Here is a 72,089-nt window from a genome sequence, read left to right as displayed (position 1 = left end):
TACTGATGCTGTTGGATTCTGACCTCCCTGCACTCAAAGTGGATTTTCTGGAGCTACAGAACTCGAAATGGCGCGCTTCCAATTGCGTTGGAAAGTAGACATCCAGGGCTTTCCAGCGATATATAATAGTCTATACTTTGGCCAAGAATTGATGACGTAAACTGGCGTTCAACGCCAGCCTTCTGCCCAAATCTGGCGTCCAACGCCAGAAAAGGATCCAAAACCAGAGTTGAACGCCCAAACTGGCACAGACACTGGCGTTCAACTCCACAAATGGCCTCTGCACGTGCAACACTCAGGCTCAGCCCAAACACACACCAAGTGGGCCCCGGAAGTGGATTTATGCATCAATTACTTACTCATGTAAACCCTAGTAGCTAGTTTATTATAAATAGGACCTTTTACTATTGTATTAGGCATCTTTGGATTACCTTATGATACTTTGATCACGTTTTAGGGGGCTGGCCATCTCGGCCATGCCTGGACCTTCACTTATGTATTTTTAACGGTAGAGTTTCTACACTCCATAGATTAAGGTGTGGAGCTCTGCTGTCCCTTAAAGATTAATGCAAAGTACTACTGTTTTCTATTCAATTCTTCTTATTTCTCTTCTAAGATATCCATTCGCACCCAAGAACGTGATGAAGGTGATGATTATGTGTGACGCTCATCATCCTTCTCCCTTATGAACGCGTGTCTGATAAACACTTCTGTTCTACATGAAATAAGCTAGAATGAGTATCTCTTAGATCTCCTAACCAGAATCTTCGTGGCGTAAGCTAGAATGATGGCGGCATTCAAGAGAATCCGGAAGGTCTAAACCTTGTCTGTGGTATTCTGAGTAGGATTCAATGATTGAATGACTGTGACGAGCTTCAAACTCGCGATTGTTGGGCGTTAGTGACAGACGCAAAAGGAGGGTGAATCCTATTCCAGCATGATCGAGAACCGACAGATGAATAGCCGTGCCGTGATAGGGTGCGTGAGCATATTATTCACTGAGAGGAGGGGATGTAGCCACTGACAACGGTGATGCCCTTGCATAAAGCCAGCCATGGAAAGGAGTAAGACTGATTGGATGAAGATAACAGGAAAGCAGAGGTTCAGAGGAACGAAAAGCATCTCCATTCGCTTATCTGAAATTCCTACCAATGAATTACATAAGTATCTCTATCCCTATTTTATTATATAATATTCGAAAACACCATTATCACTTTATATCTGCCTGACTGAGATTTACAAGGTGACCATAGCTTGCTTCATACCAACAATCTCCGTGGGATTCGACCCTTACTCACGTAAGGTATTACTTGGACGACCCAGTGCACTTGCTGGTTAGTTGTATCGAAGTTGTGACAATTATGAATTAAGATCAGAGCACCAAGCTTTGGAGCCATTACCAGGGATTGTTCGAGCCTAGACATCACAATTTCGTGCACCACTTCACTTACAGCCACTTTTGTCTCTTTCTTAGCCGCCTTATATTTTTCCCAATTATCTGCATTGCGGCATAAAGACCACTCTTTAAAACATTCCCTTTTTATCTTTATCTTTTCTTGTATACTCGCATTCCACCACCAGGACTCCTTGTCTCTTGGTCCTATTCTTTTAGATTCACCAAAACTTTCTTTTGCTGTTCTTCTAATAACTTCTGCCATCTCCCTCCACATCTCTTCCGCGCTTCCATTCCCATCCCACTTTGCCTCTTCTCCTACCCGTCTTAGGAAGCTTCTTTGTTCCTCACCTTTAATCCGCCACCACCTCGTCCTTGGGTTCTTCGTATGATGTCTTTTCCTCAACTTTTGCTCACGCGAAAATCCATGACGAGCACCCTATGTTATGTTGTCAAACTCTCTCCCGGGATAATTTTACAGTTAATGCAAAATTTCTGGTCGACTCTCCTCAACAAGAAGAAGTCGATTTGAGAGCTTGTCATGCCACTCTTATAGGTTATAAGATGTTCGTCTCTCTTTTTAAAACATGTATTTGCGATGAGAAGATCAAAAGTTGAGGAAAAGTCCAAAATAGTTTTACCCTCGGCATTGATCACCCCGAAACCATGGCCTCCGTGAATACTCCCATATCCAGTTACTTCTCTCCCAACATGGCCATTTAAATCTCCTCCTAAGAAAATCTTATCTCCCAAAGGTATTCCTTGAACCAAACTCTCTAGATCCTCCCAAAACATTATCTTGTGTTGTTCGTCCGAACCCACCTGCGGTGCATAGGCGCTAATCACATGGAAAGCACCTCCCTCCACCACAAGTTTGATAGAGATGATCCGATCTCCCACCCTCTTGACATCCACTACGTCATTCTTCCACTGCTTATCCACAATTATTCCAACCCCATTCCTATTCTTCACCTTTCCTGTATACCAAAGTTTGAAACCAGAAGTATCAAACTCCCTAGCCTTTGCACCAACCCATTTCGTTTCTTGTAGGCACATAATGTTAATCTTCCTCCTTGTCATGGTGTCAACCACCTCCATGGATTTTCCTGTTAGAGTGCCTATGTTCCATGTCCCAAATCTCAACTTTCTGTCACTTCGACCTTTACCTTTTACTTTGTGAACTAGCTTATTTACCCCCGTCCGTTCACAAAAACGCGAGAACCCTTGCTCATTTAACACTACATCCGGGCACCGATGCAGCGGCTCTTGCTTTGACACCGTACTCGAGCCATACGGCGCGTTGCTTCCGGGCAACGACCTAGCTTTAGCGCAATAATGTATTTGATTCATGTCATGGGGGTTCGGCTATAATTTTATGTTGGTTGCCGAAGACCTAACACAACCCTCCTCCTTTATCCGGGCTTGGGACCGGCTATGTACCACAAGTGTAACATAGGCGGAGTTAAAGAAAAAAAATAAACGGTTACCAGAAAATTTTTATTAGCTTTGACTACATCAATGTAAATAAACTAATGTATTGAGCTGAATAACTTCAAGTAGTTCCAAAAGATGGAGACTTCGACTCAACAAAAATAAAAATAAAAAAAAGGTTGGAGCCTTATCTTTTACCAATCAGAAAAAAGAGTTTTATGTAAATTATTTTTTTGCAAAACTTTAGGAATATAAACTGGATACGTAAACTGCCTCATATATTAGAGGTCTACAACCAAATATCAATCAGCTGTCAAAACTCCTTTGAATAGTAGGGACAACCTACCATGTTTGTTATTCTTTTAAGAAATTGTGCTTGCTAGTGGAGTGCAACTCATTAACTGTACATGTTGCAGTATTTTTCATGTTTTTTTTAATAAAAAAATTAAACAACTAAAACACCCAATGGCTGCCAGAGGGAAGCGACGCTCAACACAAAAAATAGAAAAGGGAGACGACGAAGCCAAAAAGGAACAAAGTAGAAAAATCTCAAGAAAAGTTGTCGACAAGGAAGTGATAGAACTGTCATCAAGGTTAGAATTAAATTATATTTCGACAAACTAGTAATGACCTTTTAAACCGATTCCGAATATAAAGTATTCATATTTTTTAGTTTTGTTTTTCATAGTATCCGAGGAAGCACCATGCATGACCAGCGACTACATGTAAATTTTAACGGTGGAGCTGGCAAAGAGATAGGCGACGACTTCGGTAAAACTACAGTCATAGAAGGTTCCCTAAAAGAAGTGGTAACGCAAATGTCGACGATGATGAATACACTTTCAAACCTGATTGCTTCCCATACCAAGACGTGTTATCCTGTGTTTGGAACTATGCCACAAACGATTAATCTTCGGAATGGTTCGCCCGATAACTTCAACCCTACAGTAATGCCTGTGATCATGAGCGGATTCAGCATGCCATCTGGTACTCTTGAGAGGAATCTGGATTCCTCCAAGAAGATTAGATCCAACATGTCCAGCATTCATCAAGCCGCGGATTCAATATCGCATATAGCTACAAAGTGTTGTTCAATGTCTCCGAAGTGTGAACAAACACCGCCAGATGATTATGTTATTCACCGAAGTTTGTTCAGCGATGATGGTACTGGAAAGAAGAAAGCTACAGAACCAGTTATAACGAGTGGCTTAGACAAGGCTGTATATGTTAGCTACTTCAACCCGGCTGACAGAAAATTGCCACTAGCGAAGGAAACCGCAAAGATACCTGCGGTGGGTTATATCATGTTAAGTAAGTGTTAAAGATTTGTTGTTCTAATTAACTATTAATAACTAACGGCTTAGTTTTCGTTTTATCAGTGGACACCTGTTCTGTTCCGTCCCCCAGCTGATATGGCACTGTGCAAGGACGAAGTTTCAGTCGTAACCTACGTCTTTGGTTTAGATCTGGAGGATGAAGAATTGAATTCAGAGATAATCTCACAGACAAACTTGTGGCACGCTAATAGGAGAGTCATGTATACTCTACTGCCAAACAAACCATTGGTGGACGAGGTATGGATTTTTCAGTCATTAGCATTCGTTAATTTCATAAATGAAATTCCTAACATATAAAATAATTTTAATAAGGGAATATATGTTTATATTTTTTCTTATTGGCTGTCAAACAACGAACGATAAAGCAGATCATAAACCTGACATCAAGCATGCTCATGTGTGATGCACGCAAGGACACCGGTTTTCCCTGCTTGTGGTTTTTACCCACTACATTTTCGGTGAGTGAAAACCATTAAGAGATTTTCCATCTCCTGGTTTCCATTGATCTTATACATGTTCACGAAAAATCAAATTTCAGCAATTTGCCCTTAATTGGACTCACTCCCCAAAGACTTTGAAACGCTATTACGCTGAGGAATACATGGGAGAGTTTGAATCGTTATGCAAGGTAAGTTTCTAATTTAATTATCGTAATATATGATAATGTAAGTAAAGAATGCTTATTCCAATATAACTTATTTGTGTATTTTTTGTTAGATTTTTGTTCCAATAAATGAGGATAACATGCACTGGTACCTGCTTGTAATTGACATTGAAAAAAGACACCTAATATTACTGGATTCTAAACCATGCGTCTCAAGCAGAACCAGGCGCCGTCGTTGTGCGAAGCTAATGGTAGTATTTCAAAATTTCTAATAGGCGGAAATAAATTCTAAATTGCTTGAACAGGCAGCGGACTTGACACTTGAAATAAATTTTACTTTGATTACAGGCACTGTTTATTGAGGAGATGCTTGATGACTCGACCTTCTATGCTAACCAAACAACACACAGACCAGTAATTTCGGAATATCCTATAATACACCCTGCAGAGATTGGCGAGCAAAACGATGACTTGTAAGAAACCTTATAAGTTTTTATTGCTTGTTGAATTCTGAATTACTGAGAGACATCAATGAATTTGCTAACGTGTGATGAAAAAATTTTCCGTTTGCACAACTAAAAGAGACCGCTAACATATTTATTGACGTTGTTATTGTGCTATACATTGCTTTTCCTGCCAGCCTTGGTTAAGGAAGATAATATTTCTTACAGTACCATTCCATCTGCTATGATAATGTACCCTTAGAAATTAAGTTGGTTATAGACTTCAATAAACTTTTTTTAAATATACAAGGAATGATTGTGGAGTTTGGGTGACAACCTGGATGAGGGAGTGCCAATGGAGGAGTAACTACAATATTAAGGTAATTATAAAATAAAATTGGTTTCATGGTTTCATATATTATCTCAAAATTTTAATCTAACCTATGCGTCTGAATTTTTTTTTTGCTTAGGTAAATGAAAGCACTAGATTACGGCTGGCTATTGATCTGGTCATGAATCCGTTCAATTTGAAATCCCAGGAAGTCCTTGAGGCAGCAAAGAAATACTACAGCGGAATATATAAAAAGGAAGAGCGATTGGTTAAGGGGATAGGAAATATGCTCTGAGTTATTTATACCTAAGACATTAAAATAGTTGTGTCCATTGCATAGACTTTTAATATTTTAATGCTTGCAATAACTTATTCTGATTATGTTATTTGAAGTACTTTATGTTAATTTTTGATTTAGATTTTGTGTTGCGCTTACTGATTGAGAAAAAGCTACTAGGTCGTAAAAATTATGATTATGTTATTTGAAGTATTTTATATTAATTTTTGAATGGAACACCACATTTTGTTATGTTAATAAAAAAAAGGTTTGAATGATTTCCTATATTTTGTAAATCAATTAAGTAAACATGATTTCAATAATTTACCTAAATATAAACACAAGATTAAACTTATTATATTTTTTTATTTTATTTTGTGTAACCTTCGTTATGTTTATTCATTTAGTGATACGTATACCAATGAATGGTTATTAAACTACATTTACCTTTACCAAAACAAGAGTAATACAATTCAAATAGAGTTTATTATGTGTATTTATTATTCAGTTTAGATTTTCGAAAAGGTTTGATTAGTGATGAGGTTTGAATCCTAATGGATGGCTTCAAGATATCCCTTCAACTTCATATCCAACCGGTGTGACGTTTGGTTTTACCCTCTTTAAAAGTAAAACTTGACTTCCTAAAAAAAATCATTTGACAACAACATTTTAAACCCTCTTCTAATTCACTCACTACGCCTATCAACTTCAGAAACTAGTCACTAATCTTAGCAAACAAAGATGGAGCCAGAATTCCGGTAAGCATATAACTATTATCCGCTTTTTGTTCAATTTTTTTCCACAAACATGACCATCTGTCTTTGCATGGTTTGTTCTTTTTAACATTGATTACTTCTCAACTTTCGGTTCTGTCCTTCCATGGTTTCTTATTTTTAACAATGCTGACTTTTCATTTTTTGGTTCGTGGTGGCTAGTTACATCAATGCCTTAAGGAACGTAAGAAGATGCCCTGACCAGACTTTCGTCCTAAACTTATTCCCAACAGATGTAAGTTTATTTCAGACGCCGCAGATGCTACTTCTTTTTACGTTTTTTTATCTAATTCTTTTCAAAATCTGTTTAACATCTAATTTTGTTTCTCTGACTATAGGAAGATGTAAGGTTTCCACAGCACATTGTATGGAACTTTTCGTTCTTCACAACCAGTGATCTCTACTTCATAGATAGACAAGACAACTGTCTCCATATCAACCCAAACAGAGACGGTGATAAGTACTGGATCAAAGCAGCCGACATAGGGAGGATAAGATCTCTCTATCAACCAACTCCACGACTTATTCTGGAACTCAGTTACGTAGGTTGGGGTATCTTCTACATGCTTGCATGGGACAATACTCATTCGAAAGAAATGCCCAGAGCCGTTGATGAGATATATGCCTCCAACGTATTGCCGGACCAAATCAAACAGTGGTTGGCGGACAGATGCAAGGTACACTTCAACAAGGATGCACAGGTGGCTGCGTTTGAGACCGAAAGGTTATTACGCCGGCAGCATCGGAGGCAACAAGGTTCACCACCGCGTTCTCACGAGTCAAGGTAACAATAACTTGTTTACTTAGGAAAGTAAATTTACAGCCTTTTTTATATTCATTGTTGTGTAATAAATTTTCCAAAATTACTGCAGGTTCAACCGCCGTCAACAGGGGAGAGGTGCAGTGGCAGGACCTAGTAGGATGGCAGTCGCAGGACCTAGTAGGAGGTATGGAAGAAATTCGCCGTCTGACTCTTCCAACTCGTCTGTGAACCAGAGAACACCATCATCGTAGGACAGAACATGACAAATTAATTTGTTTAAGGTTTATTGGTGAACTAATGTTTTGTAATAGTGTTTCGGTAACCATGTCTATATGTACATGTTTACTTTTGTGGACATCTTCGATTAGTATTATGTGTAATAGCTTTGATTTTCTGAATGTAAATTATCGTGTTAGAAATCGTTATTTTGTTAATGTATATACATCTATTGGTTTATTTATTATCAACTATCACACAAGTCTACCATCAGAAGAATTTTTTTATTCCAGTCATTATTTGTAAGAAAATTTGGTAACAATACTTTTTCATGTGGAAAACTTGACTGTTGTTTTCCTATGGCTACATGGATGAGGGTGTGGCAGTGGTAAGTGGTAACATCCTAATTAGGTATTGGAAATACTTTATGTTGAATCTGCGAAAATGATTAAATTGGGAGTAACATGGTTTTCTTTAGGATGAGGGGTTGTAATGGTGTGATAAGGCCAACAATATTGGAAATCAAGTAAACAGATGAGTGACTATATTAGCAAAATAAAACTTAGCAAGATAAGGTAAATACACATGCAAGACACAGGAAAAATTGGCGGCTGCTTCTAATTTCAAACTAAATAAACAAAAAATCAAAGATAAGCTTATTGGAGTATGTTGGAATTCCAACGGAATTTATTTACTAGGATAGGCAAAAACTTTGGTAGACGAGACAAATTTAATGGTACACAACACCTAGTTCAAACTGGTTACGATAACACCGGTAAATACAATATTCTGCCACATCAATTCTCGTTGGATGCAACATCTCATACAATTAATAAGTTAGAGAAATTTAGGTTCATTACTTAAAAGAGAGCAACAGACTTCAACCATACAAAAACTACAAAATAAACACAACCAAAAACCAAGACTACGAAACGCGGGTCTAGTAAAATGACTAAATTCCAACTTCCCTTGCCGATTATTCCGGATGAACTGCTACAAGAAATTTTTCTGCGAAGTAGTGCCAAAGCTGTAGGGAGATGTATGTGCTTGAATAAATTCTGGCACCGACAGCTACGCCAACCAGAGACATGCATACAACACATGCGAAGGCAGAAAGTGTTAGATCAACATGTTTTGTTTTATGTTGGATACTCACTACTGTTAATGGGTTCAGATTCACTATATATAGTGAATGCTGCTTCTGGAGAATAAGTGCATGTTTAGCAACCTTTCGGAGTTGGCATCCATGGGTGGTTTTGTATTGTGGGAGTGTCAAACGGGAACATATGTTTCAAGTTCTCCCATGAACAAGACGACACAAGACTTTTGGTATGGAATCCGACAACACAATGCTCTAGAGAAATTTCTGACCCCCACAGGGACCACGGTAGATCGTATTTCCCAGTATATGGTTTCGGTCATGTACCAAACTCAGATGCATACACAATCATACATATGTGTAAAAGAGACATAGCTGATGCCTACGTTTTTTTCTCTAGATATTGTTCAAGGCGTTCTACATGGTTTCACTGCGTTGATTGTCTCCCTGGTGTAGAAAAAATTGACCCTAACTCTGTTTTTAATAATGGTCATGCGTATTGGATAACTGGTACAGGAGATAGCTATGCTACACCCAAGTCTATTTTATGTTACAGTGTTGAAGATGAATCATTTAGCGAGGTGTCTATTCCAGTAGGTGCAATATATACCGTTCACAATTTACTAACCCACAAGGAAAAAGTTGCACTCCTCGCTCATACACACAATGAATTTGGTTATGTCGCAGCAATTTGGCACTTGAATGAGGACGTCGGTGGAAACAGAATATTAGAGCAATACTGCAGGTTTGCGAGTTGAAGCATCAGAGAAAATCCAATACTATTCGTGGATGATAACCTACTTTTGTTGGTGAACAATTCAAAGGAAAGAGAGTTACTCGTCAATTATAGGTACAGAGAGCTTGTGTTGACAGAATATGACATCGAACACGGCACTAGAAATCTATTGGTGAGGAGAGCATGGCGATACCCAGAAATGTCACACCCGATCACAGTAAGGTCTACACTTAAGTATTTTGCAGGGATGTTTTCTGTCTAGAAATAATTGACATTTAGATCTACTCCGACTACATGTATTGTGGAACTTGGTTGAAACTCTATGTTTAGTATTTCGGTTGATGTTAATTATGTTTTTTTTGTTAATGAAATTCCCATAACTGTTATGACACTGGTTAATTCATAGTGTTTTTTCTTTCAGTTTGTCTTTACTAGTGTATGTTTTACATTGGTTTGAAAGAGCCAAAATTAAGAGAAATGGTTGCATAACAACCTCAATCTATCTAATTCGATGTGTCATGTAGTGTTCCTCATGTACAGGAGATTTATAATGGTGTTATTCTGTTTCTAACCATCCTAGTATAGGAATTATGTGAGAAATATCAGTTAACCTACTAACATTTTACATGAATATTCAATCAAGAAATGCTATTCCAAAAAAAGATTGATCAAATTAACGGTTAACACACACATGAATGGAATAAATAGTTACCTGGAAAAACTTGGTTTTCTTTTAAAATTCCGGAGAGAGTTGGGCTTAACCGGTTTCAAGCCAGTTGCTGCATTAATCCTTACTTGAATTATCAACTAATTGTTTTTGTAGCTGGCCCAATTTGATAGATAGCCCACTTTACTTTTAGATAGACTTGAACTACCAAAAAATAAATGTCTTTCCAGGTTAGTTGACCGAGCCTAATCCCAAATATGACAGAAAGACTAAATATTCAGTTAATTAAAGTAACTAACGCTGGGGAAAAAATTTCGATGACCTTTGATCATATACTATGTTACACCTTAATACCTAACCAGAACTCATCCGGGATAATCGTGAATCGAGACAATTTGACCTATAATTCGACCAAAGTTTTCCTATGTAACACGATTCGACCAAAAAAGACGACATATAAACAGACATATAAACGGACAATGTTACAAGACAAACTTACATGATGGCCCTGGGTTTCAGGAGAACAATTGTATACACCACTGCTTTGTTGGACAATGGCAGAACCTAGCCCGTGCACGGTAAAACCTGCAATAAGCCATATACTCGTTGAATATTCCTTTATAAGAAGAAAAACAGAGCAACCCAGTACATGGTAACTTGGTAAGACCTGCAATAAGCCATTAGCACTCCATAAACAAACTCCAGGTTGCACTCTACCTCCACGGCCACGTCTCTGAAATGATCAACCCATTAGCACTCGTTCATTTACTTTGGCTTATAGAGTAATAGGAATTCAATCAAGTGCATGAAGGGGTGAATAAAGTCAAACAAATTGAGCAAACAAAGGATTCAGCAATAATGGGAAGTTATGGTTTTTTAAAAAGTCAGATCTTTCAATTGGAGTATTATACATCATGTGCAAAGGTATAAAGATGATGATCTACAACTTCAATACCTGATGAGATGAAGCCTTTAAAATCCATTATGTTAACAGACAGGCTAGCTTATTTCAAGCATCATAGCTGCTCTCCTTTGCTGAACAATTGATGTGTATTAGAACAAAACAGTGGCCATTCATCATGATCAAATAAACTACAAGTGTTAAGATTTATTTAGGTTCAAGGGATTAGGAATTTGGAAACCTATGCAGGAAATTTTCTGAAAGGAAAGCAATTAAACTTGACTAACAAGTTACAATTCAACAAATTTCCAAAGCCTAACATAACATTCTAGTTTACTTTCAGCTTCTTCATTCTCTCACAACTTAAAATTTATGCTGCACACTAGTATATAAGAAGAAAAACAGATCTTGTCAATTATCTATTGTGGTGGCTGCATGATTTGTCATGGAAGTCACCAAATCATCGGTGTATATTGTCATGCCCTTCTCCTTCCTACTCTTACAGAATTGCCGAAGATTGAGTTATAACATGACTGCAATCTTAAGCATTCGTTTCACTAATAAAAATGTTTCTATTTTCTGGTATTCAGGCTGACTTACTACAACATATTAGCCTTAATATGCTACTGAAATTAGTAGGGAACTTTGATAACTAAGTCACAAAAATAAATACCATAAAACATATACGTATCTATAGGTAAAACATAATCAAATTCCAACCATGTTGCCCATATCAAATAAACGACATCGACAATTTTTGCTTTAACAACTTCAAGCAATTGTGTGTCTACATTCTAGCAGAAAAATTCTGAAAGAAGGAAATTATTCTTAAGTTTCTCAACCTAATAGAGGTGCTTCAGGTTCCGGTTTTGATCTAATGGTTAGACTTTGTAGATGAAGCCTCTTTCTCTCTTGCAGCTGCTTCTCTAGTCTTCTTCCTCAACTCTCCTTGTATACTTTTCCTGTTCAGTAGCTTCTCTAGGTTTATTATTCTTTCCTCTACATGTGCTATCAGGTTATCCATTCCCAAATGTTCTTCAACATGATTCTGCTTCCCATCACTCGATCCCCTTGTAGCCTCCCCCTCTCTGACCCTTACAATGTGGTCATCAACCCAGAAAAAGAATTTGCAATGTGCTTCTGTCACCTAAATCAAATAGAACACAATGAATGTATGGTTGTACAAAGCACTCCAATTTAATCTGATCCACATATGTGACTGTAAATAATCCCTAAAGGCTAAATTTTAAAAATCCTTTCAAATTTTAAAGCAATTTTTTTATATCATATCAGGTTCTATGTCAATTCATGCCTCAATCATTCTTCAAAATTAACCAGCACCAATATCAAATTATATACAATATCAACCCAATTTAACAGCAAATCGCTTACAAAATCAAATCATTTTCATAACCAATAGGCATGCCATTCCAAACAATTCAAAATCACATCCATAACAACTTGAGCTAGGGAAAATAACCAAAATCTATATTCTAAACCTCCATTCCAAAAATTCAAAATCAACCAAAATTTAGCATAAACTTAGTGATCATACATGAAGAATTGCGTGCTTACCTTTAACAATGGGCATCCAAAAAATAGCCTATTCGGGTTAGTGTCTGTCTTAGACATGTAACAGATGGCATATTTTTCGCAGAAGTATTTTGGGGCCACACCATCTTTTACATCCCCAGGTTGCAGCGAAATTGAACTTGCATATCCAGCTATCAGTTCCTGTTGTCCGCCGGCTTTGACTATGCCTCGTCTCGTGTTTGAGGAGCATGCATCACTGGCCATCAATCTGATTAACATTAAACACAACCATGAAAAAATATTCTCAACTATTGCATTCAAAATTGAAACAATCTACTTCGATGAACGGTTATTAAAGAAAGTTAATAATAGAACAAATCATGCAAATTTGGTTGTTAAAATTGACAACTGAAACAAACGAATTAGCTACAGGAAGAAACAGTAGGCCTTACAATGGTTTTTCGAGAGGGTTTTCCTCGTGGGTCGCCGGAACCTTTTCCGCCTAGGGGATGAGTTACGTTCTTCAACGGTTTCGTAAATACTTCACTCTGCCTGTGAGTCACAATAAAGGACACCCGCGTAACCCTAGACGAAGAAGCAGTAGGCAGGATCTTCGATGGGGTTCGAAAAAGTCGATTCACTAACGATGAGTCACTGAAAAAATCAGAAAAATGAGGTAGAAAAAGAGGCTGTGGACATTAAAGCGGTTTTTGGGGGAAGGTTTTGCGAGTGGGTCGCCGGAAAAATCAAACGCTTCACCTACAGGAACGGTTGGAGGAGCAGTGAGGTCGAAGAGGAATCTGTGGACATTACAGGGGTATTAGGGGAAGGTTTTTCGAGTGGATTGCCAGAAAAATCACACCCATCATCTATAGGAAGGATAGATAACAAGGAGTAGTGGATACAAGGGTAGAAGAAGCAGTGAGGTTGAAGAAGAAGCAGTTCCTTCAAACTGTATTTTGAGAGGTAGAAGAAGAAGAAGCTGTACACATTGAAATGGTACTTGGGGAAGGTTTTAATTTGTATGGTATTTGGGGAGGGATTTGTAAAATCAATTATTTGTATATTGTACCCATTTATGTTACAGTATAAATACTTAGTGTGGTATAATGTAAATACTATAAAATACAATGTAGTGTAAAAGCATTTAATGAATCAATTAATGAAAGGTTGAAAATTTTTTTAATCAATGGCTGAGATAATGACACATGTGCAAGGGTAACTTACCTACAAAATTGCCATGGGTTTGGAAGAAATCACCCTAAAATTTTAGTATCTTTTTCCAAAATTTTAGTATTTCAGTACCTCCAAAAAGTGGAGGCACAGAGAATTGAAATTTTTGGAGACGGAGACGAAAACTTTCATAATATTTTATACCTAAAATACCCTTATTTCAATTAATTAATTCTAACTTTATTCGTTGTGTAAATTAAATTAAAGTTTTATTCTTATTTCAATCTTTGTCACTTACTTTATACTCAAAATAATATTGAAACTTATTTCAGTCTCAATTTTTTAATTTCTATCTCTCTATCTTAGTCTCTTCGTTTCTGTCTCTCTTTCAAATACTACTATATAAATTACGAATACTAATTAAAAAATTAAATTGAATAAATTAAAATTTTAAAGACCAAATTAATAAGTAAGTATAAGTTCAAAGAGTAACTTGAGTATTAAGTGTGTGTTTGGATTACAGTTTACAAACGAAAGTTTGTATAAAATTGATTTTGCAAACTTGATTTTGATAAAAAGTAAGTTTGTGTTAAAGTGATTTATGTTTGGTAATTTTTGTATCAAAATAGATTATAATAAAATAAATGTTGTTTGACTTATACCATTTAAAATCACTTTTAAATAAAAAATTACTAAAATAAACATCAACTTAAATAATTTTTTTATATTATCCTATCATTTTAATTTAGATATTTAAATAGATCTTATTAGTTAATTTTATAATAAAATTAATATTTACTTACTAAAATAAAAATAACATATAAAAATAGAGAAAATATATTTTTAAATAAAAATAAAAAATATAAATTATATATATATATATATATATATATATATATATATAATCAAATATGTTACATTTTTTAAGTATTAACGTAAGAATGTTACTTTAGTATTTTTTTACATCGTACTCTTATTCTAGTACTTTCAATAATTTTATTCTTAATATTAATTTGGAATCCAACGTTTATGATTTTATTATTATCTATGATTAATTTTTTATTTAATTTATCTTTTTTAATGAAATCATAATCTATATTATAAAAAATTACACTAAAACATAGTATAGGAGAATTACAATTATAAAAGAGAGTACTAAAAATAATAAAAAAATTAAATATTTATTTTGTAGTGATAAAAACAAATCTGAAAGTTCTTGATGATCTTTTTATATAATATATTTTTAATATTTTTAGTACTCTTTTTTTAGTATGCTATAATTTTTTACAGTTAATTTTTTATTTAATTTACTTTACCTAATAAAATCAATAAATTATATTATAAAAAGATAATAACAAACATAATAAACAAAAATCACAATTATAAAAGTATATAATGTCAAACAAACAATTAAAAAAAATAAAAATATAGCTAATATAAATAGAAATAACAAGACTATAAATAATATAATAACATACATATAGGATAAAGTTGGTAAAAGATAAATAAATAGTTAGTATCTATCGCTAAAAGCCCGTTAAAAAAACACAGAAGTTAAAAATAGTTGCTTCTTGTAAACGTAATTTTGGTAGCAAAATCACTTCTACGTTGATAAAAAAAAATTTGCCAAATCACAAATTAAAACTTTCAAAAAGTTTAACCGTACTTCTTCCCTTCCAACAGACTTCCCAAATACACCCTAACTCATCAAGGATGTGAACTTGTGAAATCAAGTATGTGCGAGTTGAGAAAATTTAACTCATAATAAAAAGCAGAAAATGATTATTGTCTTTTTCTAATTGATAATACTATTCTTCTATTGTATGCATTTTTTTTATAATTATCCTAAACTCCTACGAGTTCTTCCTATCAATCTTGCAAAATAATAAAACAATAACGATGGAGGGTAATTTAAAAAATTATATATGAAAAGAGAATAAAAATATTAAATTTAAAAGTAATAACATAATTTCTCAAAAACTTTAGTTGTTTGAGATCGATCATCTAAGCAAAATGAAAACCAATATTTAATAAAACCAATATTTAATAAAAGTTGATATTTAAAATGGTCTTTAAAATTTAATTTCTAATTTAATTTAGTCTTTTAATTTTTAATTAACCTACGTTGTATCTTAAAATTTTAATTTTTTAAAATATGACTTGACTTGGTTTTTTCATGCATTTTTTCACTGAAAAATGACGTGATACGATTAAACGACGTCGTTTTACTTCTATCCTCCTCCTTCTTCTTCCTCCTCAATGTTTGAATCTCCCACCATCCTATTACTACCACCCTTAATTATATTTTTTCAATTCTACTATCTTTCTGTCATCACCATCCTCCTCTTTCTCATCTTTTTGGTATATTATTTAGAGTATCGTTTTGACAAAGATTTAAAGAAGAATTTTTTAAATGTTCCATTTTTCATTTTCTATTTCTTCAAAGATTTGGGTAATAGTGTATGAAGGTGGAGCTGCTATTATTATAGTAGAGAAAAATTATACATTGAAGATGAAGATTCTTTGACAGGGTTTAGTTGTTATTTATTTATTGGTCATTGCTTCTAATGATCTCACTTATTTGGTTATGTGAATTTGGATGGAAAAAATGATTTCGATATATACATTCATTCAGATTTAATAATAACAAAACATAATTAATTATTAAAGCTAAATTTAAATGATGTGATGAGATGAGGGGAGGGGGAGGAGAGGAGGAGGGTAGTGGTGGTGATGGCAATGAGGGTAGTGAAATTGGGAAGATATGATTGAAAGTGATAGTAATAGAGTAATGAGAGGTTTAGATAGTGAGGAGAAAAAAGAAAAAAGGGAAAGAAGTAAAACGACGTCGTCGTGTAGGTGCAAACAGTAAAATGACATCGTTTAATCGTACGTCATTTCTTTAATGATACAAATAAATGAAAAAATTAATTTGAGTCATGCCTTAAAATTTTAGAATATAATTTAAGTTAATTAAAAATTAGAAGACTAAACTAAATCGAAATCGAATTTTAGAGATCATCTTAAGTATTAACTCGTCTAATAACTAGTAGTAAGCTTTGAACGTATTATTAATAATGTTAAGCATGCATTTGAAACCATATAATGACCTACAAATATAAAAAGAGGAGTGTTAGGAGGCCAGTAATTTTTATATTTTATAATCATTAATTGGTCATCAATAGTGTATTCAATGGTGTGAGATTACATTCAATGCTGAGAGATCATTCACTTTTTCTTTGATGATTAAGTGCTGGCCACAAAATACAAAAATTACTTGCCTCTAGACTTTTCTATATAAAAAATGTATTCAAAGAAAAGTCAACGACTCAAAGAATAAACACGAAGATAACATTGTTAAATATTCTAAGAAATAATAAAAAGAAGAGCGTTCCCCAAAGCTCACTTGAATAGCTTAAGATATGCGTGATTAGGATAATGAATTAAAAAAGGTTCATGAATATAGAAGGGAAACGAAGAGTGAGTTCGTGTTTTCATCGCCTAATTAAGACTAAAACAGGATCGTAAAATTCAGACGTGAAAATTAAACACTTGCAAGTGATGGTAATAACAAGGGAACAAAATTTAGCATCTTTTCTCGACAGTGCTGGTTATTAATAGAGGTAATGGCCAAAATAATTTCTGAAATTTTTAATGCGCTTTAGTTATGTTCTTAATTTTTTAAAATAACTAAATAAATTTTTTAAATTGTAAAATATAAATTTCTGTTAACTTTTTTATTAACTAATGTTAGTGATATTAGACTATTAACTGTCACATTGACGGTATGATATAGATTGTGATGTAGACACTATAATAATAGGAAAAATATAGGTAAACAATAAAAATATTAAATAATGTAAACAATAGATATATTGGTGTTCATTTTATTAGTGTACGGATGGTTGTTTTAATATTAAAATTTAGAGGGTTAATTTAGAGGTGTAATGTGTTTTTATTTGATTGGTGGTTGTTCATATTGTTCAACAAAATCATTATCCCCCTAGCATTTCCGATAATAATATATTTAAAATGGTATCTCAAATTATTTATTTGTACTCAATTCAAACCATTCATTAATTTCAAAATCTTAAAGGCTCAAATATAAGAATCATCTCAGGAACAACTCCTCTTTTCTTTCGTTCCAGAGAAATCAATATATACAATAAAAGTTGTCTAATCAAAACAAATTTTCTGAAAACAAAATGCGATCAATGTTAAATGTTAAACATTAAAAATTCTAACTTCTTTGGTTCACCACCAACATGCAAAGAATTCACAGCATAAACCAAGTCAAACACATTGTCATAGAATGAAAACCTATGATCTAAACTCAAATAAAGAAGTTATAATTGGTAGTTTAAGTGAAGAAGAGTAGTTAGTTATGTATTGCATCAGTAAGTTAGTTATAATGTTGAGTCAGCGTTAGGCTGTTATTGGAGTTTGTTAGAGTCAATTAGAATAACAACTCTATAAATAACAATGTCTCTCTAATCTGTTGGTTGTAACTGCATCATTCACACTTCAATACAACTGAGAACAAACTCTCTCTCTCTCTCTCTCTCTCTCTCTCTCTCTCTCTCTCTCTAGAATCATCAATTGGAGCACAAGAGCCTGATACCTTTTATGGTATCAGAGCAACGATCTAAAACCATGACTTCCGTATCACCAACACTGAATCCGATTTCGATGAAGTTTAATAAAGAAATTCTTTTGCAGTGGAGAGATCAAGCTGAAGCCACAATTGAAGGCAATGATCTTCTCAAATACATCACCGGTGAAGAAATTCCAACGAAATTCCTCACTGTTGCGGGAGTAGTGACGATAGAAGTGAATCCAGAGTTTCAACAATGGAAGAAGCAAGATGCACTGTTAAAGTCATGGCTCTTGACCTTGATGACGAAGTCCTTCACTACAAAGATGGTTGGTTGTACCTTCACGTTTCAGATCTGGAAAAGGTTGGAGAAATATTTTGCATCTCAAATCAAAGCAAAGGTAATGCACTTGAAAAGCAAACTTAGTTAAAAAAAAATTGGTAACTCAGCAAATGAATATCTCTTGGCCATAAAAAGAACGGTTGATGCCTTAATCTCAGTAGGTGAAATTGTCACTGAGAGCATTTATGTTACGACTATTTTGCATGGCTTAACAGGGGAATATCATCCTCTAATAACTGCAGTTCTGGCGCGTCCAACGAGCATTTCGATTGGAGAACTTGAAGTGCTGCTTTTAGCGCATGAGAATTTTCTAGAAGGATTTCGAAGGCCTGATCAGTTTGTGCAAGCAAATTTGGCGCACTACAATAATCATGGCAACTTTAACGAAGGACACCAAGGACACTTCAAAGGAAGAGGAGGTTGATTTGGAAGAAATTTCATGAGAGAAAATAGTCACGGACACTATGATAGCGGCAGGAACAAGTATGGTGGCTATGAAGGCAGATATAATTCTGGTGTGTTCCAAACAGGCTCAAGACTACAATGTTAATTATGCAACAAACCAGGTCACAGTGCCGTGGATTGCTGGCATAGGTATGATAACTATGAAGCTTTAGGTTCAGGTGCAAGAACTTTTCGTCCTCAGCAAGAAAATCCTTCGGGACATCTGAGCCATGTTCTAGCCACGCTAGCAACACTACATGATCAGAATTAGTACCCGGACTCCGGTGCCACTCATCATATGACTTCAAACGAGAAAAATCTGATGAACAAAGCAACGTACGAAGGATCAGAGGAGGTGGTTGTTGGAAACAGCACATGTTTGCACATTAATCTTGTTGGAAATGCTATTGTAAATTCTGATTTGAGCTCTAAATCTTTGATTGTTCACAAGTCGCTGCATGTGGTAGATATAACCAAGAATTTGCTAAGTGTTTACAAATTTTGTTGTGATAACAAGGTCTTTTTTGAGTTCCATGACTCTGGTTGCTGTGTTAAATCACAGGATTTTAAAGAAGTTGTCCTCAGAGGCATTGTTGATCGGGGACTCTACGAATTTCTCAATTTCTCTTTGGCTTCACCTAATGCACCTACAGCCCTTCATTCAAGTGTCATGCCTGACGATAAGGTTGCCCTATGGCATACTAGACTCGGTCATCCATCTAATAGTGTCTTGTCTCATATCTTTAAAGATTATAAATTCTTTTTTTTCTATTTCAAATAAATCTGTCTGTCATGCTTGTTGTCTTGGCAAGTCACATCAAATGCCATTTGATCGCTCAAATTCAGTGTACACCAAGCCTCTTGAACTTGTGTATTCCGATATTTGGGGACCGGCTCCCTCACCTGATGATAATGGTCATGTTTACTTTGTTAATTTCATTGATGCCTTTTCCAAATACACTTGGATTTACCTAATCAAAACTAGACCTCAGCTTAAATCAGTTTTTGCACATTTTCAACATATGATGGAATTGCAGTTAAATACCAAATTGAAGAGTTTTCAAAGTGATAATGCACTTGAGTATGTGAGTTTGTCTAAACAGCTGCAAGAAAAAGGTATCACTCACAGGTTCACCTGCCCGCACATTCACCAACAGAACGGTTCTGCGGAGCGAAAGCATCGCCATGTGGTGAAAATGGGCTTAACCTTGCTTGCCACAGCCTCCATGCCGCTAAGATTCTGGGGTGATGCCTTCACCACTGCTGTTCAGCTTATTAATGCCCTGCCAACACCTATTTTGAGCAACAAGTCACCTACTAAAGTTTTATTTGGCAGGCATCCTGCCTATGATCATCTCAGGATCTTTGGTTCCTTGTGCTATCCACATTTAAGGCCCTACAATTGGTACAAATTGGACTTCAGGTCTACCCCAGCTGTGTTCATTGGCTATGGCACTTCACAAAAAGGTTATAAATGCCTTCTTGCCTCAGAGAGAGTGATCGTGACTCGAGATGTAATCTTTGATGAAACCAAGTTTCCCTTTTCTAGTTCCAAGTACCTTGATTGTGTCTCTTCATCTGGTTCTGATTCGGACTCTCTCCCTGCGCCTACACCCTCTATTCCACTGGTTCCAACCATCCCACCTCGACCTCAACCTCTACCACTTGCATCATCCCCCTCGCCTACCCTTCACTCCCAGTCCTCCTTCTTGCTCAGTATACCTTCTATTTCAGACTGCTCATCAACCCTTGCTGCTCCCTCTGAATTCCCATTCCTATCCCAACCTTAGATATTGATATTATTTTCCCTTCTAATCCCTCTCCGTCTGTTCAGAATGCTCATCCCATGATTACCCGAGGAAAGGCAGTCATCTATAAACCTCGGGCACTTCAGGTTTCTTTAGATTCCCGTACAACCAAATAAGCTCTTGCAGATCCTAATTGGAGAGCAACCATGAATTTTGAGTATGATGCATTGATCAGGAATAATACTTGGCAGTTGATGCCGTTGCCTGCGGATAGAGAAGCCATTGGCTCAAAATGGGTGTTTTGGGTTAAGTACAAACCTGATGGTTCTCTTGACAAGTACAAAGCCTGGCTCATTGCCCAGGGCTTTCATCAGCGTCCTGGTGTGGACTATAAGGAGACGTTTAGTCCAATAGTAAAGCCAAACTATGATCCGGTTGGTTCTTTCACTTGCTCTCTCATGGTCCTGGCCAATTCGACAGTTAGATGTGAATAATGCATTTCTCCATGGTGACTTGTTTGAAGATGTCTATATGTAGCAGCCAAAAGGGTATGAGCAGGGTGATAGCTCCATGGTGTGCAAGTTGACTAAGGCGTTCTATGGTCTCAAGCAGGCTCCTCGAGCCTGGTACACTAAGCTTATGGGGGTGTTGCAGGCACTTGGTTTCTCTCCTACCCGATCTGATTCCTCTTTGTTGACTCATTTCTTCCCTACCTCTACCATTTTTATCTTGATATATGTTGATGACATTATCATCATTGGTAGTTCACAGTCCAAAATTAATAGTGTCATTAGTCAACTTGACTCTCAATTTTTCTTGAATCATATGGGAGCCTTGCATTATTTTCTTGGAATTCAGGTCACTCGCTCGGCTGAAGGGTGCATCTTCCTTAATCAAGGGAAATATGTCCAGGATGTGCTTGTCAAAGTAGGGATGGCTGATTGCAAGTCATGTGCCACTCCAGTTCCATCTACCCTCAAACTTTCGGCCACTAACAGTCCATCCTTTGATGATCCCTCCTTGTATAGAACTGTTGTGGACATCTTGCAATATCTCACAGTGACACGGCTTGAGATTGCTTACTGTGTCAATAAGGTTTGCCAATTCATGCACGCCCCAACTAAGGAGCATTGGTGAGCGGTCAAACACATTTTGAGGTATTTAGGGGGCATTACTGACTATGGTTTGCACTTGCAAAAAGCTGGTCCTTTGTCTCTCACTGCTTACAGTGATTCCGATTGGGGAAGTGATCCAGATGATCGCAAATCCACCAGTGGTATGTGTGTGTTTCTTGGCAATAATTTCATCTCTTGGACTTCGAAGAAGCAGTCCCTGGTGGCCCGTTTTAGTACCGAGGCTGAGTATCGATCCCTTGTCTTAGCTGTTGTCGAACTCATCTGGCTAAAGGAATCTGTTGGCAGAGCTTCGGGTCTTGTTGCCAAGCGTCCCTAAGATCTACTGTGATAATATGAGTGCAGCTTTGCTAGCTACAAATCCCATTCTTCATTCAAAGTCCAAGCACTTTAGCTTGATTTCCATTTTGTTAGAGATTTTGTCATCAAGGGTGTGCTCCAAGTTCATCATATTCCTGGTACTACTAAATTGGCGAATGTCTTGACCAAAGTTGTCCCGTCTGCTAAGTTTCTAGCTTTTCGCAACAAACTCAAAGTTGAGCTTCTTTCACCTTTGAGTTTAAGGGGGGCATAATAGTATAAATGAAGAAGAGTAGTTAGTTATGTATTGCATCAGTAAGTTAGTTATAGTGCTGAGTCAGCTTTAGGTTAAATTTGTTAGAGTAAGTTAGAATAACAACTCTATTAATAATAATGTCTCTCTAATCTGTCGGTTGTAACTGTATCATTCACACTTCAATACAACTGAGAACAAACTCTCTCTCTCTTTCTAGAATCATCAATTGGAGCACAAGAACCTGATGTCTTTTAATAATAACTTCTAAACTGCAAAATATATATATTGGCTTTTAAATATTCTGACAAAAATTTTTTAATTAAGATAAATCTAGAATATTGCTCAAACTACAAATAATATTTTTTATTAAATTTATATTGGTTGGTTAGCATCTTTTCTTTAACATATTTAAAAATGTTCAAGTAGTTGCAGACTTGTAAAAAATTCTCCATTAAGAATTGATTAATAATTATTATATGAAACAAAGAAAATAATTAATTAATTATATATATATATATATATATATATATATATATATATACCAAGATTTTTATTTGTCCATATCTCAATTTTTTTTCAGAAATGAATCAAAGAAGAATATGTAAAAAAAGAGCACACAAAAAAAATTAATTTATTTGTAAAAATAAAAAAAAATACTTTAAAAATTATAATAATTCTATCAAAGACTAAGCCTTTTATCTTCTTCAACAAATCAAGAATAATAACCTTAGAAAAAAAAATTGTAATCTTATTATCTTAATAAAAACAAATCAAATGAAGAACTAAAAGAATAGGCAGAATCAAAGTAATTGATGTGTATTGAACAGAAGAAAAAAACAAAAATTAAAGAATCTCAAAAAATAATTTGTGAAAATAATAGAGAAATTAGACAAAGAAAAACATGTTTATATATACTAGCGGCTCAACAGGCACGACGTGCCTGTTCAGCCGCTTTTCTATTGTTTTTTAAAAAATTATTTTTTTGTTAATATATTATTTATTTTTTAAATTTATTAGATAAATATTTTTGTCATTATTTTAATATTGACGTGACCTTATTTATATCATATTTTTTTACCTTAAAATTACTATAAAAAACTTTTAAAATGTTAAATTATAAAAGCACCAAATAAAGAGATATATATATATTATCAGAAAAAATATAGTTAAAATAATAATAATAATAATATTATCCTGATTCAAAAAGAGTATATATAAATCAAAATACATGTTAGTTATTTACAAAAGATAATTTTTTTTAAATGTCATAGATATTTATATTTTGTCTTCATTTTTTTTAAGTGGTAGGCCAAAATATGAATTTGGATATGAAGAGGCTTTATTTTCCTATCAATAGTGAAAAAACAAAAGAAATGAAAATGCTTGTTTTTTTGTTTTTGAATATCAAACTATAAGAATAATTAATAGACAAAATAGGAGAATATAAAAATTGTGTATCTGAAAAAAATTCGTAATTCATCATACATCTCCTTATTAATAATTTCTTGAGTCTTAAAAATTTGTCACATTTTTTACCATAAAAATAATTATATAAATGATTTAAGATTATTCAATTAAATTGATTCCTTATTATAGGAACGAATTCAATTAATTCAATTAAAATCCGTAGAATTGAGATATCTTGTTTTGTACTGAATTTTTTTAAAAGACAAAAAAAATGACATTAGTCTTAGTTTATGTATGACAAAATATAAATTAAATAACATTACATCTTATTTATTAGGAATTTATATTATTGTTTGTCACCAAAATGAGCTAGTTGTGCTCTTCTGAGTTTATGGCTGAAAAAAAAGTTAAATTTTTAACATAATTAATATATACGTCTAAATAGATAGTATTATTATTATATAATAAAATTTTATTTTATTACATTTTATTCCTTTGATCCAATTTTCTCTTTTTATTATCTTCCTGATGAGTTTTATTTGCTTTAACTGTATCTCTCTAACCAATAGAATAAATTTTGACCGGACGAACCTGATTTAATATCACGTTTAATTATTAATATTAAAATAAAAATATGTATCATCAATACAATTGTTACGATCGTTAATATAGTAATACTTAATTTATTGTTTATTGATCTCATTGATACAATGAATTGATCATCCTTTCATATACTCTATACCATAGTTGTCAGAACCGAACCGGTGATCGAACCGGTCAGGTCACTGGGTCACTGAGTCATTGGTTCAATCGGTAGATCACTGGTTGAACCGATTGACCTGGTCCTATGTGAATAAAAATAAAATATAGTCAAAAATTTAAAATTAAAATTTAAAATACTTATTGTCACTAACATTTTAAAAATATCTAGCTATTCTAAAACAATATGAAACAGGAACAATAAGTATTTTGTTAATTTTACTCTATCATAAATATTTTTATTTTTTTATATTAAGATAACTATTATTTTTGAATTTTAATAATTTATTAATTAGTTTATATCTATTATACTATTATATACTACAAGTATTTATTGAAAAATAATATTAATATAATTATATAATTATAAAAAAATAAATGAGTTTATAATTATTGTTAAATAAAAATATAATTAATTTAAGAATGAATGAATTTATAACTAAAATTAAATAAAAGTAAATTATTTGCTGAAAGATATTTATATATATATATATTAATTTGCATATATATTAATAACAAGTTCAACAGCCTGGTGGTTGTGAGTATCATGTTTTTCCTTGAGGAGGGGGGTTTGAACCCAGGCTTTAACATTTTGGAAAAATCTTGAAACTGAAGCGGTTCGGTCTTACCGGTTCGCACCGGTTCATTACCTTATCCGATCAGATCATCGGACCAAACCGACTTAGGGTCCGGTTTTCTGGTTGAACCGGCCGGTCCGGTCCGGTTTTGCTAACAGTGCTCTATACCGGTTAGAATCCTTTTTCCCATAGTTGTCGGAACCGAACCGATGATTGAACTGGTCAGGCTACTGGGTCACTGGGTTATTGGTTCAATCGGTGGATCACTGGTTGAACCAGTTAACCCGGTCCTATGTAAATAAAAAACAAAATATAGTAAAAAAAATTAGAATTAAAAATTTAAAATACATATTTTTACTAATATTTTAAAAATATCTAGCTATTCTAAACAATATGGAACAGAAACAATAAGTATTTTGTTAATTTTACTCTATTATAAATATTTTTATTTTATTTTTATATTAAAATAAGTATTATTTTCGAATTTTAATAATTTATTAATTAATTTATATCTATTATACTATTATATACTACAAGTATTTATTGAAAAATAATATTAATAGATATTATATAATTATGAAAAAAATAATAAGTGAGTTTATAATTACTGTTAAATAAAAATATAATTAATTTAGAAATGAGTGAACTTATAATTAAAATTAAAATAAATTAAGTAAAAGTAAATTATTTAATGAATGATATTAATATGTATTTTAATTTGCATATATATTAGTAATAGACAAGCTAGCCTGGTGGAAGTAGCTACCTTTTATTTTCTGGAGGGGTGGGGGTGCTGATTCATTTTGAGGAAATTTTAAATTGTTTCGGTTCGGTCGAACCGGTTGCTACCGAATTTGACCGATTTTTACCGGTTCTTTGCAGGTTTGACCAGTTCGTACCGGTTCTTAACCTTGTGCGGTCCAATCATCGGACCGAACCGGTATAGGATCCGATTCACCAGTTTTTCGGTCGAACCGACCGATCCGGTCCAGTTCTGCTAACAGTGTTTTTTTCTATAATTTATTGTATATATGTATCACAATATATCTTAATAGTATTTTGTATATTACTTTAGCATTAAATAATAATACATCCCAACTAAGATTTACTTTTACCTTTTATTGGTTTTGAAAATTTTATTTTTATAATAAACGTCCATATCAATATAAATAGAAAAAAAATAAGAAAAGAGTGATAATAAAATGAAAAATAAATAACTATAATAATATAATAAAAGAGTACGAAACAATATATATGAGATAATACGAACAAACTGTTCTTATGATAGTAGAAATAATGATAACTACATATGGGTTATTTTGGACTGCTCTTATGATGATAGAAATAATGATAACTGTATCGGTTATTTTGGGATTATAAAGATAGGAGTAAAATGAAAAAAAATAATTGAATATCAAACTCTTATATCTCTTTTAATTTATCGGGTAACCAATGAAATAAAATATTACTATTTACAATATAAATTAAATTAAAATATTTAACATGTAACCTTATAGTAGAAAAAAATAGTTATTATGACAAAAATTAAAATTGTCAATGGTACAATAGCACTATTTCAATCCAACTTTTTGAAAAAAAAAATCGAATCTAAATTTATTAGGTATTAAATAAAAAAAATAAAATATTATTAACACTATAAATTAAATAAAAAATACCAATACTTTTAGAATTAAAAAAATTAGATTTTTAAAAATAAATAAATAAATATTTAATACCACAACTACTATTGTAAGGAGAGTGATTTCACATAGAAAAAATTAGATTTTTAAAAATAAATAAATAAATATTTAATACCACAACTACTATTGTAAGGAGAGTGATTTCACATAGTTTACAGAGCATAACTCACTTCAAAATTTTAGTGTCCAAATTTAAGTTTTAATATTATCTTTTATGATAGAACTTCTTCGTTACATTACATAAAGAAACCACTTCGAGAACAACAACTCATCTTCTCTATATCATTTTCATCTCTATTTCAATAACAGTTATAAAAAAATCATATGTAAATTCTTCTTCAATTTTTTTACTCTATTAATATACCTATTAATTTGTTTCATTTTTTTTTTCAATTTTTCTTACTTCTATTTCCAATTTAGAATGCATTTCTTTATATGGAACAATTATTATTAGAATAAAAAAATAGTTATTATGACAAAAATAAAAAAATACTAAATAGAAAATAGTAGAAAAAAATAGTTATTATGATAGAAATCAAAATTGTCAATCATGCAATTGGACTATTTCAATTGGAAAAGAATAAAAGAAAATCCGAATCTAAATTTATTAGATATTAAACAAAATAAAATTACATAAAACGTTATTATTTACCGTATAAATTAAATAAAAAATTATCAATATTTTTAAATAAATATTTTATATAATAACTGCTAAGCAGAACTTACTAAATAGAAAAAAAGAATTGAACATCAAACTCTCATATTTTTTTTGTATATTGTTATTTTATTATAGTATAAATAATAATTTTGGAATTATTTAAATATTTTAATATAAATTATTTAATATTGTCAGAGCTAAAAAAATTAAGAGATAAAATTAATATTTCTTTTGAGAATGATTCTTTTTAAAAAATTAGAGTACATTAAAATAGTTAGTACCATAATAAAAAATAATTTAAAAAATAAAATTAACAAACTAATGGAATATATATACACAATTAACCAATGTTATCATCATTCAGTATATTATTTGGACCAATTCTAATACTTGAATATTTAAAAATAAATTTTTAATATATAAATAATATTTTTTGAATTATGTAAATCTTTTAATATAAATGATTTAATATTGGTTGGACAAAAAAAATTAAAAAATAAGATTAATATTTCTTTTAAGAATGACTTTTATCAAAATTATAAATACATAATAAAAATTTAGAGTACATTAAAATAGTACCATAATAAAAAAAATTAAAATATTAAATTAATAGTGTAAATTTTTTAAGTGAACAATTAACAATCATAATACACTGTATTATAGATATATGTAATATAGTATATTAGAAATAATTGAAAGTTTATTAAGTATGAATTAAAGTTTTTAAAAAATGATCATTTATACACTAATATTATCACCATTCTATCTATTACTTAGATTTAGACCAATTTTATTATTATTATTATTATTATTATTATTATTATTATTATTATTATTATAACAATCATAATACACTGTATTATAGATATATGTAACATAGTATATTAGAAATAATTGAAAGTTTATTAAGTATGAATTAAAGCTTTTAAAAAATGATAATTTATACACTAACATTATCACCGTTCTATCTATTACTTGGATTTAGACCAATTTTATTATTATTATTATTATTATTATTATTATTATTATTATTATTATTATTATTATTATTATTAGTATCTGAATGTTTAAAAGCAAATCTAATATTGGCATGAGATTAATGTATTTTTAAAATCTATTAATGTATTCAATAATATTAATAAGAGATGAAATCCGAAGAGAAAAATGGGTAAGAGGTGAAAGATAACAAGTGAAAGTTATGTGGAGTAATGAGAGTTTTTTCAGATATGAATAACTGACATTAAGTGGAGAAGTTAATTAGAAAGGATAATACTAGAAAGAAATCTTGGACACCAAATCTATGTATTGCCATTATATATTGTTATAGATAAAGAAAAAAAATATTATTTTTAAATAGCAAGTATAAAAATTAATTATTTCTATTTGTATAACAAACTTAACAGTTAACACCTAATTAAATATAAAAGTATACACGTTAAATTGTTTTAAATTTTAGATAGCGAATGTTAAAATTAATTATTAATAAAAAATTAGACTTTTTATATAAAAATAATAACTAAAAATCTTATTATTTGATTTTTTATCTACAGATACTTTGATCTTCTTAGCCATAAATTTTTGTCAATCTACGAATTTTTTTGTAAAAGTAATTTAATTTTATAAATCTTTTGTGCCACATGCATAATCTATACTGTCAGAATAAAAATGGACCGTAATTTTAAAAAATTTATATTTCCGTAATAATAAAAATACTAGTTCTAATAACTCTTAATTTCAGTTATTTCAATTTGTCCATTTCTGTTTAGAGGGATATATTTTGTTAATAAAATTATTTAAAAATAAAAATATTTGGTAACAAAAAATTATTAACTAAAAAACTACTAAAATTTATTATTTTTTATTTTTTTAATGTATCTTACAATAAATCAATTTAAATTAGTTTTTTTGTTTTTCTAGTATTACGGGAAATAAATCTCTTATCCATATATACCTTAGCTTTATGCACACCTTGCATTAACTTCAGGTACCTCCCCTCTGAGAGTTAGATAGGTTCATCCTTTATTATTTACACTTAATCTTTTAAAATGGTGTATTTATCCATCACGGGTGGCCCCAAAGTTGCATTGCCTTTTTTTCTTTTTCCCTTTGCCCCCACTACACTTTTAAGTTTTAACCCACACTCACAAAGTTTGAAACTAATTAGTAGACTTTGATACACAGATATCATAAGATAAATAGAGATATAATATCATCATCGGCGTCTTCTTTTTTTTTTTAATCTTTATCTCAGTGTTATCAAATTAAATATCTCTGCATATTTCTATATTTATATATTTCATTAAAGTCACACATGCATGCCAATTGCCAACCTTATAAGAGTGCTTAGTCTCAAGTGTTTGTACTTTTTGTTCACTTCACCAAATGAGACATAATTTGCAGGCCTTCTCACAGTTTTCATCTCCACAAAATGCCTCACATTAAATACAAAACCGTACCTCTTCCTCTTTCTTTTCGTCCTTCAATTCCTCCCCCTTTTTAATTATATATAACTCCATTTCTAACTCTTGTATGTAACCCTTGTCATCTCCATTATACTCTCTTAGCTTCTAAGCTTGTCTTGCACAACAATAAATAAACATGAAGAAGAAAGGCTCAAAGAACAAGTTCTTTACCTGTATCCGCCCCGTTGTGGACATTGATTCCATGCTAGAGCCTAAAACCACCGTCGTCGATCGCTCGTCTAGTCGTCGTTTTTCGTGTGTCCCCGCCATTTCAGAGAAGCATGAAGAGGATTGGATTAATGTTACTCAGTCAAACCCTCCAAAACGAAAGCTTGCTAAGGTGATTAAAGCTGTGCTGCTCTTTGAAACACTATTGGTTAGTCTAAGCTCCTTAGATAATTTTCATTCCTACTATTCTTAACAATAAAAAAAAATGCAGTTTATCTTGAATAATTGATATTATATATATATATATCCTTGCAGAACAAAAGGGCTCAACACAAAAATCATTTTGGATCATCAAAGGGATGCTTTCCGGTTTACTCATCATCAAGTTCATCACCAAGTAGTTCTACGGACACCAAAACGAAGAAGGCTCTTGAATTGTGCTCCCCTGTATCAAAATCAAAGGACACATCCAAGCACGTTAATCCCAACAACAAAGATCATCAATTATTGGAGAGTTACAAAACGTTCCGGTGCATTATTGGAGTGTTGTTGTTTCTCATAAGCTTGTCAATTACGATCATATGGGGCAAGTTCAAAGGCATAGTTTTGACATCAATATGGCTATACTTTATCTCTCTTTTGATAACATGCTTTAGAAGAAGGACCACTAAAATTATGGTTTAGGCCTTAGGGGCTTCTCTTTTTTGTGCTTGTTGAGATTTCTTCACCGTGCTTCCTATAAAATAATAAAGGTTTCTTTAGGCATAAGGGGGGCACAATACAAAGAAACACAAGTTTCTTGCCTTAATATGTCTCTTTTCACTTTTAGGAAGTAGCTCACCCTCCTGTTCATATTTATTTCCCCTGCTCCGATCCTTCTTCTACCTTTTCTCTTTGCCCCCATATATACATATCTAATTAATGCAAGTTATAAAATGTACTTGTTAGTTTTAGCTTTTACTTTTATTTATTACTTTATCTGTTTAGGATTAGTTTTCGTATATATACATCATTGAATTAACAAAAATACTATTCGTACACTAAAATTAATTACTAAAATCAGTCACTAACATATTTGTATATAAATATATGTGTGGTTTAATTTATTTTTAATGTATATTTATATTTCAACATATATTTTATACGAATGACTGTTTTTAGTGACTTATTTTTGTGTATACGTAACATATTCTTTGAATTAATATATCTAAATGTACAAAAAAGGCCTTAAAATGTGATAACAATGGATAATAAACAAAAAGTGTAACCTCACTACTCACTTGTCATTCCTAGACATTGCAATGGAATAATGGCTCATGCCATAGCTAGGACTATTAGATATCATATGATAGTGTGGGAAGATGGAATAAAAATGATTATATATAGTGATTTTAGAACTCTAATATCTGTATTTGAATTTTTTATGTGATTGAATTTTATTTTTCTAATCCTAGTAACTTGATGGCTATGCCATAAGAGCGTGGATTACCGAAGATTTTCTTAAAAACAAACGAAGAAAAAAAATAAAGAAATTAAAATACATGAGTATAGACCTAAGTAACAAAAAGATATTCAGCAAGCATTAAATTCTAAATCACTTAATCCCTCCCCGGCTAATTTTTTTGTTATGGAAGTAAAAGTGGTGATATACTTTAACATGGTAATTTTTGGTGTTTTTCAAAACTGTGGAAGTACATAAATTCCTGGCACCGATTTCTGTACTTAAAATTTTTTAATTTTTTTTTTAACACAAATTCCTGGCACCGATTTGTGTATCTCTCACAAATCGGTCGGTCCGATTTCTGCTTCTCTAGTTAAACGATCCCACATTTAAGTATAACACCCCAACAATCCACATTTAAGAAAAACACCACTATCACTTCAATATTAAAAATAAAAAATTCTCCCTCCCCTCCCCCCTTTTTTTTTTTTACTTTTCAGTTAAAACGGTTTGAGTCAATTCCCTTTCAATGCAGCACGGCAAACTATACGATCACGGGAGATATATAAACAGTCACAAAATTTAACACTAATACATCCCTTTTTTCTCACAAGTTCAACGCAATATTCACGGGTAGTGAATAATAAGAAGATTCAATCTCTAGTTTTGACATAACAGATATAAAAATAAATAACAAATAACAATTAATGAGATTATAGAAACTGTAATTCTTATTTATGTTGTATCGTATTAATATTTTAAGAAAATATTTGTCATAATGTTACTTCTCCTAAAAATTTAAGTTGTATAAAAAAAACATAAATAAATAGTTATTATATCTCAATATACTTTCTCAAGTAAGAGTATCTTTTGAGTTTGTTTGATTTTTGCGTAGGTCTTTTCAAAGATAAAATTCTAATATCATATCATGAAACCACTTCTTTCAAAAGTTGAAGATGATAGAATGAAGTAATATGAAAGGTTATATATCAATAATGTTTCTATTTTTTCATGCCTAATAATAGAACATTTTCTTTGTCCTTTATGCATGGTTGAATTCGTACTCTTGCATAGTTCCTTGCACATGAAGATGTTGGTTTTCCTTACGTGTGGGTAAGTGTATTGCAAAGAAGGAACTTTGCCATTCTAGGACCTGAAATCTGTGATACTGTTGATGTTGATCTTGATGTATTTGATGTTATTATTGATTGAACATTTTTCCCCTTCTGTTTTTTTTTTTTTGGACACTGTCTCTTCCCCCTCTTGAACGTAAACTCTATATATATATATATATATATATAAATGTATAATACATAACAAGTTTTCATAAAAATGTTGGTCCCATCCCTAAAGTTGGCTTAGATGCATACTATGTTCTTCAAATCAAAAGGAGAGGAGAAAATATGATAAAACTAAGGTAATACAAACTCATCCAAATCATATATTAATGCTATAATTAAACATTAATCAAATAAAAAAAGAAAGAAAGTTTTAAGAACCAATATTTTACACCCAATATTACAGTCAAAATTTAAAATAAGAAAAAAAATTTTAAAATTCTTTTAAAAAAAATTCAAAACTCAATTTAAAAATTATCTAAAATCCAAATTTAACAAAAACTCATTTTTAGTAAAATTTATATTAGGTTTATTTGATAATATGGTATAATATTAGCTAAAATTAGTTATTATAATGTTGATTCCCTGGTTACTCAAAAAAAAAAAAAATACTAGTTTCATCATTTCACTTTTTGTTTATATAAAAAAAATGAATTTACTAAGATCAACTCACTAAAATCAGGGCGTGTCTCTAAACTTAATAAACACTTACAAAAATATTTATGACTTGTATCTTTGTAAAATACATTCTAAATTTTTAGGTCATGTGTCAATTCTTTTTAGTCGAATAATATGCTCAACTAATTACCAACTCTATTTTACTAAATTGGGCTAGGCCTAACGTATCCTCGTTAGAGAAAGAATCAACTATATGCCGTATTATTTTGAATTTTACATTCATATTGAAAGTTGCTGCTTGTTTGATATTTATTTACCAGCATATAAATACATACTGTGACGCAATGCATTGCAGCAACACGCCAAAGATCTGAAATAGAAGGTTTGTGGGCGAAAAGAAACTTCCAAAGAAATAGTGCTTCTAATTTTTCTTTTTTAAAAAGAAAAGAAAAAGTTCTTACCCTGTTGTACTATGTTGCTTTTGGTAATACAAAAAGAAAAACAAGATTGAAATTGTCTATTCATATCATTAGTGACATCAAAAGTGATGCATACATTTTTTTGGTGATTACCTAATGAAATATCAGATTTTTCCTTTTGCAGTTTGGCGTCATCTTTTGTTGTAGGCTTATTAATTAAAGAAGATGGTGTATTGTGACTTGTGACAACTACAACACGTTAAATTGACCTTATCCAATATACTTCTCTTTCGAATGCATGCGTGTTCTTCAGGGAACCATGCCCAAACATCGTTCATTTTCTTCGATGGATTCCATGTAAGAGTATATGCATGACCTTCTACAAAGTGATCTTTAATTATTGTTGAACTGAAACATATTTTCAAGTAGTATCAGCTAATGCAACTTGTAATGTAAAGGGTTATGTCTATTGAATGAATATACAAGCTGCTAGCAATCATGGATAGAGAATATTGTATTATTAAGACACAAACATTACATTATTACAACTAATTTTCCACTAATTAATTTCCTCCTAAGGACTTGGAGCTTGCTGAAGAGATGTTACTTTTAGGTTGAGATGATGTTGTTGAGACAGTGGTGGTGCTCTTCACCTGTGAGCTCTGGTTGGAAGAGTTGGAATCGGTGAAGAAAACTATGTCCTCCTGGTTGTCCAGAAACACTTGAAGGGTTCTTGGAATGGGAGGCGAAGCGACATCCAAGATCCCTTCAAGTATCTGAACAACCTGAGCCATGGTTGGCCTATGAGATTCATCATCTTGGACACACCAAGAAGCTACTTTGATTATTCTAGTGACCTCTTCAACATCCGCATTCGCCTCCAACCTAGGGTCCAAGAGGCTAAGGACATTGCTGCCTTCAGTTACAAGAGTAGCAGCCCATGTAGGGAAGAACTTCACTCTGCCATCATCACAAGGCTCAGAGTTCCTCTTGCCGGATACAAACTCGAAAAGCATCATTCCGTAGCTGTAGACATCTGCTTTGGGGGTTATGGCCACCCCAGAGATCCATTCAGGGGCAAGGTAGCCTCTTGTTCCTCTCATTGTTGTAAGGACCCTGCTGAATTCTCTTCCAACAAGCTTTGCAAGGCCGAAATCTGCGACTTTGGGACAAAATTGAGCATCTAGAAGGATGTTCTCAGGCTTGACATCACAGTGTATGATGCAGTCTCTACAACTATCATGAAGATAAGTCAATCCCCTGGCCGTGCCGAGCGCGATTTGGTACCTCATTTTCCAGTCCATGATCTTGGAGGAGTTATTCTGAAAGAGATGGAATTCTAAGGAGCCATTTGGCATGTAATCATAAACCAATAACTTTTTGGAGCCTTCGGAGCAGAAACCTCTTAACCGAACAAGATTAACATGTTGAACTGTCCCAATAGTACTAACTTCTGTTCTAAACTGCTTCTCTCCTTGGCTAATGCTCTCAAGCTTCTTCACTGCCACAACACTTGAATCACCCAAATAGCCTTTGAACACAGAACCGAAACCCCCTCCTCCCAATTTCTCTGAGAAATTCTTGGTTGCGTTTTGTAGGTCTCTGTACCCAAATGCCACCAGTGAACCCTCCACTAGCTTTCCCTTCCCAACCGTTCTCTTCCTTCGCCGAATCACCAAGAACAGAACAAGGCCGAGGAGAATCCCTATGGCAACAACACCTCCCACAATGCCACCAATAACTGGCACCTTGTTGCTCTTAGCATCATGAAACTCAGAAGCTGCAAGCTTGAGGTACAAGATTTGTCCACTGCTATCATCTGAAGATAGCTGCTGCAGATTCAAGAGATCTCCATTCCAAATTGAACATTGGCTACTTCCATATGCATAAGCAGTGCAGGAACAATTGTTCAAGCATGTTGATTCACATTCCTCTTTAGTTCCTGCCCCTACTTCTTCTGAATGTTTCGGTAATGCCATGTTTAGGATTGGTAGAAACCTGTCCTTTTCACCATTAGATGATTTTGAACTCTCACATTGCAAACTTGTTTTCCTGACACACCCTCCTGATTGATCCTGAAGATCCCAATCAGACTTTGATTTTGGCTCAAAACCTTGCAAGCAATTGCAGTATGGCATTGAGTTCTCGGTGCAGCTCCCGAAGGCACCACAGAAAGCATAAACCTCACACTGCGTTCTCGGCTGAGACCAAAACAAATTCCATTGCTGAATGCTATCCAGCCATGACAGTTGCTTGATCTGGCCCGAAACATCCATCACGAACCGCGATATAATGGAAGAATTATAGACTGTATAGGTGAAATAGCTCTCGTTTTCGTTCGAAATGAAGCTGAAATTGTAGATGTAATTCAACCTCATCTCAGGGACCAAGCTGAAGATATGACCATTCCAAGGGCCACTCGTCCAATACTGTTCAGTCTTGTTCCAAAGAATAAGGTATGAAGTGCTCCCTTTAGGGTCCAATTCCAAAGAGAAGAGACCAGTTGCAGGATCTTCATTGTTCTTCCATGAAGTTAGATACTGAGGCTTCTTTGTTTTGTTATCAAGTTTGATTTTCCCTCCGGGAAGCCATGTATCTGTTGGGTGATCAAAACTCTGCCAAATGGCTTCTTCTGATGATGATGCATTAGGGTTATTACTAATTATGAGGTTCCCATTATCGAGAAGAATAGATACTACTAGTGCAGAAGGTGAAGCAGGAGAGGTAGTTATGTTGGTTGACCAAACTTGAGTTTGAGACTCATCAAAGAGTACTAAGTTACCCTTTGAAATAGTGAAGTTGGCAGTGCTCTTATCAGATACAGGGTGGTCTCTATTGGCAACCCAAACAATTGTTTGTAGAGAGAGCTTCTTGTACCACATGCCTATGTAGTAGTTAGAGGAGTTACCTGGCTTGAAGAAACCGAGTTCGAAGATTCCACCTTTGGAGAGAAGGGTCTGGTCACCGGAGAGAGATTGAGTTGCGGAGATGGCGGTGAGAGGTGCAAGGGCAAGGGAAGGAGTCAATGAGAAGAAGTAGTAGTAGAAGAAGAAGAAGGAGCAGAAGCATGGGTTCATCATGATGGTGGTGTCTCCAGGGAGAAAGAAGAAGATATTTTGGGTGGGAAGGAAGTGGAAAGTAGAAAGTAGAAAGTGGAGAAGAGAAGAGAAGAAACAACGAAGCACGCAGCAAGTAGTAGTAATAAAATGGTACAACAGCGAGTGCTCTGGTGTTCCATCAAAGTAAGAAAAAGGACAAGTTGGCACTGCCTACTCACTGTTGTTCCCACAAAAGTTTGCTGAGATTTGTGGTCTGCCAAAAAGTCAAACGATACATTACCCCAATACCCGTTTTTCACTTATAATAAACAAGCACCAAAAAGTCTCATGTCACTAAGCTCTAAGCACTCTTTCACATACAATCTGTAAACCAAAAATTATTACTATAAAATATTACCTCTTCTTTAATTTGTTGATGGAATGGAATCGAAACTCCAGCACTTTCAATTTGGAAAAAGTCTCATTCTCTCATCAGGAGTGCTAGCTATTAGAACTTTTATTTTTGTATATTGGATTATGAGTGGTGAAGTCTTTAAAAGTGATCTAAATTAGGTGTTAAACGTTATTGTGGGTGTTTACAAAACGTCAGTGACGTTTTCACTTTATATAATTAAAATAATATTTTTTTTACAAAACGTCAATGACGTTTTCTCATTTTATAATTAAAAAATATTTTTTTACAAAACGTTGGTGACGTTTTGTTTTTTTATATTTAAAAAAATATTTGTTTTACAAAATGTTAGTGACGTTTTGTACTACCATCATAGCATTGTAAAATACCAAAATGAACAAATATTGTCGTATTTCACATTAAAATTATCCATATCTAAAAATTTTAGCCCTAGCTATTATGTTACTTCCATAAAAGATATAATTGGATATGATATATCCTTTAATGTTGATGAAGACATTGGCGATGATCAAGTTGAGGTGTTGAGAGGTTAGTTGGGAAAAGACAAAGTGGTATTAATGCGTAGGGTAGGGTGATCTAAAACGGCCTACGTACATAGATTACTATATAGTTTTCACTGGACAATGAAAATCGTAGGTTTGACCCTGGTGGGTTCCGCTTCATCATGACATCTTCTACCATCTTCAAACCCAACCTCTTCACGTTATACATCATTATATCTAGAGAATATACTCTCTCACTCTTCTTGTTTCGTTAGTTTTACTACTAACATATTTTATAATTTGTAAATTAGTTATTATTAATATGTTAAAAAAAATATAGATAAACAAAACATTGTAGTGAACAACAATTTTAAAGAAATAAGTAAATTATTTAGATTCTTAATTAATTTTTTTTTGAAAATAAAAGTTCAACACAATAAAGTGGAACATACCTACACAAATGAGTTAATTGAAAAAATACATAACCTATCATATTTTTACACTACTCTATCCTCTCGGTTATTTACTAATTTCACAGGTCTTAAAGCCTCGTGGAGTTGACTCAGGAGTTCCAACTCCCATTGGGAAATGTCACGCCTCCATTGGAAATGAGTTCCAACTCCCATTGGAAAAGCTCACGTCTCCATTGGAAGTTCCAAATTCACTCTAACCCATCCCAAAATTCGCAGTCCCCAATAACAGATCCACATTGGTTTGAAACAGAGAAAAACATCGGGAATCGATCCTTTAGAGATCCACAAAGTAACCATATATCCTCTCAGAACCGAGTCATTCGCCCGTCACCAATCTCCATAGACAACCATGTAACCATCTTATCCCTTATACGTTGATTCGTGAGTTGTAGCTTGCAAATATCCTTCTATGGACCTCCTCTAGTAGGTACCATTTGAGTTGACAGTAACTCATTGGGATTCAAATTATTACACGAACATACAACATTCTTTCACAGTAGACACTCTTGCTTTGCAAACTGCCACCACTACTTAAACAAGAGTGCCGTGTTGCGAATCATAGCATCTCCAACTCCCAACCCGCCTAGCTTCTTAGGAGCCTGCACCACTTCCCATCTTACTACCGACATACCATTTCTACCATCTTCCTTACTCCACATGAATCTTCTCTGCAATGAGATCAGTTTTTCAGCAACAACTTTCGACATCTTGAACAAGCTCAAATAATACACTGGTAAACTATTTAAAACTGATTTGATAAGCACCAACTTCTTCGCTTTGTTTAACACCTTCGCTTTCCATAGACCGAGTTTCTCCTCCACTTTGTCTATTATAGGCTTCCAGGTCTTCACCAACCTCGGGTTTGCTCCTAAAGATATTCCAAGGTATTTAACTGGAAGGGTCCTTACAACCCAATAAGTTGCACATACGTTGGACCCACTGCTCATCACAATTAATTGGAATTAAGCTGGACTTATCAAAATTAATCCTGAGTCCTGACATCAACTCAAAACATCAGAAGTCGCTTGTAGTTCTTAATAGTCTCATCTTCAGGCGGACAAAACAGAATAGTATCATTAGCAAACTGCAGGTGTGACAATTCAATACTATCTCTCCCTACCAACAACGGAGATATGCGACCGTTTCTGATAGCCTCTCCAACCATTCGATACAGCACATCCACAACCAGTACAAACAAGAAAGGAGAAAGCGGGTCACCTTGTTTCAAACCTCTTTCCATTTTGAAAGGCTTAGCCGGAGAACCATTTATCAGAACTGACATAGATGCGGTTGTCACACACTCCATAACCCATGCTCTCCATCTAAGCCCAAATTCCATCTTTTGTTATACAATGTCGACAAAACTCCATTTGACTCTATCATATGCTTTCTGAAAATCTAGCTTGATTATTGCTGCCTCATTTTTCCTCAGTTTCAGCCGGTTTACTATTTCACACGCAATAAGTGCCCCATCATGTATTTTTCTCCCTTTGACAAACGCACTTTGAGTCTCCCCTACTAATCCCGGCATGACTGCCCTCATCCTCCTAACTAGTACCTTCGAGATAACCTTGTAAACGCACCCCACCATACTTATAGGCCGTAAATCTTTGATCTCCTTCGCACCAACGAACTTGGGTGCAAGCGCCACCCAAGTGATATTGGTATCTGCCAGCAATCAGGATGTCTGGAAGAACCCCATCACTGCTGCCGTGAATTCAGGCCCAAGCTCGCCCCAACACCTCTTGATAAAATTTATGTTGTACCCATCACAACCTGGCGCTTTAGATGAGTCGCAGTCCCACACAGTCGCTCTGATCTCTTCAGCCGATGGCAGCTCCACTAAAGTCCTAGCATCTGTCTCATCTATCTTACCCACCAAACCATCTTTGAATCCCATCATAGGAGAAGCTTTCTGATGATATAAATCCTTGTAGAATTCTCTGATAGCTACCTTAATTCTCGCTTGATTCTTGACCTGTATGCCGTTTATCACCAGTGTATCAATCCTATTATTCCGCCTTCTTGCTGAGGCTATATTGTGAAAGTATCTTGTATTTTTGTCCATCTTCTTCGCATGCCAGGACTGAGACATCTGTTTCCAATGAACTTCTTTCCTTACATACCATCTCTCACAACAAGTGACCAACGCCTTTCTTCTAGCCTTAATCGTTCCATCATACACTCCATTGCTTACCATATCATCAATCTTCTTGATTTCTTCCTTAAACCGTGTAATTTTTTTGTCCATGTCACTAAAATTGTCCTTATGCCATCTTCCCAACGGGATTGTCAGCACTTTCAGTTGTCAGCACTTTCCATCTTTGATCCACCACCACAACTTAGTGTCATCACCGGAGATAGCCGTCCAGACGTTGCCGTTTCCCTTCAACCCATTCAGACGCAGCAGAACGCCGCTGTCCTCCCTCTCCGTAGCCTGTGCAGATGTAGCGCAGCCACACCTGTCTGTTTCCATCACCTTCCCGTATTGCCTCCGTTTCTCCCATTCACGTGTATAGGAGCGCCGCCGCCGCAGTTGTCTTGCTATTTTCGCGCCATTCTTTCTTGGCGGCGTTGCTACTAGGGGTGGCAAGCGGGGAAGCCTGCGCCGCCCGACCCCGCCCCGCCAGAAGCCCGCCTTTTGGCGGGCTAACCCGTCCCGCCCCACCTAGTGAGGCCGTCCCAGAATTCCACCCTGCCTCGCCTAATGGTGGGCTGGCGGGCCCGCCAAATATCCTCTTTTTTTTTTACTTTTAACTATTAAATAATATATATAAAGGCATAAAAAAATTTCTTCTGTTTTTTTACTTTTAACTATTATAATTTCTAAAGATATAAACAAATTATAAATTTTATATTCACAAACATTAAAGTCTTTATAATTATAAATATCTAATAAACATAATTATAAAGTAAGTTTTCATCCAAAACATAATTATAAATATTATTCCCAAAGCAAAATAAACATAATCTAAAATATAATTATAAATATTGTCTCAAACAAAATAAACATAATCCAAAACACTCAATTTTCATCTTCATTCTCTTGTAAGTTGGGTTAGGGGAAGTTGAGTTTTGGCAAAAAAATTGTAAAAATACTCCTTGCTAAAAAATACTAATCCTGGCGAGGAAGCCCGCCCCGTCCCGCCAAAGCCCACGGTTTAAGCGGTGCGGGTTAGGCGGGCTTTTGATATTTAGCGGTCCCAATTTTCCAGCTCGGCCTGCCTTTTTTGGTAGGTTACGCGGGCTGGTCCGGCAGGTTTAGGCCCGTTTACCACCCCTAGTTGCTACAGTGCCGCGCCAGGAGTTGTTGCCATGTTGCTGCCGGCTGCTGCTACGCAAGTGATGCCATCGCGCGCGTTCCCCATGCGCCACTGCGGCTGTCTCGCGTTGTCTTGCTGCCGTCCTCCCTCCGCCACCGTGGTTCTCCTCCTCCTCCTCTTCTTTCCTTTTTCCAGTGTGGATATTCATTCTACTAAGTTTGTAGATGGTTATTTTTATTCTAAAGTAAATGTTCATTTAATTTAGATTGGATTTAAGTAGATACAATGAAATTTGCTAGATGTTCATTTTAATAAATATGTAGATGGTTATTTTCATTTTAAACCGACGGCTTGATGGAGAAGAAGCTCGACAACGTTGAGGCTAGCTGATGAGGGAGGGACTGACGGCGCAATGAGGATTTAGGAAGGGGTGTATGCGATGGTAAAATGGTTAGGAGGTGGATGGTTAAAGTGTAAAAAGTGAAAGTATGATTTTAGAGGATAATTTATAATGAACTATTTTTTTTCTTTCATCTTCTGTGGGCCGAAAGTGCAGCCAATTGTTCATATTATTCACAATCTCTGTTGTCTATCTAGCAAAGTTGTATTTTTAATAGTAAAAGATTATATTTAATGGTATAAAATTATATATTTTTTTTAATGATTAAATATTGACTAAATTTTAATAAAAATATCGATCCCTAAAACTTCTTCGTTCACTTATATCCAATACCTTCTTATTTCATGCTTTTGATATAACTATCTTGCTTTATTTCCTTGGCTTTATCATAAACATAGATTAATTTTAGGTGGTAAACATTTTTTCTTATTTTTGTCTTATATTTAAATTAATACTAATCATTTTCTCTTTTTTACATTAAAATGGTTAATTGCTTAACATTTGATAGAAATATAAGTGAAAAAAAAAAAAAAAAAAAACTGATATTGCATTCAATTCTTTTGGAGGATGACCTAAATTGGAGCAATCCTTCTAAATCAAACATAAGTTTGTTAATAATTTTTAGAAAGTCTTTTTTTATGATGCCTAAATTTTATTCATGAATTAAAAAAAAAAGAATAAATTTCATCTTATTTTATCTTTATTTTTAGATAAATTAGACAAAACTTCTATAAGCACAAAAAAATGAAAAATCTCTCTATCTAGAAACTAAAGTTTAATATGCAGCCACAATTTTGTATTGTTTGGTCAACTGCTGCCTCAAATTCAATCATGTCAAAATGAACAAGAAAACTTCTATAATAAGAAATGTTATATATATATATATATGAATTCTGCTAGGGAGCTAATAGAATATCTATACAATGTGTACAATGGGTTGTTTATTTGGTCCAATATGAGTTAAAAAATTAACATTCAAAATAAAATACTACTAATTTCTCAAACACAATACATACTATTCAGAATAACCATCCGGGTACCAGGATAATAAATATCTGATATCCTACTAAATCGAACATCTCTAAACCCACATTGTATACATTGTACATATATTTCATTGGCTTCCTATATTTCCTCTCTATATATATTATAAATAATTAATAAAAATGAAAAATAAAATATTTATCTTTTATATAAAAAATAAAATATATATTTAATAATATAAAAAATGATGCAAATATTATTTCCTTTATATCGTTTTACTTCAAGGAGTTAATAATCATCAGGAGTGCTAAAACAGCCACAAATTGGAGAATCCATCCTTTGACATGATTTTGGTTTCACACTATTTTGGGGTCCTGACTCCTAACCCCTAACAAACCCTTGGGTTGTATGTATACAAATTGTTAAAATTATCCCAGAATATGTAACCGATGATATAAGATATTACTTTAGAACATTAAATGCCGTGTGACGTGATCTTGTAGATGGTATGATGACAGCACATCCATTGGAGACTTTTTGTTCACATTTTGGTGAAAAGTGAAAGCACGAAATCAACATACATATATTCTCATACGATTAGTTATAGTGAATACAGAAATAACCTATTCATTCATAAGAATAAAAATACGATGGTTACGAGAATTATATAAGAGAGGAAAAGAACAAAAAGTTTATTTAGGGAATGATTCATTAGTTATAATCCGACTCCCTTATACTTATAAATCGAAAATTCGAATAAAATAAATAATGTAAGACCTATTTTAATTAGAGAAAATTTTGGTTATAATAAAACTATTTGAATACGTGCATAAGTAATTACCAAAATACTAGGATCGTGGAAATAACTATCTATAAAATGGTCTCATAACGTTTAGACTATTAAATGGTCCAGTAATAAAATATGTTTTTAACTTTTTTTAATAATTGTTAAATAATTTTTATTTAATTTTATTTATAAACTAATTCTTCATCTATTATTTAATTTTAAATCTATTTTTTATTTTATAAATTATTATTTTATTATTCATCTATTTATCTTATCTTCATAATTTTATCTTAATTTTTTTTTTAATTTTATTTTGATTTAGATACTCTAACATGATCGTTTACAATACTAAAATTAATAATTAGTGCAAAATCTATCATCAATTTGTTTTTTAATTATCCAATTCTATAATTGTAATTATCCATCAAATCTTTTTGATTATCAATCTGTTCATCGTTTTTTTATTGCTTTATCCATCTTGTTGATTTCCATCTTGTTGATTTTCAATTTGTTCATCGTTCACGAACTTCGCACTTGTAGAAATAACAATCTGCAGTCGATTTCGTCATTATAATAATCAATTGATTCGTGAGAGTCCTTTTTCATCTTATGTCGATTAGGAAACAATCAATTGTTTTTATTCGAAAATTGATTGGTTAGCGAATATTCTTTAATCCAATCGTTGATAAGTGAAGAAATATGTTTTTTTCTTTAAAACAATAGATTGATCAGTGAACCATGTTTTCTTTAAAACAATTGCTTTTTTTAAGAAAACAATTGATTTCATGAGTTATTCAATTGATTGGTTGAGAAAAACAACTGATTCATTAAATTATCCAATTGATTGATTGAAGAAAATAATTATATATACTCAGAAATTTTTTATTATACAAACAACAACCAATTATTTGAAAAGATTTATTTAAATCTTCGTTCATTGTATGAGTTTTATTTTTTTAGTGTTATATGATCTAGTTTATTGAATATTTTTTTATTGAATAATTTTAAGATGCCAGATATATTTACGGACACTGAGATGTATGAGCAGTACCAGGAGAACGATGACATTAACCAACAAAAAGAGATAGTATGTGATCAAGATATGATGGATGAATAGTATGAATCTGAAGAATATTTGGGAGATAATTTTACTTAGGGGAGTATTTTTCTAAAATTAATCTGTCAGAGAATGTCCTTGAAGCTGCGTATATGGTTGACTCCGTGCAAGACATTACAATTTTAAATTTCACTTAAATTTGTGTGGAGAAAATTGATAGATATCACTTTGCTAGTTACTTTGCAACTTGCATTTGATTTTTATCTGAAGTACTCAAAGTCTAAGATTTTAATGTAAGAGAAGAGTAGTAAAACTTTCAAAAACAGTATTGATGAGGTTTACAAACAAAAGTTTGCATGTCATCGGCAAGGATTTAGGGAGGAAAAGTATTACGCGACGAAAAATAGGAAGAAGGAGCCTATATTGGAAACAAGAATTGAGTGTGAAGGCCCAATAGATGTTAAATTTGTACATGAAAGTCTGAAACTTGAAGGTGACATTTTTTTTTCTCTCATGAACACAACCATAATCTATTAGATACACAATGCAATCATATGTTACCTACTCATAAAAAAATGCCAGAGGCATATATTATATAAATGATGAACACGTTGAAGTCTTGAAAATTAGTATTAGCACTTCACATATATTTAGTCTTCTAGCTAGTCAAGGAGGGATACAAATTTGTTACATATGATCCAGAAATATATTTGTGATTATGATGTCTGTCATTTTTAGAACACTTAAACACTACAAGATTTTTGTTTATTTGTGACAGTTTTTTCTCTTATTTGTGGAGGTTTATAACCCCTACCAAATGGTTTGTGGAGATTTCTAAAACTCCCAAAATTTGAGGTACCACGAGGTCTTTTGTGGAAGTTTTTAAAAACCTCCAAAATCTATTCAATGGGGAGTTTTGTGTGTGTTTAGTGGGGGTTTTATATTGAATTTTTGTGGCAGTTCTTGGTCAATGTTTATGGCGGTTCAAAACCCCCCACAAAAATTTTCTATTTTAAAAATAACAGCTATTTTGTAGAAGTTTTAAACCTTCACAAACCTGTCAATATAATTTTTAAAATTAATTTACATTATTGTTAGACTACTGATCATTTATTATTAAAAAGAAATATTTAAGCAAGACATTAAAAATGTAGAAGAAAATTAAAATAAAAGAAATACTTTAAAACAAAATATAATACACTACCATCATTTTCCAATCACATTAATTACAACTACAAAATATTAAAAATAACATGATAAAATACAGACTTATGTCCAAACTCCTAAACAATGAACATAACTAGAGATGGAAAACGGGCCTAAACCCGCTGGGCCGGTCTGTGTAACCCGCTAAAAAAGGCGGGTCGGGTTGAAAAAATGGGACCGCTAAATAGTAAAAGCCCGCCTAACCCACACCGCTTAAACCACTGACTTTGGCAGGATGGGGTGGGTTTCCCCGCTGGGCTTAGTATTTTTTTGGCAATGGGTATTTTTACAATTTTTTTGTCAAAATCCAACTTCCCCCAACCTAACTTACAAGTGAATGAAGTGAAAATTGAGTGTTTTGGATTATGTTTATTTTGTTTTAGAGACAATATTTATAATTATGTTTTGGATTATGTTTATTTTGCTTTGGGAACAATATTTATAATTATGTTTTGGATAAAAACTTGGTTTATAATTATGTTTATTAGATATTTATAATTACAAAGACTTTAATGTTGTGAATATAAAACTTATAATTTGTTTATACCTTTAGAAATTATAATAGTTAAAAGTAAAAAATAGAAGAGATTTTTTTATGCCTTTATATATATTATTTAATAGTTAAAAGTAAAAAAAGAAAGAGGATATTTGGCGGGTTTAGCCTGCCAGCCCGCCCTTAGGCGCGGCGGGGTGGGATTCTGGGACCGCCTCACTAGACAGGGCGGGACGGGCCAGCCCGCCAAAGGGCGGGCTTCTGGCGCTACAAGAAATTATCGAAATAGCGACCGATTCTGGTGGTCGCTAAAACCATGGTCGCTAATTAGAAAATAGCAACCGATTTTTGAACAAGGCCACCAAACCTTTACCAAAGAGTATTAGTCGCTAAGTAAATTAGTCGCTAAATCGGTCGCCATGGAAACGGTCGCTAAATCAGTCGCTAATACCTGATTTAAAAATCTAAAATCAGTCGCTAAATTGGTCGCTAATTCCTGAACTAAAAATCTAAATCGGTCACTAGATCGGTTGTTGTTCCTAATTTTATAATTATAGATTATAGATTTTTACCTCCATGGCACCGAAAATGTATCAGGGCTCAAGTGATTCACCGAAGCGACGAGACCTTGAAAGTAGCTTTTTAAAGTGTCAGTAACAGGACATTCTGTCAATCGAAGAAGATTTTTGGTGACAACACCTGGAGATATCAGAAGTGAGAATGCTAACATGAGTAACGAGAAATCCAATGAAAACACAATCGCCTGCCAGTGAAAGGCTTTCTTGCGTTTCAGTAAATCTACGTAGAGTGAATCGGTCCCTCACATTTACCAATATTAAAACTTAATTTTAATAAATAATTATATTTTTATAAAAAGAATCATGCATAGATTAATTTTTCAAATAAATACCAAAACATTCACAATGTCTACATAAAAATATAGAATTTAAAATATTAAAAATTCATAAATACATCAAATTTATGATCCACAATCTAAACTAAAACATGATAAAAATAATTCATGAACAACTATGCTCTATTCAATATCTAGTTAGAACAAGCATAAGACAATATTCAAATGCAAATGAATTCATAAGCATACAAAGAACTATTTTTAAACAATAAGAAAAAAATGCAATAGGGAGATGGAACTCAGAGAGGTGCTAGCGATGACAAAAAAGAGTATATCTATCCGAAGAGCCACCAACCATGTGGCCGTTTTCTTTGAGTCTCCTTTCTACAAATTCAAGCAATCCACCTGGCCCTTCCAGGTAAAAGGGTGACTCTGGAATTAAGCAGCAATCCACATCTCGACTCGCAAGAGTAGCATACATTGAAATAAACCCTGCACCATTCATCACAAAATATCAGGCTTGCTAACATATAAGAGTATGCTGATGTGATGATTCTAGAAAATTACCACTGTATCTTCCCATGAGCTTGACAACACCTATGCCATTCTCGATGCTCTCAGCTTCAACATGTGTTGCATTTATAGCACGTTGAGCCTCCTCAACAGCTGTATCAAACCCGAATGACTTATCAATAACCTATCCAAAAAAAAAAGCATTTGCCAAGTTAGTTAAAAGAATTGAAATACACAAAAGACCATTAAGGAATAGAAAAAGAATCTATATGTACCGGGATGTCATTATCTATGGTTTTGGGGATTCCTACAACAGCAACTTTGAGACCACGCCTTCTAACCTCCTCAAAAATCCTGCTAGCACCTCTCTGAGTTCCATCTCCTCCAATGATATAGACCTGATTTATTCCAAAGAACTATTATTAAAGAAAATGCTTGTTCCTTCATAAACAAAATATATAAAGCAAAGTATAAGTCAGGCCATTTATCATATAACCACTCTTTCTAATTTCTATTTAATGCAAATTAAAGTACCAGCTCCATTTATAGGAAACATATCATAGCAGTTACCTTTGTATTTTTTTTTTTCTTTTTTGCTTCTTTCTTTTGAAGGGATAATAGCCATAACTAAACTAGTTACAAGAGTAGATAATTGTTGAAATATCTAAACAAAATGTTAAACATACCTTAAGGAAATTATAGTAGCTAAATGGGAGGCCTGAAAAGGTTTCTGAATAGAGGTTCTTCTTCTTTACAATTGGAAGTGCCCGGTACATGATCCAAACTGCATGATATTCACTGATCAGTTGCAATACTTAATATAATGAAAAAAGGAAAGAAAAGAAAACAGTTTGCCATGACAATATGAAAGGAAAGGGTGAATTTTAAAGTCAACTAGAAACAAAATTCAGAAAATCAGATAGCCATATAATATATGAACTCACTTTCACCAGGACCTACTCCCAAAGGATACAGCACAATAAACGCAGTGTACCTAATTAAAGGATAAAACAAGTCAAGCTTAGATTTGAGAAAAAGTTGAAATGTATTGTGCTAATAACAGAACGCTTTAAATTCAGATTTCAGTTAATTTATGTGACAGTCTGAGAAATTGTGATAAAATAGAAGAATTACCTGAGATAGGTTATCCAATAAGGGCAATTTCCAATGCAGCTAAAAGCATAATGTGAGTATCTAATGACCTGCATCTCCAAAGATTATTGCAGCACAATCATCTTTCTTATTAATAAATCTTATTAGGAAAATGGCCATGTCATGCATGTGCATATATAACACACTATGTGCATCAGAACTTGGTAATGATTTAGTAACTTATGACTGTTCACATGGCAAGGTCATGCTAGAAAATTAAATGAAACCAAACCAAACCAATCCAATCCATAGAATAATTAAAAATCAAATCACCTCGCTTATGCTCCATGCGAAAAAGGTGATAAAAACTGAAGGTAACTTTTGGACCTGCAGAAAGTATAATTTGCAGAAAAGCTAGATTACAATGAACAAGATTTTTTCTTTTACCAAAATCTAAACCAAACATGATATAATTAAGTGTATGGTGAAAGAGAAGAAAGTGAAGAACCTCATCAAGTTTGGTAACAATAGCAAGCAGAAAATGTGTCCTCCCTCCCCATTGCATGAGAGGAAGCAATGCTCCACTTGGCACAAGCCCTGAAAAGTTACACAATTTAATTTGTGCATTGCAATGTAAATGTTGATAAAATGAAATTGGTTGCAAAGAATGTGATTTTGATTTTTGAGTGTATAGTAAAACCCACCAATGGCTCCATGTATAACTTCCAAGAATGCAGCACATTGCAGAAAAGCTAAATTGCATTGTTACGCTAAGAAATTAACCCTAAATAAATTCAGAAACACTTGTAAAATTGGATCTGTATACAGTTAAGATAGTAATTATGAATAAGCAGTGCTGAATTGCTCATGACTAGGGTTTAAAGGAACGAGGGAAGGGTAGTTTGGGAATACGAAACTGACTTATCCATTTTCCAGCGGAAGAGTAAGCTCCGGCGACAGAACAAGCGGATAGGAGGTTGCACAAAATCTGAAATGACGAAACAAAGAATGGCGATTATTATAAATTCAGAGATGAAGTTTAAGAAAATGTGAAAGTACTGTGTAAAGAGAATCAGCTCCAAGGGCAGCAAACTTGGACTCTCCAGTGACACTTGAACCCTCTGGCAGTGCCAATTGCTTCTTGACTATGTCACAGACCTTCTGAACTGTCTCCTGGTTCGCCTGCACAAAATAACAAAGTCCATGGTAGTCACAGACCTTCTGAATTGTTGCATTATATATTTCAGTAACCACAAAATAAAGAACAATTTTCAACAAAAAGAGCTTCGATGAAAAAAATCCACATACCAAATCAGCAGAAGAGCCTCTTCATAATGCAACAATGAGAAGTTGAACTCAGTTGTGGTTCATCCGTGAAGTTTGAAAGATGGCACTGAATTCTGAAATTGATAAATTTTAGGTCAATCATCAATGGAGGTTTTAGAGTTGAAGAATGAAACTGAGCAAAGAGAAAGAGAGAGAGTAACTGAAGGACAGAGCGACGGCGACGCGAGTGTGACGGAGCAACGGCGATGCGAGTGTGACGGTGCGACGGCGCGACGGCGACGCGAGTTTGACGGTGCGATGGCGACGCGAGTTTGACGGAGAGACGCCGGACGCGGCGGTAGTGGAGTGACGACGGCGCGGCGGCAGTAGAGTGAAGATGGCGCGGCGGCAGTAGACCGAAGACGGCGCCGCACTGAGGAGAAATGGAGAAGACACGAATTAGGAAATGAAACCAGGGAGGGGTACTAACGAGGGTAACTCACATAATATTTTTTTTTTTAATTAGCGGCCGAATTTGTGATCGGTTAGTTTATAAAATTAGTCTGTCGCTAACCGAGTGATTATAATTTTAGTGACCGAATTAGTAACCAACCAATTTTTATTTATTTATTGATCGGTTGTAAAATCGATATTTTGTGATTAAGAGTTCTAAGGATATTTCTTTCTTTTGTTTTGGTTGTTAAATTAAAAAAGAGCGACCGATTTTAGTGACTAATTTTATTTTGGTTGTATAAAACTAATCGGTCGCTAATTCGGTGGCTATTAGTGACTGATTTTGTGAGTCACTAAAATCAGTTGCTAACTTAATAATTAGCAATCGATTTAGCGACCAGTTATTTAGCGACCAAACAGTTATTCACCATATTTCACTATTAGTTGCAAAATCAGTCGCTAAAATAAAAAATAGCAACCGATTTTGTGACCAACAGTTCTAAAGACGTTATTTTCTGTTTTGGTTGCTAATTCGGTCGCTAAATTAAAAAATAACGACCGATTTTAGTGACCAGCTTTATTTTAGTTGTATTAAAACTTTATCAGTCGCTAATCCAGTTGCTATTAGTGACCGATTTTGTTGGTCACTAAAATCGGTCGCTGAATGTAATTTAGCGACCGATTTAGCGACCAATATTTTTTTTGTCCTAAAAATTCTATATGGGTCGCTAAATCAGTCGCTATTAGCAACTAATTTTTTCGGTCGCTAAAATCGGTCACTATTCTAATACTTTCTTGTAGTAGGGGAGGGACGGGGCGGGGCGGGCTTCCCCGCTTGCCACCCCTACCTGTGACGAGAATAAGATGGAAATAAGAGGCTTTACTAAACAGGGACGGGAGATGCGGCAAGGGGTCCCCGTCCCATAGAGTCCAATTATCATTTTTACTTAGGCCTGATATATTAATATATTAAAACTTTTATAATAAACTGAGATTGAGTCTCTTTTGTAATAGAACAGACTGCTTCTTTTGTAATAGGTCTATCTAACCTATTTTTATTCATACTCGTGTATCACTTTATTCTCTTGTCTCTTTTTATCTTTATTTCTACCTAACTTTTCACTTTCTCAATCCAAATATTTTGGTTAAAAAAAAAGCTTTACTCCAACTTAACTTTCCTGAGGTAAGACTATCTTTTTCTTTTTTATACTTTCTTGAATTTTAATTAACTATTATTATTTTAAATATTTAAATATTTAAATTATTTATGTAATTTTTAATCTCTTTAATATTTTATTTTTAATTTTTTTAATATTATAACTTTTTAGTAATATAAATTTATGTATGATGTTCCTTTACTTGATTGTTATGCATTCTACATATTCATAAAATTATTTGTGTATTTTTTTTATAAAATTAAGTTGTATATGAACTTTAGAAATGACTTTATCAATATACTAATTTAAAACATATATTTTCTTAATTTCTATAATAAAATTGAAAAGATATTTTATAAAAAAATTATTATTAAAATGAGAGATAAGTGATTAAATTAAACTATTATTTGATGACATATTATAATAGCCAGAAAAATAAGTAAATAAATAAATAAGTAAGATGGTGAAATCTACTTTTAAATATTTTTTTCTTTTCTAACCTTAGTCATACACCAACATTTTTCACTCACCTCACCCCGTCACTATCTCTAAACCCCACACACACGCATTCTCAATCTCACCCATGCTCAGAGAAAAAAAGAGAGGAGGGAGGAGAAAGATAGCGCCGATAGAACTGGAAGCCGCCGTCACCGTTGAGAAACAGAACGGAAGAGAGAGAGGAAGATCGAACGGAAAAGAAAAAGATAGACGCAGAGGAGAAGGAAGCGCGCAACGGGGAGAAGAGGAGAAAGGCTTCGTCCTCGCGATCGCCGTGCACCATCATGGCTCGTGGAGTCGGGGAGAGCCATCACCGTCGCCGTTCAGGTGAACCTGAATCAAGCTATCGTCCTTGCTGTCAGAGTTGTTGGTGCCGCTAGAGCTATTCCTGTCATTATCCCAGTCTAGCCTTTTTTTCCTGATTTTGCTCTAGCTGTCATGTCCTATTCTGCCACAATTTAATCTGTCTTGTCTTTGTTTTAATTCAACTTTAGTTTTGCTCTATTTTTTATTCTCAGAACTATCTCCAGTTCCACCTTGTCACTGTTTTGGTATAAATTCTGCACTCATTCGTTCCATTCTATTTCAATCCTTCTCACTTTGAATTTGGCACTTTAGGTTCGGTATCTTTAGTTCCTTGGGACCAAATTGTGAGTAGACTTTATATTTATAACTGTTTTGCTTTTCGTCTATAATTATTTTAGTATACGATGCATTAAACTTATAATTATACTTACAAAGATTATCAAAATTACTATCAAAGAATTTTAATTTGGCTTGAATGATCAATTTATTAAAACTAAATATCTATTCTTGTTAAGCTCATTTTAATATGCACGAGACTATATATTTTTATGAGACATATCAGATCGAGAGAGGGAGAAGAGCAGATCCTCTCAACACTAGAAACTCGATGACGATGATAGAGCTCGACGCTGACATAGCAGCTCCCACCTCAGTCACAACGCGATAGCGACGGCTGCACTCTTTCCTGTTGTCATCTCTCCTTCATGGCGCGACGGTTGCGACTGCACTCTTCTCCGCCGTCACCTACCTCTTCTTCCTTTCCTTTCCTTTCTTCTCCCTTTTTGTTTCTCTCTTCTCTTGTTCTATCTCTCATATCATCGTCTTGTCTCTCTCTATCGTCACAAAGCGATGGCAATAGTCGTCCTTTTTTTCCGTTGTCACTTCCTCTTATTCCTTTTCTTTTCTTTCTTCTCCCTCTTTTGTTCTTTTTTTTTTTCATTTTGGTTTTTCTGTTTTAGGTGGGAAGGAATGGGGGTAATGGTGAATGGGGTAATGGTAGTGATAACAGAAAAAAAATATTTGTGTCATTTAAAAAATTATTATGTTCAAAAAGATAATTTTAAAATATTCAATAACTTTGAGGATGATATTAATAAGAAAAAAAAGTTAGAGACAATTTTAATTTTGACCCAAGATATTAAAAACAAAACAAATACAAAATTATATATATATATATATATATATATATATATATATATATATATATATATATTGTAAAGATTTTTCTAATATCAAAATTTATTAATTAGTCAAGAGACAGTCTAGATAAACAAACATATATCTTTATATATTTTTAAACCAACCTTAAAATATTGGAAGTAAATGAAGTTAAAGAAATTAATGAGAAGCAACAACACAAAAAGGCAAGAAAAACGAAACAACAACAATCATAGAACGAAAATAGAATACCCATAACAATCATAAATCAAAACCACAAGCCATAAGATAGAAGCAATAACAAAAAAACAAAACAAAACAACAAATTAAACATTTGATAGTACACACTAAAAAGGACAATAGAACAATCATAAAAATTAAAAACAGTAATTATTACATAAATTAACATGCTCCCTTTTCTCTTATCAAAAATTCTTTGACAGAGTCCTCTTTAAAATAATTATTATTATAACTTTAAATATTAAGTATACTAATAAAAAAATTCCTTACCTCATGACTATAAAATAATGGATAAATAGTATAAAACATCACAAAAAAATGCAATTTATTTTCTCCTTCATTTCCCTTTTATTTTATTTCAGTAAAGGGCCAAAATAAACATGAAAAAAAATTATTAACATTAATAGTACAAGACATGATAATTAAAAGAGTTAGCAATACACTTAAACAAAAATAATTGTATTAGATATGTTATTCTATTAAGACACACAAGAAAAAAGGGCTATTCATAGAAGTGAAGTTGCTAAGTGTGAATTTTTGGTTTGATTTTTGTATGCAAACTCCTTTATTGATTCACTTATTCATATAAATTATTATTTTCTAACTAAAATTATTTTATAATAATGTTTATATGGTTTCATGTAAATTATAGATATATTGCCTAGTCATTGGGTTATAAAATTCATTCCATTTTTTTAAAAATATTTTTTGGGAATAAACACTTAATTATGTGAGTCTTTCTATTCAAGAATAATAATGTGCAATGAATACCTATTTTTTATTGAGTTCTTAGATGTTATCTGCTCCATATATCATAAACAGGATCCATTCATATTTATTTATTTTATTTTTTGTTAAATATGTAATTATTTATTCTAGAAAATGTAAATTTATTAAAAATATTTATAACCTTTTTATTTATATTATATTAGAATCTGTTAGGCTTGCTAGGAGACTATTTTCCTGAATATCAATCATGGCTCATTTTAAATTGTAACACATGTATAAAAAAGATATTTAATCAAATTGATAATAAAATAATTATTTAGCATTTTTAAAATATGAAGACAAGATAAATACTTTAAAGATTTCAACTAAAAAAAAGTTAGTGACTAATATATTTTTTTTTAATTTTGTATTATGATAACTAATGTGTATTTATCTTTTATAAATTAGAATTAATATATTTTTTATGTATTATTTTTGTCCATACACCATCAATTTTCTGATTCTGTTACTGTGCATATATATTATGTGCATACTACTCTGTAATTTGTGCGTAAATTAGTGTATTAGTGCGTTGGAAAAAAAATATTAACCTTCTAAAATTTCAAGCTTTAAGATAAACTAAATAATCTTTTGGCATGTCAATTTATAATAGCAGATTTCATGTTCCATGATCTAAGATTTTCCACAATGATTGGTACGGTTATATTGTTAAACACAAATAAATGAGCTTGATCTGCCACAACTAATTCAGGATAAACCTTAGATAAAATATTTATTTTTCCTCCTGCTCCAAAACTCTCTATTACAGAATGATCAATCTGTCATTTAATTGAAAATAGCATAGAATGTGAGCCAATATTAATATAGTAATTCGTTAACACCAATAATAAGAATATGGAGGGTTTGCATTTGTACATACCAAACTCCTAAGAGAAAGCTTCTTAGTAGTAGACAAATCCACATCTACAAATCCAGCAAATGATGGCTTGTACAACTCACTCTTCAAAGAAGAACTATTGAAAAACAAGAAATTGAAGTTAATCATTTAGAAGACACGAAAAGAAGGTAACATTCTAAAATCCATTTGAATTATTCGTCAAATACAAACCTTCTTGCATCGGAGCATAAGAGCACTACATGCTTGTTCGAAGCTTTAAAAATTCTTGCTCAAGTGCTTTCCAATTGATGAGATCTTTTGAGACTGAGTGAGCCCATACAATGTTACCCTGTAACACCCTACCACACAGAGTCTTATGCTTAAGTCATAAAACAGAGGTGGCAATGTATTACGACCTCTAAAAATAAATTTTAGTACGTATAGTATTGCAAAAATGTTTATAACTAGGAGCTTTGAAGAAAAATGAGTAAATAAAAAACAGATAAATAAAAAAGCGCAACCCTCCGGTTTATAACATAAACGAACATACAAGGAGTAAGTTAGCACGAAGAGATATTCAAAAGAGTGCCAAAATCCATATATCAAGACTCGGGACTCGGCTTGCGAAGATAACCAGTTCGAGCATATGAGCATACATATATATATATATAAAAGAAGCTTCCCAAAAGACAACCCAAAAGATAAAGTACAAAACATGTTTCTCCGAAATAATTCTCTAAGAGGAGTTAATACAAAATATATATATACAGTGGAGAATATAAGTATCTAAACAAGTATATAATAATCAAAATAAAATTTCAAGAGCTAAGGATATTCGCCAAAAAGGAAGTCTCCAGCATGCTTCAGCGAGGAGCCTCTCATCCTGCATCTGAAAACTACAAAATCCGCATGGGTGAGAACCGGAGGTTCTCAGCATGGTAACAGTGCCCAAATATCTAACATGTAATGTCCTGGGAAAGCCGAAGGCAATCCTAGAACTTTCAAATTATAATCAAAGCGCATAAATATGCTAAACCATAAGAATAAAAAACAGGTAACTAACTAAAGGTCTTCATTCTAACTACAAATTCCTATTCCAAATCCTGCAAACCTCCCAACCGCCTCAGTGATAGAGATGCAAACACAAGTATATTAAGCAAGGAATGCACAAGTAGGAAGCAGATAAGTCAATTGGGCAATTAGCAAGTAATGATGCAATCAGTTAGGCAATCCAGACAATTCACATATAATGCATATGATGCATGTCTGTTCTAATGGCTGATGAGTCTCATCTATCGGTTATCTAGCCAACCCAACGTGTCCTGGTAGCTAACCCGGACACTGTCTCTCTATTTCGCATTAGTATCATTAGAGGATATATGCGCCCTGTCGCCGTTAGAGGGTATCCGCGCCCTGTTGCCGTTAGAACCAGAGAGAAAGCATACAAACATACTCACATCCAACCCTTTCCATTTATTGTTCATTTACTATACTCATTCATGAATAACACATGCATTTATCCTCAGCCATAACTCAACATTCATCTCAGCCATCCGGCTTAAATTCATAACTCACAGTCAGCCATGAACCATCACCACACACAGCCATTCGACCCATACCATACATAGCCGTACGGCTCATAACATACACAGTCATTCGGCTCACATTATACCAGTACTCCACCATCTTCCTTAACAACTCATATCTCATCAGTAAACATAACTCATTGTAACATCCCTTTTCTTCATCCATAATTTACCCCTTTCCTAGCTTCCTCTCAATCACTAGGCATTTCATATTAATTTAAAGCTTAAGGGATGAAATTGGGGGTTTATAAGTGTGAAATAACATTTCGTAAGGTTACGAGCTTGTTGGAAATGTGAAAGACTTAAAAACAAAAGCTTTAGAAAAGAACTGGGTCGCGTGCGTATGTACAGGGGTGTGCGTGTGCACGCCCAGAAGCGTATTTAAAAGTGTGCGTATGCACAGGTCTGTGCATACGCATAGAAAGAAAAATCTTCATGGTGGAGCGCGCGCACAACATGTGCTAGCGCCACCACCAGTGTGCCATTCTCAACGTGTGCGTGCGCACAGCTCAAAATCCTTCGTTGGTTGTGTGTGCGCACAGGCGTGCTAACGCTGCCATCAGTAGTCCTGTCCCCGCGTGTGCGTACGCACAAGGCTGTGCGTGTGCACAGGACCAAATTCTCGCGGAGTGTGCCTGTGTGCGTGTGCACACAAACCAGAAATCACAAATTCTGCAAAAGTTGCAGAATTCAGGTTTTAGCCCAAACTTCCAACGATCATATTTCCTTCCACAAAATTCATATTTCAACCAAATTTATACCATTTTAAAGATTATGAAATTTTCTTTCTTTTGATATAAAAATCATCAAATTCCAAAAATAATTGCTCAATATATGATCCGTTGAAGTTCATCCAAATTCCACTTTTACCAAAACTCATAAACTCCCCATTTTTAAAACATACACTTACCAATTCTCATTTAAAACCAACCAAAACTCACCCTTCCAACATCAAACATTACCAAACCTCATTCAATCATCAACCTACCAATTCTCCAACATTTAATCAAATATCAATTCCCAATCAAACATTCAAGTTCATCAATCACCATAAATGTACATATATCAAGATCACACTCCAACTCATGCTCCTCAACTAGAGCTTCAACATTATTCTCAATCAAGCAAGTTAATCCATGTCACATACAATGTTACATGCTTTGCCCACACCTATCACCACTCACAACCATTTTACCATTATTCACATATTCAATTCAATCCAAATCATCCAACAATTGCATCATCAATTCACAATCCACTAAATACATACATAACAACACAACTCACATCATTCATCAAACACATCAACATTTCAAAATCCTATCCTAGGGTCACTAGCCTACGTTTTCACACCACATTACATTTTAGATACAGAAAACCGAAACAATACCTTGGCCCATTCCCGTTCGACCCGGAACACTCTCAAATTCAACTTCCAAGGTTTCCAAAGCCTCACCAACAGATTTTCAAGCTTGGGGTTCCACACCAAAGTTTTTCAAAATCACCAATCCAGCTCCAAAACACACATATATAATGCCTAAGTCACAATATCACACCTAAACATAATAACTTAATCACTAAATGACAAAATCTCAAACCTTTAGCTTAGGGTTAAGAATCTCACCTTATCTAAAGACCAAGAGAGCTAGAACAAGCCTTACCTTTAAGTTAATTAGATCCTATAATACAAAGGAGTTCAAAATCTCAGTATCTTTGTCCAAGAAACTCGAAAATCAAGGCTGGAAATTCGAAGAGCAAACTGTGGCTTACCTCAAAATTGATTCTATGGATTTTGTAGAGCTCGACGCCGCGATCGCGTGGCCACAAACGGTGCATCAATCGGAGTTTTGGATCAAAAGTTATCAACAATGGAAGTTGGAAGTGAATAGGAACAAGGGTTTCATGTTTCCCCCCTTCCCTCTCTAAATTTCAGCGTGTGTGTGTGTGTTTGTTTGAGGGAGAGTGTTGAACTCTCATTAATGAATGAGGGCTTGACTGGGCCCTTGAGCCCAACTTGGGTCCGGTTGGCCCGTTTGACTCAATTTTAAGCCGATTTCTTTAAAATTGGTGTCGAAATTCTCGTTTTAAATTTCTCTACCACATTAAACCATAAAAACCTCATTTTTCACTTTCTAGAATAATTTTTAATTTGTGGGTTAATTATTTACTAATTAACCGGATTTTACATACCCCACACTGAACCTTTAGGGTTGTATTAATAAAACAGATGGTAGTATCCATTGTAGTGCATAAGTCCTGTATTAATTCATTTGTGTTCATTAAACTATTCAAAATGACATTCACACATCAAAAATAAAAAATCACCAAATTAATTATTATATATTTATGTATAAATATATTTAATTTAACTTATTTTTATTGTAAATTTTATATTTTTAACATGCATTCTTCAAAATTATTAACATGTATTATAAATAAGAGTATAATTAACATATTTTCACATAGATTTTTTATTTCAACATGTATTATAATTTATATAATTAATTGAATACCATATTACACTATTAACAGTTTTATGTTGTAAATATTTTTTAAGGAATAAAAATAAAAATAAAATTATTGCTATATATTGGTTAAGGTAGTCAAAAAAATAATCATTAAAAAAAATTAGAAAGAAATTAAAGAGGAAAAACAAATACAAACCATTTGGATCTGCATAATTTGATTGTAGCGTCCATTAACCAATTGCGGAACCATATAAAAGGATTAAGAAAAGCAAAGAAGTTTAAATTAGCCAGTATTAATAACCAACGATGAATGGAGACCCAAGATTCAAGATAATTTTAGAGACAATGCACAAAACAAGAGTTCTGAGTGCATATATAAATTTTCAGCTTCATAAGCTTGGGCTTATGTATATTGTACTATTGTATGTCTTCTATATATAACTAAGATTTTAATTTTGATGCACATGTAAAATTAAATTCTATAGCTAATAAGCATTCATATTATAAAATATAAATAAAAAAACTAATAGTCAAGCAACTTTACTAGCAACTAACTGTATCAAAGACTATTATTATATGGGAGAAAAACATATTCCACACACTAGTAAACATATTCAAAACTTGAGAAAAATAACTGACAAAAACATAAAAAAGGACAAAGTTGGAAAATTTTCAGATTATTAACGTCTTTTCAAATAAATTTGAGAGGATCATTTATAATAGTATAATTTTTTAATTATTATTTAAATATAATTTTTATTATCTAATTTTTTTTTACATATTTTCTTTTGAACTTACCTAAAGAAATATAAGATAAAAGATTATACTTTATTAAATAATTAAAAAAATTTTAAAAAAATCATTCTCTCAAATTTACATCTTTGACATTTTATTTATTCTACCAGAGTTCAAATTCCAGTTTTATCCCTTTTTACTTTGATCAAAGTTCTCAGTATAGATATCTTGGATAAATCCTAACGTAACTAGTAGGACGCTTATTTTAATATTTTTCATCTTTTTTTTTCCATCCTTTATTATATATAATTTTACGAGGTCCTTACAACACTAACAATATTTTAAAATCATACACATTGTTCTTCGCTTTTTATCATTGAACAACCATCCAAAAGAAGCATATATGAACAAAATAATATGAACATGAAGGAAAAAACGGTTACAAACCGTTAATCCAATTCCTAGGAGGTTGAAAATGGTATCTAGTTCTATGTTTGCCGCTCACAAAAATTCTTGAAACAGATTGAAATGTGGGTGTACTTTGTGAAAAGCGTCAACACTATTATTGCTAATTATGAGTATCACAGTAAAAATAACACCACTATTAAGGAGTGGATGCACCTTAATTGACCCATTCAATTCAAGCAAATAGAATGTATCTTATGAAAAGTTAAAGAGGATTTGGTAATTTGTGTGGAGTAGCCTTGGATGGAAAACGGACAAAAATCAGAAACTATGAGAAGAAGAAGGGATTCGATTGCCATATTTATAGGGTGAGATACAAGAAAGAGTGGTCAAAGGCTAAGGTAGCTTTCAATTTAGATTTTATCTGAAGCAGTAGTTTCTCCTTTTTTTGTTATAGATTATTATTCTATGGATAAGGTTACAATATAGTATGTATCTTTTTTGGATTTATCTTTTATTTCAAAAAGGTCAAATCCACAAGAACTTCTTGATTGAATCTAATTTTATCTATTGAGAATACATCATTCAAATTTTTAAAAATACATAAGAAGAAGGAGTTATGAATACGATTATATTTTCTCAAAGATTCATTTACCTACTTGATCTTAGAGAGATACATTGTTTTTCTCGTACCCTACCTCAAACTCGAGATATTTTTAAATAAATAAATAAATTGATTATTTACTTATATATGCATTCTTAAAAATGTTTATATTTTTTTATTATTTTTGACGTTCGCAACTAAATATGCGTAATAATATCTTATTTATTTGTCATGACAACGAGATACGTATCTCTTTGGTAGACTATATATATTTTCAGTAAAATCTATATTAATTTAAAATATAAAATCGATATAATTTATTAAAATTTAGATATTATCACTTTGATATTTATTTTTTTAAACAAATTCAATTTTATTCAAAAGAGTACTACTTATATTATATTTATTTTTGAATCAAATTCTTATGATTTTGATCGAACTGATTTATATCGATCGCATCTAAATTTTAAATTTTAAAAGATTTTTAATTTTTGAATTATCTCTTATCTAATTTTTAAACTTTAAAAAAATCCTAATTTAAAAATTTTAAATTATCATTTTAGAAATTTATATTAATTTTAAATTTTTATGTTAAAAACATTGTAATTTAAATGATATGATATCCAAAATTTAAAAATGATCTAATTTGAACATAAAATTAACTGATATCATCATAATAAATTATATTAATTAATTTTATCTTTTAAATGTCACCAAAATAAAAATTATATTTTAAATTGATCTATGTCGTACTTTTACAAAAAAAAACCTAAAACATATTGGGATACGTTCAAATATAGTTTTTAAACTCCTCTTCAAACAAGAACAAGATATAAAATGAAAATATTTTAAAAAGTATATATAAGTAAATCATGAATTTATTTTATTTATTTTAAAAAACAAACCCAAAATCTCTTGTATATATATTTTGTAAGTGGCTGACATTTTTTTTTCACCTTAATTTTTAGGGTGACTTATTTTTCAATTTTACAAAACAAAATTACTCTCTTAAATCTTTACCCTGTTTTAACCTCTAACCAAACACTCTCAGAGTTATTTTAAAAAAACAGACAAAAGAGTAAAATAATGACAGAATTTTATTATTACCATTTTAAATTGTTATGCAACAAAACATTATTACGAAATATATATCTTAAAAAAAGATTCATGCAATCTTTATTTAGATAGAAACATAAGTCTAGAAATAAAAGATGATCCTACCATAAAAAGATATATAATATCGTTATTGTTATTAGCGGCTCAATATACCTCCCTCATCGTATTTCTAAACTTTTAAGTTTAATTATTATGATGTGATATATATATATATATATATATATATATATATATATATATATATTTAAAAAAAAATATTACTTATTTTATTTTTATTTTTATAGTAAATATAAATAGAAAATATATGACACAAAATTAATATGCTAATAATACAATTACATATATTTTTATTTTTCAATTTTTTTATTATGATTCAAATATATTATAAGCTTTAAACTATTCAATTTATATTTTATATTAAATAAATATAAAATAACATATTCACTATATTTATTATGTATTGATAATTTATCATATTAATTTACTATGTTAAATTTATATTTTATATCATATTCAATTTACCATGTTAAACTAGAATAAAAATTGTGCACCGCATAGATTTAATACTAGTTGGAGATAAATTAGAGACATAAAAAATTAATCACAAAAGTGTATTTGCTTTATAGGTATAAAATATCTCCGTTGTAAACCCTAAGAAAACTTCTCATATGATATCACTCCTTAACTTGAATGTTGAGATTTTTTTAGCGTATGTTTAGACCTTCCTAATAGTCTTCTACAGTTCTACGCATGAAATAGCACACAATTATATTTACATTTAAGATGTGTTATTATATTAGTAGTCTTATTACTAATTTATGTCTATCTAGTTACTACTTTTTTTTTTCTTTTTCTAAGAAAGAACACCAAAAAAGATAAATAAAGATCACTCAGAGTTCTAAGAAGAATTATAATAATATCTACTAAGAGTATTATTATAATTTTAGATCTCAAGTGGTGGGTCAAAGAGCTGACCATAAATTTTAGAAATTAAATTATAATCAACACGTATACTTACTAAATAAATTACAAGTAATTTTTAAATATGAGAAAATATAAAAAAATAATAACAATTGTGAACAATGTAAATAATAAATTAAAAAAAAGATAAAGTTATAATTGAAAATTAGATTGTTAATTAATTATTTAATTTAAAATTTTAAAATTTAAAAAATTAGGACTAATAATTAAACCTATTCACATTACATACAGTTACTTCTAATCTCATCATAACCTTTCAATCTCTGGTTTTTCTCTTATCGTCGCAGTCTCAGCAGCGCCGTTGCAACCCCCTCCCCCCACCGACCGTGCCGACGCCGCAGCGGGCTCCCACCGACACCACTGAAAACTCAAATTGTGCCGTTGTTCCTCTATAACCGTGGTGGATCAGTCCACAGTCGCCCTGTGCCTCCCCCTTTTCGCTGCACCCGCTGTCGGCCGTGCCGTCACCGATACCGTCGTAGTCTCACTGTAAATAGTAATTGCTGCATTCCCCTCACATAATCATGGATGGAGTTCACTATGGGTGAAGAAATTTCTACTGCAGCATTCTCATTAATCATTAATGATTCTATTATTCCAGATGGCAAGTGCGCTATACTGGGGCAACAATCCAAGCAGGTAATGAATTAAAGTTTTATGTTGGATGCGGTTGTTTAGCTTCATACAAAATCAGATGGTTGTTGTTGGTATAGATAGTTGTTTTAATGAATAATCGGATGGTTATTTTATTGGATTCGGTTTAAATGTAAACAGTTAATGAATGCGGGATGTTCAGTTCTCTAGGAAGTTTGATAGTTATTTTAAGTGTTACGTGGATGGTTGTTTTATGTACAAGAGAGGCAAAATTCATTCACTCAACTAAATGTATTTCATGAACACCCTTTTGAAAATTAAAATTCTGGTCATCAACTAACCTATTGAAGTAGCAAGTGGGTAGAGTGCGACATCGGTGATGGTGTCTACCGTGCCAACCAGCGACGAATGCAAGAAGGAGTCCGACAACAAGTATTTCCGGTGAGTGGGTGAGTGTCGCGCGATGATGGTGGATGGTGAGCCAAGCAGTGCGTCAAGGGGGGAGTACGGAGCCGACCTTCTTTCCCGTGATGGTTGAAACCGATGCCGAGGTTGGATTTCGGCAAGAGAGAGAGAGACGCGCGGGGCACGGCGAACACGCGACAGGGAGGAAGATCCTCTCGGCGATGTTGGCTACCAATGAGAGAGAGAGAGACGCGGGGGGGAGGGGCTACTTGCTGAGCAGCAACAACGTGATGACCCCAGGGGACATGGATGATGGCCGGTGAGGGTGTAATTGATGCCGGCAAAGAGGGATGATTGATGAAGGTGAGGGTGGTAGAGGATTTAGGGAGAAGAAGCTATTTGGGTGAATTTGTTTAGTAAATTAGGGTTTGACATAGTTAAATTTTTTAAATAACTGAGTAGATTATTTTATTTGGGTAATTTAGGGAGTGTTTTTTATTTTTTACTTATATTGAGCCAAATTTCTAACTCATTATTCACATTGTTCAGATTCTCTATTGTCTATCTAGCAGAATTGCTTAAGTCTTAATGCCTAATATTCTTGAAGCTAAAAAAAAGCATTGGATTATCTTTACAACCTTTGATTTAGTTCCCATAACAAAATTCTTTCAAGAAACACTTGTCAAAGAGACCATGAATTAAAGTATCACCATCATAACAAAAATATTTGATAAATCTTTATATTTATCTATATGATATTTGTAATAAGGAAAAAATGAACGGTTATTTCTGAGTAGGATGAATGCGAGTATCCTCATATGTGTCTTTGACATTGTGCCTACCTTAGCTTCCTCATGTTCTTTGACATTGTGCCTATCTTTGTGATACTGCTAAGCATAATCAATAAATACAAATAAAGAACCTGTTCGGTTGCTCAGGTGTTTGGTGGATCGGTAAGGTGAATGACAGAGCAAGGGGATGAGAGAATCTGAACCTGGACGTGAGCTACTAGAGCAGTGCATTCAGCCTATGCATCGGCGTGTCAGCAGGTAGGGCCACCTACAAGGATACTCTGATACTAAAGTCAGAGTCCGTACGAATAGGCGGCCAATTAAGGTTAGAAAGGTGACATACCTCTGGAGAGGGGTAGGTCTCTTCCCATTTATAATCTGTACCTGAGTGGGACCCTTGTGATAAGGCACATCTTTCTGGAAGCTTCTGGTAGCTGTCCAGGTTTCTTGTAGAATGGGAGGTGACGCGCGAGTCGCCTCCTAGCTCGGGTTGGTGGACCCGTCAGGTCGGTGACTCGTGACTGGACCCGGATTATTAGTGAGCTGGGCCAGAACAATGCCCCCAACATGCCAACCGTGAGGATAAGAGCTCGTGGTTGGCGCGTTTGATTCACTTGCGTCTGCCTCGATCGAGTTCTCCTGGGCCCGAGAGTCCGTAGATGGAGTTCGTGCCCCCAACACACGAGTTGCCTCCGTCCGTTACTTGGGATGTTAGTTTGGTTTCCGCGTCGAGCATTTAATGCTCATTATGATTGATTTGAAAGTCAAGGGAAATGCCCATTTTACTCCTAACTTTTGCGCCTGCTTTCGACGGTTACCATTCTTGCACCCCTTTTTCATCTTGCAACCCGTTCATTCCTCATTCTTTCAAATCTTCCTCACCTCATTCTTTTTTGTTTTTGGTTCCATTACTCACTCACCTACTACGAATTCTACCGCATTCATCCGGGATTCACCCTCCTTCCTTCTTCAATCTACTGGTAAGTCTTATCTGCTTTCATCTTTTCATTATGGTGTCTCTGTTGTTACTGTCAATACTACGCATACCATGCGTTATTTCTGGTTGTTCCTGGTTGGGTTGGGCTCATCATTGTTAGCTAGCTCTTAGGGGGGTTACCACTAGGTGTCTGATTCTTAAGTGTAGGCTTCGTATTGACCGTGGATTAGTGTAGAATAAGGACGCAGCAGAACGTAGTTTTAGTTTCAATTTCCTCCAATTTTACGACCTCCCAGGTTTAACTTAAGTGGTGCTCCTACTGTAGGTATGGCGCAGCGTCCTGTTGCGAGGGCTCCTGTACTCTGTTATATTTGGGTTACATCCGACGTGAAGGACACGGCCTCCAAGATAACCCTGGAGGAGCTTCATGTAAACCCCGCTAAATTAATAAATAATTATTTAATAAATTAATTATTATTCAAAGAAATTAGAAAATTAAATTTTTATAATCTAGAGGAGTATAAATATTAAAAATACGAATTTTGACACTAATTTTAAAGATTTTTTACCAAAATCAGGCTAACGGGCTGAACCGGTCAAACCAGGCCCAAGACCCACCCTATAAAAAAAGCAACGAGCTCTTTTCTCCTCATTTCATTCCTGCAAATGCTTCGAAGAGAGAATCACGTTTAGAAGACCTAACCTTCCTTCCAATTTTCAATCGTCTATAACTTTTAATTCGGAGCTCCGATTGACGAGCCGTCAGCGGCCATGTGTTCGTCTCGAAATTCTCTTAAATTTTATCTGACAAAATGGCAAATAGGACTAGTTAGCCAAGAACTGGATTTGTTTGCAATAACAATTAGAGAAAACATGCTCTTAGAAAGATCTGATGCTGACCAAGTTTAGATTGAAGAAGCTACAAGAGTAGCCAATGCTCATTCTTTCAATATAGAGTTTCAATTTCTATTCCGATTTATTGGAATCAGAATTGTAATTTTTTGTATCATTGAAAATCTAGATGATGACTTGTAATTCTATGTTTAATTTTAGTTTTATAGTATACTTTGATAAGATCATATGGCCTTGGTCGATGACATTTCAAGTAGTGTATTAATTTTGGAAGATAGTTTAAGATTTATATTAAATTATAATTATATTTTAAAATGTTTATTTATAAGTTATTTATTATTTTATATTTTTATTCTAAAATAGTTTTTTCGGTTAAAGTACGGTGGGACCGGTTAGACCTATAAACCAGTGAACCAATAACTAAAACGGTTTAATGACCGGTTCGGTTCTCAGAACCTTGATGCAAACATAACCTCTGCAAGCAAACTCGGTCTTACAGGTGAGACTCTCTCTAGCTAATATATGTATTGATAACCTCTGTAAGCAACTTCTGTCTTATATGTGCGACCATCCCCTGGATTGGCCGATGTATCTCTGGAAAGCAAATCTTGGTAGACTCACCACCGTATCTCTGCTTATTTTATTTTCTTTTTGTTCTTACTTTCTTTTCTTTCTTATCATTCCACAATATAAATTATCTTCGCATTATTCTGTCGTCCTTCCCTAAGTGTCTTATGAAAAAAAATTATAAAGTTCTTTAATTAAGTCTGCGTTCTCTAAAACTTTTAAGATTACTATACTTTCTTGCTTTATCATTAATGAATATGGAGAGGTGTCAAGTTTCGGTGTAACCGAGACGTCAATTCAAGTTATAAATATCTCAAATAGATATTTATGAAAACTGAATATATTAAAACACAAGTAATAATATATATAGGGTTAAATATATATGAGTTACTAATATAAATGACATTAATAACTTGAGAATGAAAGATATTTGATGAAACATTAGCAAAGCTAAGTTCACCGAAAAGTTACCGATATTTACTCATATCGGTGGATATTGAGCTTGATAATAATATTATTAACTAAACTCTATTTTTTTAAATTAAAAATATCAATTACTCAAATTAAAATATATATATATATATAACTTTCATTACTTATAAATTACTAGAATTATAGTTTTAATTATGTAAAATATTTCATCATAACAAAAATATATACAAGAATATGAATTTGATTGAATTCAAATAGTTATAAAATTAATTTAATTACTTATAATAAAATAATATCTAAAAATAAAGAACTCCAATTTATAAAATAAATTATAACTTATTTATATTTTCAAAAATGTATGTGGATCGTTACACCTGCACAATTAATACTCACATCAAACAAACCTTTGGACTTTCAACCCAATCAAATATATGTTTGTCATCACCAAAAATATAATTATTGTTTCCTAAATTTAACATCATTCTAACAGTTGTATATTGTAAAATTTCTAAAACTTCAAAAATATATCCTTTCAAGAAAACACATGACAAAATTATAGGCTCCTGCTATTGTTCTTGGGTCTCGCATGAACTCCACTAACGAACTGAAATGACACATTATTCTGCATTCATTCAACATCAATTATTTAAACTTAGTTCTTTCATAATTTATTTACAAGTTATTCAAACACATAATCAAATTATGTTCTCACCTGTTGGACTGGAGGGTGCATTATAAAAATAAAAATTTTAAAAATATTATTTAAAAATTGTTATTTTTAATAAAAAGTTACCTATATATAATCTGCCAAATTAATGTTTACAAGAATTTTTGAACTTTTATTTTGAATTTTTAAAATATTATTTATATATTTATTTATATTTTACAGGTCCAGACAGATCTGACAAGTCAATAAAGTTAATTAGTAAGTTTGGGCCTAAAAATAATTAAAAAATTTGCATCCACACGTCTGGCATCCGTGGATACCCGTAGGGATTACCCACGATGGAGGAGCTAACGAGGACCCGTAAAATCTCCATGGGGACGGGAGCAGGAATTGAGGTACCGCTAACCCGTCCCACGGGGACCTATCCGTGAAATTTCTGCGACAAAATTACTTAAATATGCTTAAGTGTATGTTTTTTTGGTTTTCCACGTTATCCTCCAACCTGACAGGCCAATGATTGATCCGCCGTGGTATTATGTTCTATTTAAGAGTTTGTTGCTGGTTAATGGGTTGCTACATGCACAAGGCGGAATTCAAGCCCCCAACACTTGTTTAAGCAGATTAGTGAGCTAACCACTAGACCAATCCAACTTGGTTTTATATAAGTGTATGTTTATTGACTTTTTTAAGTTTTATCAAAAAATAAATTAATGATGTGTATAATATTTAAATTTTTAATAACTAATTATTCAAATTTGTGTTTTACAAGGGGATATTATTATCCAGCTATGATCAACCACTAAGAATTGTTATATTATTTTGTTGAAAGTTTTTTCTATTTCATTTTATTTTAAAATGTACATTGAAAATTTTGTGTGTATATTGATTATGTTAAATTTGTATTTAGATTATGTTTTAATTTAAAATATTTAGTTGAATTGTATTACATTTTATTATGATAGTGTTACTTTTTAAATTTTATTTAAATTTAATATTTATGGATATCTGTGGGATTCGCTTTCCCAATGAGAGAAAATAAATGGAACCTGAGATTGTGACGAGAATAAGACAGAAATAAGGGGCTTTACTAAACAGGGACGGGAGATGCGGCAAGGGGTCCCCGCCCCATAGAGTCCTATTATCATTTTTACTTGGACCTGACATATTAATATATTAAAACTTTTATAATAGGCTGAGATTGAGTCTCTTTTATAACAGAACAGACTGCTTCTTTTGTAATAGATCTATCTAACCTATTTTTATTCATACTCATGTGTCACTTTATTCTCTTGTCTCTTTCTATCTTTATTTCTATCTAACTTTTCACTTTCTCAATCCAAATATTTTGGTTAAAAAAAAATCTTTACTCCAACTTAACTTTCCTGAGGTAAGACTATTTTCTTCTTTTTTATACTTTCTAGAATTTTAATTAACTATTGTTATTTTAAATATTTAAATATTTAAATTATTTATGTAATTTTTAATCTCTTTAATATTTTATTTTCAATTTTTTTTAATATTATAAATTTTTAGTAACATAAATTTATGTACTATACATAAATTACTTGATTGTTATGCATTATACATATTCATAAAATTACTTGTGTATTTTTTTATGAAATTAAGTTGTATATGAACTTTAGAAATGACTTTATCAATATACTAATTTAAAACATATATTTTCTTATTTTCTATAATAAAATTGAAAAGATATTTTATAGAAAAATTATTAATAAAATGAGAGATAAGTGGTTAAATGATTATTTGATGACATATTATAATAACCAAAAAAATAAGTAAATAAATAAATAAGTAAGATAGTGAAGTCTACTCTTAAATATTTTTTTTCTTTCTCTAACCTTAGTCATATACTAACATTTTCACTCACCTCACCCCCTCACTATCTCTCAGCCCCACACACACGCATTTTCATTCTCACCCATGCTCAGAGAAAAAAAGAGAGGAGGGAGGAGAGAGACAGCGCTGACAGAAGTGGGAGCCGCCGTCACCGTTGAAAAACAGAACGGAGGAGAGAGAGAGGAAGATCCAGCGGAAAAGAAAAAGATAGAGGCAGAGGAGAAGGAAGCGCGCAACGGGGAAGAGGAGAAAGGCTTCGTCCTCGCGGTCGCCGTGCACCATCGTGGCTCATGGAGTCGGGAGGAACCATCACCGTCGCCGTTCGGGTGAACCTGAATCAAGCTATCGTCCTTACTGTCGGAGTTGTTGGTGCTGCTGGTGTAAACCCCGCAAAAATCGGTAAATTATTAGTTAATAAATTGAATTTTAATTACGAAAGCTAAAAATACAAAACTAATATCAAAATAGGATGGAGTTCATCGAAACGAGAATTTTGATACCAATTTAAAAAATTTGGCCCAAAAATGGACCGAAAGGACCGAACTGGTTGAACCGAGGCCCAACTATATTTGTAATGGAAAACTATATATGTGTGTGTGTGTGTGTGTGTGTGTGTGTGTGTGTGTGTGTTAGGTGTATATGTGTAATGGAAAACTATATATGTATGTATTAGGTGTAGGTTAAGTGGGTGTTTATGCATTGGAATTGAATTGGGATTATTTGGAGGTTTGTTGGTGACCAAGGCTTGTTTTGGGGCTGTTTGATTGAGCTTTGAGGGGCTGTAATTTTGCGTTGTGAGGCTGCCTTGGGTGAATTTAGTGATCGGCCAAGGTATGGTTTAAGTTTCGCACGTTTAAAATTTACGGTGTTGTGAAAACTTAGGTTAGAAGAACCATAGGATAAGTTGAATTTGTTAATGGCATTTAATGAGTAGCTTTGTGTTGTTGTTGGTATAAATGTTGATATTGATGAATTATGGTTGGTAATTGTTAATAAATAGTTATTATGTTAAGTTGATGGATTAATGTGTGTGAAGGGTTGATTTGTGTTAATGGTATTTTAATTGGTATATGTTGATGAAAGTTGGTACAGGTGAAGAATTGATATGAACAAATGAAGGGTTATTGATGTATGAGGTAAAAATGGATAATTATTGATGATCAAGGTTGGTTAAGTTGATTAAAGCTTATATTGGCAATGGTTGTTGATGAATTGAGTTGATATGGCATTACAATGTAAGTTTAAATGGTAAGAAACTTAAGTTGGTGAAAATGAGATTTTGTTGAAAGTGGTTAAAACTAAATTTTGATGAACTTTGGACGTCCATAATATTATCCTCAAATTTTGGATTGAATTGTGGTTTATTGTAAGTAAAAGATGGTTTTAAGGGCTTTTGATTGATATTAATTTTGTGAAAAATAGAATTTCGTAGAGAAAGTTATGGACGTTACAAGTTTGGTGTATAAAGTTGTGTTGCAGGGTGGCAAAGTTGATTGCAGAATGCTTCTGGG

The 72,089-nt window shown here is 33.0% G+C and overlaps 4 protein-coding genes and 2 long non-coding RNA genes across 25 annotated transcripts; 2 read left to right on the top strand and 4 right to left on the bottom strand.

Annotated features, from left to right (window-relative positions):
- Nucleotides 1-21,012: 21,012 nt before the first annotated feature.
- LOC112769530 (uncharacterized mitochondrial protein AtMg00810-like) lies at nt 21,013-22,258 on the top strand. Its single transcript, XM_025814039.1, has 3 exons — nt 21,013-21,240; nt 21,344-21,939; nt 22,036-22,258. Exons 1-3 carry the CDS (start codon nt 21,013-21,015, stop codon nt 22,256-22,258), a joined length of 1,047 nt encoding a protein of 348 aa, XP_025669824.1.
- Nucleotides 22,259-29,821: 7,563 nt separating this feature from the next.
- Nucleotides 29,822-31,180, top strand: LOC112772000 (uncharacterized). The gene is made up of 2 exons (XR_011876129.1): nt 29,822-30,435; nt 30,543-31,180. It is a non-coding gene; the product is annotated as an uncharacterized lncRNA (long non-coding RNA).
- Nucleotides 31,181-34,200: 3,020 nt separating this feature from the next.
- Nucleotides 34,201-37,339, bottom strand: LOC112771706 (G-type lectin S-receptor-like serine/threonine-protein kinase At2g19130). Its single transcript, XM_025816520.3, has one exon. It carries the CDS (start codon nt 36,901-36,903, stop codon nt 34,387-34,389), a length of 2,517 nt encoding a protein of 838 aa, XP_025672305.1. The 5' UTR covers nt 36,904-37,339; the 3' UTR covers nt 34,201-34,386.
- A 2,255-nt stretch (nt 37,340-39,594) lies between these two features.
- LOC112769529 (uncharacterized) lies at nt 39,595-40,500 on the bottom strand. Its single transcript, XM_025814037.1, has 2 exons — nt 40,026-40,500; nt 39,595-39,917 (listed from the first exon to the last, which is right to left on the bottom strand). Exons 1-2 carry the CDS (start codon nt 40,498-40,500, stop codon nt 39,595-39,597), a joined length of 798 nt encoding a protein of 265 aa, XP_025669822.1.
- Nucleotides 40,501-47,367: 6,867 nt separating this feature from the next.
- Nucleotides 47,368-50,681, bottom strand: LOC112771622 (ATP-dependent 6-phosphofructokinase 3). 20 transcript variants are annotated; one of them, XM_072225402.1, is made up of 13 exons: nt 50,385-50,668; nt 50,206-50,297; nt 49,957-50,118; nt 49,819-49,885; nt 49,602-49,681; nt 49,406-49,494; nt 49,231-49,284; nt 48,940-49,007; nt 48,750-48,799; nt 48,492-48,589; nt 48,081-48,221; nt 47,860-47,989; nt 47,368-47,784 (listed from the first exon to the last, which is right to left on the bottom strand). In XM_072225402.1, exons 6-13 carry the CDS (start codon nt 49,460-49,462, stop codon nt 47,603-47,605), a joined length of 780 nt encoding a protein of 259 aa, XP_072081503.1. In that variant the 5' UTR covers nt 49,463-49,494; nt 49,602-49,681; nt 49,819-49,885; nt 49,957-50,118; nt 50,206-50,297; nt 50,385-50,668; the 3' UTR covers nt 47,368-47,602. The 20 variants fall into 20 exon arrangements, with proteins under 20 accessions (XP_072081503.1, XP_072081507.1, XP_072081509.1 ...); XM_072225406.1 differs by having other exon boundaries at nt 48,081-48,203; nt 49,957-50,079; XM_072225408.1 differs by having other exon boundaries at nt 48,081-48,203; nt 49,991-50,079.
- A 4,732-nt stretch (nt 50,682-55,413) lies between these two features.
- LOC112773138 (uncharacterized) lies at nt 55,414-56,090 on the bottom strand. The gene is made up of 3 exons (XR_003187820.3): nt 55,813-56,090; nt 55,624-55,717; nt 55,414-55,522 (listed from the first exon to the last, which is right to left on the bottom strand). It is a non-coding gene; the product is annotated as an uncharacterized lncRNA (long non-coding RNA).
- Nucleotides 56,091-72,089: the final 15,999 nt, after the last annotated feature.

The sequence above is a fragment of the Arachis hypogaea genome, chromosome 18 (genome assembly GCF_003086295.3).
Source record: "Arachis hypogaea cultivar Tifrunner chromosome 18, arahy.Tifrunner.gnm2.J5K5, whole genome shotgun sequence".
Classification (NCBI taxonomy): Eukaryota; Viridiplantae; Streptophyta; class Magnoliopsida; order Fabales; family Fabaceae; genus Arachis; species Arachis hypogaea.
The sequence above is the reverse complement of the archived record's forward strand: the minus strand, read 5'-3'. Positions and strand labels throughout refer to the sequence as shown.

Bases quoted from the DNA above. Each gene is read 5' to 3' on its own strand.
- LOC112769530 (XM_025814039.1), top strand. From the start codon at position 21,013: ATGAATTTTGAGTATGATGCATTGATCAGGAATAATACTTGGCAGTTG. The intron at 21,241-21,343 runs GTTGGTTCTTTC...GTCTATATGTAG, and splicing joins TAAAGCCAAACTATGATCCG to CAGCCAAAAGGGTATGAGCA. The intron at 21,940-22,035 runs GTGAGCGGTCAA...CACTGCTTACAG, and splicing joins GCCCCAACTAAGGAGCATTG to TGATTCCGATTGGGGAAGTG.
- LOC112771706 (XM_025816520.3), bottom strand. From the start codon at position 36,903: ATGATGAACCCATGCTTCTGCTCCTTCTTCTTCTTCTACTACTACTTC.
- LOC112769529 (XM_025814037.1), bottom strand. From the start codon at position 40,500: ATGGACAAAAAAATTACACGGTTTAAGGAAGAAATCAAGAAGATTGAT. The intron at 39,918-40,025 runs GTTGTGATGGGT...GATTGCTGGCAG, and splicing joins CGACTCATCTAAAGCGCCAG to ATACCAATATCACTTGGGTG.
- LOC112771622 (XM_072225391.1), bottom strand. From the start codon at position 49,660: ATGCAATTTAGCTTTTCTGCAATGTGCTGCATTCTTGGAAGTTATACA. The intron at 49,285-49,405 runs GTTCTTCACTTT...TACTTTCTGCAG, and splicing joins TTGTTACCAAACTTGATGAG to GTCCAAAAGTTACCTTCAGT. The intron at 47,785-47,859 runs GTAATTTTCTAG...TGAATGGTGCAG, and splicing joins GCTCATGGGAAGATACAGTG to GGTTTATTTCAATGTATGCT.